The sequence below is a fragment of the Nicotiana attenuata genome, unplaced genomic scaffold (assembly GCF_001879085.1).
Source record: "Nicotiana attenuata strain UT unplaced genomic scaffold, NIATTr2, whole genome shotgun sequence".
Taxonomy (NCBI): Eukaryota; Viridiplantae; Streptophyta; class Magnoliopsida; order Solanales; family Solanaceae; genus Nicotiana; species Nicotiana attenuata.
Window position 1 is genome coordinate 483,590 of NW_017670372.1, and position 65,207 is coordinate 548,796.

General features: G+C 39.7%; 2 protein-coding genes across 3 annotated transcripts; both read left to right on the top strand.

Moving 5' to 3' along the window:
• The first annotated feature begins 31,702 nt into the window (after window positions 1–31,702).
• Window positions 31,703–33,699, top strand: LOC109238512. 2 transcript variants are annotated; one of them, XM_019404985.1, is made up of 3 exons: window positions 31,703–31,850; window positions 32,471–32,552; window positions 33,222–33,699. In XM_019404985.1, exons 1-3 carry the CDS (start codon window positions 31,751–31,753, stop codon window positions 33,352–33,354), a joined length of 315 nt encoding a protein of 104 aa, XP_019260530.1. In that variant the 5' UTR covers window positions 31,703–31,750; the 3' UTR covers window positions 33,355–33,699. The 2 variants fall into 2 exon arrangements, with proteins under 2 accessions (XP_019260530.1, XP_019260531.1); XM_019404986.1 differs by having other exon boundaries at window positions 33,312–33,699.
• Window positions 33,700–36,494: 2,795 nt separating this feature from the next.
• On the top strand, window positions 36,495–45,718 carry LOC109238515 (callose synthase 12). The gene is made up of 3 exons (XM_019404990.1): window positions 36,495–41,994; window positions 43,796–43,867; window positions 45,364–45,718. Exon 1 carries the CDS (start codon window positions 36,682–36,684, stop codon window positions 41,986–41,988), a length of 5,307 nt encoding a protein of 1,768 aa, XP_019260535.1. The 5' UTR covers window positions 36,495–36,681; the 3' UTR covers window positions 41,989–41,994; window positions 43,796–43,867; window positions 45,364–45,718.
• The last annotated feature ends 19,489 nt before the right edge of the window (window positions 45,719–65,207 follow it).

Consider the following 65,207-nt stretch of genomic DNA (forward strand, 5'->3'; position numbering starts at 1 on the left):
GATATTCCCAGACTCGGAATCTCAAACAGACGTTGATAACACGGAAATTCACTTCAACACAAACTCATGAAATTCTTCCAAAAATGCTAACTTCCACAATAGGCGCCGAAATGTTCCCGGGTCTTCCAAAATCCGATCCAGACATACGCCCAAGTCCGAAATCATCATACAAGCTTCATGGAACCTTGGAATCCCAATTTCGAGGTCGTTTACTCAAAAATTCAATCTTAGTCAATTCTTTCAACTTAAAGCTTCCAAAATGAGAATTCTCTTTCCAAATCAACTCTGAACTTCCAAAAATTCAATTCCGACCAAGCGTACAAGTTATAATACCTAAAGTGTAGCTGCTCATGGTGCGGGCCTAGTCGTGATTTTTGGCCGGATTTGGGATTTGACTTAGGATTCGATATTTATCATTTGTAATTGCTTCTTGGGCTTTATCTGATGTATTTAAGCTATTATTGACCAGTTTTAAGTCGTTCGGAGGTCGCTACGCGCGTGATGGCATTCTTGGAGCATCGCTTGGCTTAATTGGTATTTGGAATTGGCTTGTTTGAGATAAGTAACTCTTCTAAACTTAGTGTTGAGGGTATAAAACCCTAAATTATGTGCTATGTGATTGATGTCGAGGTGACACACATGCTAGGTGACGGGTGTGTGAGCGTGCACCCTGTGAATTGTGACTCTATTGTTTCCAGGGCGCTGAATAGCGGCCTTATTTTGTTGATATCTGTGTTTTCACCATGTGATAAAGTAAATGAGTTGTATATCATGCTAGATATCATGTTTAGGCTTTCTGCTGATATTTTTGGGACCTATAATGGTCGTTTCTTCTTGTCATCTCATTGATTTCATTGATATTACGTACTTAGTCACATTCATGCATACATATCATATCTCAGTCTCAGTTGTTACTTATTGATACATCATGTCATTGTTCCTGGTTAGTTTTTATGACATTGTGAGCCCGTGGGTGAGACTGGAGAGATTGATGACTGAGTGAGGCCAAGAGCCTGATTATGGGTGACAGTTATGGGATCGGGCTACACGCCGCAGCGATTATTCTGATATTGATACTATAACACGTAGTTGTCTGTACAGCACGTGAGTTGTCCGTGGGGATTATAGAGTTTGGGCTGAAAGAGCCCATCCGGAGTCTGTACACCCCCAGTGAGCGTGGTTGATTATATTTAGGGATGGATCTTCCCTGAGCATGGAGATGGATCTTCTCCATGGGGCTGGATTGGCCTTTTCCTCGGTACTGACGACTACCGGTCAGTGATGTATATATATTCGGGGATGGATCTTCCCTGGGCCGTATAAACCATATACAGTACCGAGTGGTTGAGCACTTATATATACCTGGAGGTGGATCTTCTCCATGGAGCTGGAATGGCCTTTCATCGGTACTGGGTGACTGATGATCAGTGATGTATATATTCTAGGATGGATCTTCCCTGGGCCGTATGAGCAATATAAAGTACTGAGTGGTTGAGTATGATAAGTGGAAAGTGTGAGACAGTGAAATTGAGTACTCTGAGAGTATGAGTACATGATTCATCTCTGAGAAACATGGCATTGGCATGCACACATGGCATACAGGCATAGAGATGTATTTTTTTCTCGTGTTATACGGCGTCACATCATTCATAATTTTTTACGCACATTGATATGGGGCATAGGGTGGTATTTCAACATTTTTATTTATTGTGGAAAGGATTTTTCAGAAAAATTACAATTTTCATCTCATTTTTTCGATGATTTCGATAAAGGATTTGGCTTTTCACTGATATTCTTGAAAAGCGGAACTATTTTCGAAAAAACTGTGCAAAAAGTTGAACTTTTTTATCTTTGAATTATTTCCTTGTTTATATGCTCTACGCTGTTATGAACTGCTATTGGTTATTGGTGTTATACCCGACCTATGTTCCACCTCGTCACTACTTTCAACCTAAGGTTAGGTTTGTTACTTTTTTAGTACATGGGATTGGTTGTAGTCATACTACACATCCTGCACATTGCGTGCAGATTTTGGATGCCGATGTTGCTGTGTTCGATGGTGTAACGACCCGACCGGTCGTTTCATGAGTTACCTCTCCATTTTCCCCATCTCTACTTCTTTATGTGTTGTTCAACTACATTTCATTGTATTGTGTGGGTTGGTTCGGGTTTGGATTGGTTTTGGAGTGGCATGAGACACTTAGTCTCTTATTTGGAAGCCTTGGCTGGAAAAGTCAACCGGAAGTTGACTTGTGAGTGAATGATCTTGGAATTTGGTTTTTATGGTTTGGATAGATTCTTTAGGTGATTTGGGACTTAGGAGCGTGATCAGAATGTATTTTGGAGGTCCGTGGTAGATTTAGGCTTGAATTGGCGAAATTGGAATTTTGGCATTTTCCGATTGGTAATGGAAATTTTGATATCGGGTTCGGAATGGAATTTCCGAAAATTGGAGTAGGTCTGTTGTGTCATTTGTGACGTGTGTGCAAAATTTCATCATTCGGATGAGGTTTGATAGACTTTTTGATCGTTTGCGGAATTTGGAAGTTTTGGAATCTTTAGGCTTAAATTCGAGGGTGATTTAGTGTTTCGACATTGTTTTGAGTGTTCCGAGGGTTGGTATAAGTTTGAATAGTGGTATATGACTTGTTTGTACTTTTGGTTGAGGTCCCGGGGGCCTCGAGATGAATTCGGAGGGTTAAAGGAAGATTTCGAACTTGAATGGAGCTGCAGAAATTTTCTGCTTCTGTTGTTTCCGCACCTGTGGATTCGGGACCGCAGGTGTGATGATCGCGGGTGTGTGGATCTGTGCACAGGAGCAGATTTGGCCGCCAGACCGGAGGTCTGGACCGCATTTGCAAGCCCGCAGGTGCGAGACCTGGGTCGCAGGTGCGACGTTTGAGGATTAATGAAAAACCACAGATGCGATTGTGTTGACTGCAGGTGCGGTCCGCGGGTACGATAATTTGTCTGCGGGTGCGGAAATGCCTGGGAAGAAACTATATAAATCTGCCTTCGCGAATTTCAGCTTTGTTCCACCATTTTTTAGACGGGTTGAGAGCTTTTTGAGGGAATTTGAAGAGGGATTCAAGGGATAACACTTGGAGGTAAGATTTTTTGAACCAATACTTGATTCTATGGCATTATCTCACTGATTAGGCATGAAAGTATTGGAAATTAAGGGTTAAAATTGGAGAATTAGGGCTTCGTATTGGAGAGTTTCTATTGGGGATTTCAGGGCCCATTTGGGGTCCAATTTTGATGTTCTTGATATGTATAGACTCGTGGGAGGATAAGAATTCTAGTGGTGTAATTTTTAACGAATTCCGAGATGTGGGCCTAGGGGTCGGGTTTGGCCAATTTCGGGATTTTTGAGTTAATTTGATTATTTTCGCTTGGGCCTTGTTCCTTTAGCGCATATTAATGGTATGATACTGATTATGGATAGATTTGGAGCATTCGGAGGCCGAGTCGAGAGGCAAGGGCGTCGCGGGCTAGAGTTTGGACCGGTTTGAGGTAAGTAATGATTGTAAATGTTGTTCTGAGGGTATGAAACCCCGGATTTCACATCGTTTCACTACTTCGAGGTGGCGCACATGCTAGATGACGAGCGTGGGGTCGTGCACCCTTGGGGATTGTGACTTGGTCCGTCCCGTACGACTATTAAGTTGTGTATTTGATTGAAAACTATTGATATTGTTGTGTTTTGGAAAGTATCACTATGTTTGGGCTGAATGCCGCGTTTGGGTCCCGTGCCGACTGTTTGGACCCATAGGGGCTTTTTACTACTATTTTCCTCACTGTTTTTGGTTTTATATTTATACTCAGTCATGCTATGTTTTACTTATTTCATAACTCGGTTCTATTCACTCCATCTTGATTCTATTAATGATATTTGGACTGAGCACCTGTTTTACTGTTAGCCCGAGTGGCATGAGAGGTTTCTGACTGAGTAAGGCCGAGGGCCTGTGTTATGAGGATATCATGGGATCGGGCTGCGCGTCACAGCATGTTATACTGATTTGTGAGACATGATAGGCTGAGGGCCGGATTTATTATGCCACGAGATGGCTTGTGATAGAGCTTGAGCTATAGGAGTCCCTCCGCAGTCTGAACACCCCCATTGAGCGCGGGTACCCAGTGTGTGTGATGTGATGTTGCCTGAGGGGCTGATTTTGATTATGTTGTTGCCCGAGGGGCTGATTATGAGTGATTGTGAGGTAGTTCGAGGGGCTGGTTCTGTTGATATTTTGCCCGAAGGGCGGTTTATGGTACATGTCTTGCCCGAGGGGCTGTTGACGTTTTCTACTTTTATTTTTATTCACTGTTTTTCATCACTTGTTTGAAACTATTGAAAGATGTTTAAAAGGAAATGTTTTTACTGAAACTGAGTCTGTTTTTACAAATTAAGTTGATTTCTATACCGTTTGGAAATATACTGTTTGTTGTAGTGTTATGTTGTTTAATTATCTGGTTTTTTATTGCTCAGATGCTTTTACTTTTATTACTTACTGAGTTGGCGTACTCACATTACTCCCTGCACCTTGTGTGCAGATCCAGGAATCTCGGGACGCGATAGTGAGTGCTGATCGGTCTTCCAGCGGGTCTCTGGAGTTGGCAAGGTAGCTGCTTGGCGTTCGCAGCCCTGCACTCTCCTTCTTACCTTATTCAGACTGTCTTAGTATTTTCTATTTTCGGACTATGTTAGCGTTCCTTGTACTTAGACGGATTTTGTAGTTGCTCATGACTGGTGACACCCCGATGTCGGGCTTGTGTTATTTTCTTCCGCACTGGTTATTTAAACTCATATTATGGAATTTTAGTTAATTAATGACTTAAATTGACTTTTATGATCTTCTGGTCGATTTTGGGTTTGTGTCGACTGGCCTAGTTTCATGATAGGCGCGCTCACGACCGAGTCAGTTTTAGGGTCGTGACAAGTTGGTATCAGAATTGGAAGATGTACCTGCGTCCCTGTTGTAGCTGCCTCTTGTTCATGGTAGCCTTAGAATTATAAAACTCTGTTTATATATTTTTCAATTAGATGATGTATCTACTTCATGTCAGCTTTGTAAACTCTATTATTAGAAGCTCATGATTTGTACTACCAGTCCTTGGGAAATGTAAAAGATTCAGAAAATTACTTTGCTTAATTATTTAATTAATATTATTAAAATTGAATAGTTAGTTGTTGGCTTATCTAGCGGGTTGGTTTAGGTGACATCACGACTAGTGGATTTGGGTGGTGACAATAAGTCACATGCACACAACTTTACCGTTGCTCAAGATTACCCTTGAGGAGACGACTGTATAAAATAATTAAAAATCATAATAAAATAGTCTATACTATATTAAAAGCACGAAGGCTCTAAGCGAAATGTCGTTCGCCTTTTTTACCCTTTTAAAAATAGAGTTTATATTGGATAAAATAGTAATTTAGTTATTTTCCTAATATGTAGGAATATTCATTTAATTATTTTCCTAATATTTAGGACTACAAATTAACTAGGTTTTACGTATTACATCCTTCCTTATTAGGGATACGTAGAAAGCCTTAATATTTAATTAGAACTTCAAAAATATTAATATTTTACTTCATATAGATTTTTGCACTTAATAATAAATGAATGGTAAGAAAAGGAAAGAATTAAGAAGACTAACGAAAGAGGACGTAACCACTTCGGTGGTATTTAGAATATCTTTTTTTTTTTTTTGCGCTCAAACGGAGGATTTCATTGATAATTTAAGTACGAGAATTACAGAGGTAATTGTTAGAAGTTGCCCATTTGGACAGCGCTAGCATAATAGCATTACAACCAAGAATTAAATCAAAAATAGAAAACGTACGACGTTCTTGGAAGATAACGGAGTAAGAAAAAATTGTGTTTTGATTTAACTAGGTGAAACATTTTTATATATTAAAATACTTTAAAATATACAAGACTATTCCATTAATAATATTATTCTATATTGTATATTTAACTTTCAAAAGTTTTAAATTAACTATTACTATAATTATTTGGAATGTTGAGCACGAATTAATAATAAACTCAGAAATTATACTAAGAAGATAATTTATGAGATCTACTAAATTTTTAAAATGATAATAAATTAAGTTGAATATAGGCGGGTTTCTTGACTACAGAAACAATTATTTTCTAATCGCTTGTTTGGATTATTGTGACGTGTCGTTTCATAATGTATCGTATTGTATTGTACTGCATTGTTATTGTACTGTTTGATGAATACAACGTTTGGATAAATTATATCGTTTGCCGTCGTTTCATGATGTCACGCACCAATATATGAAGAATAAACTTGCAACATTACTAAGAAAAAATAGGATACGAAGTAGAAATCTATACTATATTAAAAGCACGAAAAGGCCCTTAGCGAAATATCGTTCGTCTTTTTTACCCTCTAAAAATAAATTTTACGTTGGACACTATTGTAATTTAAGTTACTTTCCTAATATTTAGAAAATTAAAATCACCTAAAATTTTGGTTATTAAATATTTCCTTATTGAACTAAGTAAGAAAGTCTTAAATTTTAGCTTTCACCGTAACATGTTAATTAAATAAGAAAACGTGTTCATGGGTTACCTTTGTTGAAAATTCTACAACTTACTTTTGTATATTTAATAGTTATTTAATTATTATTTTAATATTTAAGAGCTTAAAATTAATTAAAATTTTGCGTATCAATTTATTTTCTTATTCGAACTATGTAGAAAGTTATAATATACAAAGATTATTAAAATATCACTTCGTATAGGTCTTGCAAGTAAATTAGATATAAATAATTTTAAAAATAGATAAAAGAAGAATAAAAAGATTTGAGAAAGAAGAAGTACAGGTTCTTGGACAATAACTTAGATAGTTTCACTTTATAAAAAATATACAAGATTAATGCACCAATAATTTTATTCAATATTATACTTTAAACTTTCAAAAGTTTTAAATGCACAAATTAACAAGATTTCTTAATTATTAATCCATGATATATTTAGCTAAATATGAGCCGGTTTATCAGCTAGCTTTCAATTGTAGATTCTCTTACTAGCTTGTTTTTTTTTAATGTCTTTTTTTTTTATTATTGCACTTTGATTTTGTGTTATTTAAAGTTCGTAAATTATTAGTTCTCTACTTATATGTTATAAGTTGTATCCTTCAAGATTATTTACATTTCCAAGGTTCTTGGCTGCGAAACTGGAATTATGAAATTACAAACTTGGAACAAATCTTAAGTTGAATTATTGATGATTAAGGACTTCTGAGATAGTTTCTTTAATTATTGAGTTAGTTATACACAACCAATATTCATGATCATTTTTAGGAACTTACACTTTTATTTTATCCAAATTTTTTTTAAATTTATACTCATTAAGACAGGATTCACGCGCATCGCGCGTACCCTAAGACTAGTATTATATAAAAAAGTAGGGTAAAGGATAAAATATGATTATTTAACCATAAGAAAGACGACGCCACCGCACCAAATCCGTCGTTCCATAAAGTGACACTTTTCTTCGTTACGTAAGCGATACAATAAAATTTAAATAACAGTCAAAACAAACGTCGTATTTAAAATAACAATACGATACAATACAACAAGTAACAACCATCCAAACAAGCAGTAAAGTGTATTCGAATTTTTATACTTTATTTTTGTATATAGTAGGCAAAATAGGCATTTAGTTATTAACCTAATATTTTGGAATAGTTATTTTGTTATTTCTCCTAATAAATAGGAATACGAAATCATCTCAATTTTGTATATTCATGAAACCTGCCTTATTTGAAGAAACAAAACATGTAAAAACCGAGTAGGAATGTATTGCCGAAGGTATACCTAGAAAACAATCTTTAGTCATCAGTTTGTTAGAGGTAATTTAATTCCCTTTATTTATGTTGTTTTTCTTATTTCTCTCTAGAGATCATACATCCTATGTTTTTAAGTGTAATTAGTTTTACGATACGCGCGTTGCGCGTGCACCTCAAATTAATAAATACTAAGTGTATGCCCCATGTCAAAGTATATACAATCTTTAAAAAATGTCACGACCCAAAATCCACTAAGGGTCGTGATGACGCTGGACATCATTGTCAGGCAAGCCAACATTAATTTACTAGTTTCTTGTTTTAATATTTTTGAAATCGTTTCTTTTATACATTAAACAATGAGTAATGAATTTCGCTGAATAGATGTTGATGTCTTTAACAAACTTAATATTAAATAATCCCATAATCATCCTAGAACCCGGTGTCACAAGTGCATGAGCAATCACTAAGAAATCAAATAAAGTACAATAACTGTCCGGAATGCAAATTGGACAGAAAGTAATTACAATACACTGAAAGAGACTATACTGGCTGCGGGTCACCTCGAGGAATGCAGCTCACCTAGTCTATGTTGCCGCTATGCCACTAAGCCACTAGCCACACCTGAACCTGTGCAACAAAAATGCACAGCAAGTGTAGTATGAGTACGAAAACAACGTGTACTCAATAAGTATCCCGCCAAATCTCGAAGAAGTAGAGACGAGAGGTCGACTTCGACACTTACTAGTGATCCAATGATGATACATCAGTAATATAACAAGTCGAGGGTTTACATGAACATGAATGTAATTCAATAGAGTGAAGCAAGTAAACAATTCCTTCTTTTATATGAAAATTTCCAATTTCCTTTTCGTCAATTATGCATATATTCTCAAGCCGGGACGAAGCAATATCAACTTCAATAAAGTTCAAGGCAAGCAATACAAGCATGCACAATTCATGCCGAGTACGTACGGCCCGATCCAACAATATTTAAACTGTGCACTGCCAGAGGGTCGAATTGCGCGAACCATAGATGCATCTATTTAATCTACCGAGGCGTTCGGCCCGTTCCACAATAGATAAACACATTTAAACAATCAAATCAATAATTCATCAAGGAGCAAATATTCAGGAAAAGGCAAGTTTCTCTTTTAAAAGTTAAGAAATGATATCTAGCCTTTTTTTTTTTTAGAAATTCATTTACACGTTCGATATATTTTAAGCATTTTAAGTTTGTCAACAAGGTTGCAAGTATTACAAGAAAACATGCTTTTGGGCCCTAAACTATCCGGACTAAAGCATAATAGTAGCTACGCACGGACTCTCGTCACCTCGTGCGTACATAGCCCCCGCAAATAGGAGCACATAACCAATTAACTCACCTATGGGGACAATTCCCTCTTACAAGGTTAGAAAGGAGACTCACCTCGCTCCGAAGTTCCATAACCGGCAATCCACGCCCTTCCGAAGACTCAAATCGATGCAAAATGCTCCAACACTAGCCAATAATTATGTAAACTCATTAAAATGAGATCAACTACTCATTATAATCCAAATTATAACAATTCCTAACCCCGATCGGAAAGTTGACACAATTGCCCTCGGGCCCACGTGCCTGAATTCCGAATTTTTTTGAAGATAAACTTTACCCACAACCTCACGAACTCAAATATATAATTTACTCTTAATTTCATGCCTAAATTCGTGGTCAAAATCCAAAAATATAAATTTCCTAGGTTTTCTTCAAATCCCAAAATTTCTACTAATTTACATGATTTTCCATGTTAAAATCTAGATATATTCTAAGTAATTAATTTGCAATAGGTGGGAATCACTTACCTTGACATGGATGATGAAAATGAAGCTCCAAAATCGCTCCTAGGTCGTCTCCCGTGGAGGAAATGAGATGAAATGAGCCAAACCCATTTCTTTACACTTATACACTGTCCGGACGACTCCTCTTCGCGTTCGCGAGACAACCGTCGCGTTCGCAAAGAAGAAAATTCTCAAAAACCATTTTCAAACTCTTCTCAGATAGCCTCTAGTATAATGGCCATAAGTTTTGGTACAAAACTTCAAATGACAAATGGTTTAATATTTTGAAAATTAGACACCAAGATCTACAACTTTCATGTTTTGTAAATTTCCAAATTCCTAATAGCTTTTGAGATATAAGCTGCCAAAGTCAGCCCTGTGCAACACAAATTTCTTCTTCATCTTCCCGGACAGCCTGTAGTGTACTAGCCATAACTTTTTGTACACAAATTCAAATGCTAAATAATTTACATTTTTGAAAACTAGACTCAAAGGACTACAACTTTAGTTTTTGGGTCATCTCCAAATTCTTTATATATTGCGATATATGAGCCTCCGAAGTCAGACCTGTACAACAGAGATTTCGTTCTTCGCGAACGCGAGGATACTCTCGCGAACGCGCAGAACAAAGTCCCAGAAGCCAAATTCTTCTATGCAAACGCGAGAGGCTCCTCGCGAACGCGAAGAACAACACCAGATATCAACATCAGCTATTGCAAAACAGCCCAAAATGATCCGAAACACACCCGAGGCCCCCGGGGCCCCGTCCAATCACTCAAACCAGTCCCATAACATAACACGGACCTGTTCGAGGCCTCAAATCACATCAAACAACATCGAGATCATGAATCGCACCCCAATTCAAGCTTAATGAACTTTAGAACTTCAAACTTCTACATTCGATGTCGAAACCTATCAAATCTCGTCCGATTGATCTCAAATTTTGCACACAAGTCACATTCGATATTACGGACCTATTCCAACTTCCGAATTGAATTCCGACCCTGATATCAAAAAGTTCACTTCCGGTCAAACTCCTCAAAAACCTTCAAATTTCTATCTTTAGCCAAATGACTCCAAAATGATCCACGGACCTCCGAATGCACTTCCGATCGCGCTCCCAATACCAGAATCACCATACGGAGCTATTCCCAGACCCAGAATCCGAAACAGACATTGATAACACTGAAATGCACTTCAATCCAAACTTATGAAATTCTTCCAAAAATGCTAACTTTCATAATAGGTGGCGAAACTTTCTCGGGTCTTCTAAAACCCGATCCGGACGTACGCGCAAGTTTGAAATCATTATACGAACTTGTTGGAACCTTCGAATCCCGATTCCGAGGTCGTTTACTCAAAAATCCAATCTTAGCCAATTCTTTCAACTTAAAGCTTCTAAAATGAGAATTCTCTTTCCAAATCAACTCCGAACTTCCCGAAATTCAATTTCGACCATGCGTACAAGTCATAATACCTGAAGTGAAGCTGCTCATGGCCTCAAACTGCTGAACGACGCACTAGAGCTCAAAACGACCGGTCGGGTCGTTACAAAAAATATATAAAATCAGATAATATAGTATAAATTTCTGAAAATTATAGAATATTGACGTATTTAGGAAAAGTGTGTTATTGTGATTTTTGCGTTGTTTACATTCTACAATTGCTATCTCTATCTCTCCCGTTCTCTATTCTCCTTTATATTCTTAACTAATTAACTTTTTTGCTATTTCTTTTAATAATTGTTGAGTACAGTTTTTAAATATTGTGCAAAAAAATCCGCTAAAGAGAAGCATATTATTTGAGTAGAAATTATAATATTTTCTAATTGTTTAAATATTTTTTATTGAACTATTTAGTCTGTATAACAAGTGGTTGAAAGAAAATACCGCTCTATGATCTTCAAATGAACAAAGTCGTCCTTACCATAGAATTAAAGTACAAAACTTTATCCAAACTACATACATCAAGAACCGAAAGTAGAATATATAGAAATAACATAATTAAGCAATCGACAATTAAAATTTTACCATAATGCTATCTCCAAGTACTCCTAATAACGTGACAGATCTCCGGTGACTAATCATGAAACATGTTGAATACATTGTTTAAAATAGACTGTCAAAATATTGCAAAAGTCAATAATCTGAAATTTTCAGAAATATTAAGCATAATTTAACATTAATTTTCTAGTGAAAGAGTATATAATAGTATATCCAAACCATGAGCCCTTTTAATGAAGCTACTAATGTGGCAGAAATTATTTAAATTTTAAAATTATATGGTAATATCCCAATAGAAATAAAATATTTTGAGTGTGAAGAAAAGTTTCAATAGCATCGTAGCTGCGGAAGAAAGGTGATTTAAGGCTGGTTTCTTTAAGATATAGGCAAAAGCCACTCATAAACCTAAAAATAATCCTAATAGAATTGGTAATCAAAGTCCTAAATAGTAGGCAAATAATTAATTGATAATATAAATAAGGAAAGATATTAAATTCCTAAATATTAGGAATTGATGCATAGTTCAAATAAGGAAAAAATTAATAGTAAAAAGTTTAGGAAATTTTTAAATCTTAAATATTAGGAAACCAATTAAAATTACAATTTTGACCATTATATAAGTTATTTTTAAGGGGTAAAGCAGGCGAACGACATTTTGATAAGGGCCTTCATGCTTTTAATATAGTATAGATTAACTTATGAAATTCTTATAGATGAATAGATTGTATTAAAAACGTAAGCTTAGAGAATTGATCCAACTTTTCCCATTAATGTCACGACCCAAACCGATGGGCCATGACGAGTGTCCGAGTCCTACCTGTCGAACACCTTAAGCATGCTTCTAAGATATAAACATGAATAACATCTGTTAATAACCTGCTGAATTATGGGAATAACATACATGAGGGAAACCTGTCCAAAAGAGATATATACATATACATGCGGAATACGGTAGGGCGAGCCGACAGAGCTGCTATAGATAACTATTTATCCAAAACTGGAAGCCGACAAGGCCACGTAGTATCCAACTATACATAACTGTCTATAGGGGTGTTCATAAAAACCCAATAAACCGAACCAAACCGAAAACAAACCAAACCGACCAAAAAAACCGATACTTTTTGGTTTGGTTTGGTTTTGGTTTTGAATTTTAAAAACCGATCAAATTTGATTTGGTTTTGGTTTTAATCAAAAAAAAATCGAACCAAACCGACTATAGGAGTAGCTATTTCAAAATTATTATTACACCTATAAATATCTATATTGTTATACAAAGTTTCAAAAAATTTATGGTAAATGTTAATAGTTTGCACTTTTAATATAGTTCTTTACCTTTATATTCTAGTTTGATTGGTAGTTTTCTTTTGTTTAGTGTAAGAATCCATTTCGTGTTAAAAATAACATATTTTTAATTGAGTCCTTAAATTATTCATCACTATTTGATTCAATTATCATCAATATATCTTGGTAAATAATAGATTTCTCAAAGGGCAATTGATTGGATAGTGTTACATTGAAAATGTGGACACCGAAATATGTGTTGGTAGTGTATGTCTTATATTTAAGAAAAAACCGACAAATAACCGAAAAAACCGAAAAACCGACATAAAACGAATCGAGAAAAACCGACTTAATTGGTTTGGTTTGGTTCTAATATTTGAAAAACCGACTTATTTAGTTTGGTTGCTTTTTAGGGAAAACCCGATCCAAACCGAACCATGAACACCCCTAACTGTCTACAAACCTCTAATAGAGTATTCAAGTGTACAAAGTACGGGAATGGACCCGTCATACCCTATACGTATACAAGCATATCGTACCAAAATCCAAAGCAGTTCCAGATCAAATGGAGCACACCAACTCTCACTGATCAAGCATCCTAAGAAGGGGGACTGTCAACCTGTTTACCTGTACCTGCGAGCATGAAACACAGGCCCCGGGAAGTAGGGGCGTCCGTAAGAATAATGTACTAAGTATATAAGGCATGAAAATCAATACGTAAGACATAGATGAAACATGGAGTAAAGACCTGTAAGTCTAAATGACTTTGTAAATCCTGAAACATTTATAATGTCATGCACGTGCGCGTAAATGTCATATCATGCATAGGTATAGGTGTAAATAAAATCATCAAGCCTCTGAGGGCATCCCATCATATCATCTCGGCTACTGTGGGCAAAATCATCAACATATACTAGTTGATCAGGTGGTGGTGCATATATAACGCCGTAACATTTTTTCATATATATATATATTGTTATGCCCCACCGTAGCCTCGTTACTACTTCATCGAGGTTAGCCTTGGCACTTACCAGTACATGGGGTCGGTTGTACTGATGCTATACTCTACACTTTTTGTGCAGATCCCGGTGCTGGACCATACGGATCATAGTTCGAGGTTGCTGCCTTCAGACAAGTAAAGACCCGAGGTAGTCATGCAAGCGTCCGCAGGCCTTGGCGTCCCCTTCTATCCTGTTTCTTTTCTATTTTATCTATTTTCGAGATAGATGTGTATTTCTTTGATCAGACTGTTAATTGTAGTATTCTTAGACAGTCCGTGAGATTGTGACACCAGTTATGGGTGGAGTTTTATTATGGTTTCGCAATTGTATTAAAATAACTTATTAAATTCTGTTCTTCCATTTTTATTCCGCTGAAGTACGTATGTTAACTTGTAAACTGTTAAAAGATAAAAGGAAAGACGAAATAATTTGTAACGTTGGCTTGCCTAGCCTGTACAATGTTAGGCGCCATCACGGTCCAGACGGTGGAAAATTCGGATCGTGACGTAGTACTTCTCTGAATAGAGTCATTTATGAAAGTTGCGCGCTTGCTCGTTTTGTTTGTATCATTTGGATCATGCCAAAAAGAAAGAAGGGATAGCCTTAACATACCTGAGCCAATTCTCTTGACAATCCCTTTAACATACGTCAATTACGACAATCACGTAAAGGTGGATCGAAGTAGGAAAAGAATTCGTATGATATTCTTGAGAAAGATTGTACTGTACTCTCTCTTAGAATCGCAAAATCCCGTTGCTATTATGCTAAGAAGTTTCATATGAATGTTCTGCTGAAGCTATTTACGTTGCTATGAAGATAGATATATCTCTCTTTTGTGAATTCGATCATATTCTTGTATGATTTTTGTTGAATTTGAGAAGTCTTACCTTATTTCATGGATCCATTTTGTCACGACCCGGACTTCCCACCCTCGGGAGTCGTGATGGCGCCTACTAATAGGAGCTAGGCAAGCCAATTAATTTAACACTTCTCTCAACATCATTAACAGTATAAAGAAGAACGAGGCAATTAATATAAAAGCGGAAGTCTCGAAACATAAATAACTGAAACCAAGTGCGGAAATTCAAATATACCTCTACCCAGATCTGGTGTCACTAACTCACGAACTTCTATTGAATGCTAAATACAAAGTCTGAATAAGAATACAATACTGTCTGATCCGATACAAGGGAAATCAAACGAAAGACACAGATGAGAGAGACTCCGGGCCATGCGGACGCCAGCAAGGCTACCTCGGAAATCTCCGGATTGAAGTAAGCTCCCAATGCTCCTACTGCTGTCCAAAAGCTCCTGCTCCGGTACTATGATCTGTGCAAAAAGCACAGAAGTGTGCATCAGCACAACCGACCCCATGTGCTGGTAAGTGCCTGGCCTAACCCCAGCGAAGTAGTGACAAGGCTAGACAGGACCTACCAAAAACAACCCGTGCAGATATATATATATACAAAGGCAACAGAAATAACAACAGAGAACATCAACCAAAAAGGGGAAGGGGGCATGCTCGGGGAAAATACAGCGAATACATATCAACGGATATAACGACGAAACTATCTCAATACCATAGCTCATATATAAGTGGTCGGCGCGCCACACGATCCCATTTCTTAATTCATAAGTGGACGGTGTGCCACACGATCCCATTTCATAATATATATAAGTGGTCGGCGTGCCACACGATCCCATTCCATAATATATATATATGCCACACGATCCCATTTCATACTATATACATATAATCTTTCTAAAGGAGGCCCCATTAGGGGGAAATTCAACAACATAACGGTTTAACCCGGCAAGGGTACAACTAACAGCCCAAATATCCCGGCAAGGGAGCAACAACAATAATAGACTACGTGTCCCGGCAAGGGAAAAGTCACAACACTTTCTCTTTTAGTCACTTCTTTCTCAATTATCAAATTCTAGTTCGAGACAACGATCCAATAATATACCAATCGCAATTCCTCCTCAACCTTTCACATTATAGGAAACTTAGCAATCAAACAAGAAAGATGTTTCACAAAGTCCGGTTCAAACACAGTTAAGACCCACGGTCATGCTAGACTCCGGTGTATAGATAACCGTCACCATACCTATACACCGTACTCTTCATTTAGCAATTAGCAAATAATATCCTAATCCTATTCCCTCTAACCAAAGTTAGAACAAACACTTACCTCGGTCCAAGAATAGCAATCAACTCTCTAATACTGCCTTTCCTCTACAATCCATCTCCGAAACAATGATATCTAGGCATAATTAGTTCAATAATATCAATAAGGCCTCAAAAACATAATCCCATAGCCTAGAAATGAAATTCCTATCATTCTTCCAAAAATACCAAAATGCGACACCGGTCCCACATGGTCCAAACACGAGGCTCGGACCAAAACCCAATCACCCATAACCCCACGAGTTCAAATATATAATTTATTTCAAGATTCGGCCCCAAATTGAGGTTGAATCACCCAAAATCCCCAAAGCCCTAACTCTACCCAAAACCCCCATTTTCTACTTTGAATTCATGATTTAGGGCTAGGAAATTAGTGATTAGTGGAAGAAATTAAGAGGGAAAGAAGTTAAGAACACTTACCTAAGAGGCTATGGAGAAAGAAGCTCTTCAAAATCGCCTATGGAGTGTTAGAGAGAGGAGCTCGTGTGAAGAAATGGCTAAATCCCGAGCTATTGATTCTGTTTTGAACTTAAAAATTCGCTGGGCAAAAATGCCCTTCGCGTTCGCGTGAATGAGGACGTGTTCGCGAAGGGTGGATGGTTTAAGGCATCGCGAACGCGAGGTGCTAATCGCGAACGCGTAGAAGAAGGGGTTGGGGTTTGGGACTGGCTAGTACGCGAACGCGGTGAAGGAGAAGCATGGGCTATGCGGATGCGGGGTATTGTCCGCGAACGCGATGAAGAGGGACCACTGAAGCTTCGCGAACGCGTGACTGGAACGCGAACGCGAAGAAGGGATTTGCTGTGCAAAAACTGCAGAAAATCTGCTATGTTTTCTAAGTGTAAAACTACCCCGAACCACCTCCGAATCACTCCCGAGCCCTCGGGGCTCCCAACCAAACACACACACTAACTCAATAACATCCTACGAACTTAGTCGAGCGATCAAATCGCCAAAATAACATCAAAATCAATGAATCCAACCTCAAAATCATCATTTTCATTTCAAACTTCTTAAACTTCTAACTTTAGATATTTAGGTCCGAAACACGTCAAATGACACCCGATTTCGACCAAACTTTACAGAAAGCGCTTAACACATATTTAAGACTTGTACCGGGCGTCGGAACCAAAATACGAGCCCGATACCATAGTCTTTTAATCAATTTTCATTTCCATTTTTCTTAATAATTTCAGAAAAACAATTTCACAGAAAAATTCATTTCTCGGGCTCTCGACCTCGAAATTCGACTCCGGGCATATGCCCGAGTCTCATATTTTTCTACGGACCCTCCGGGGCCGTCAAATTATGGGTCCGGGTCCGTTTACCAAAAATGTTGACCAAAGTCAACTTTAATCATTTTAAAGCCACATTTTGAAAATTTTCACAGAATTTAACATATAAGCTTTCCGGCTACGCGCCCGGACTGCGCACACAAATTGAGGCAAGCAGAAATGAGGTTTTCAAGGCCTCGAAAGCACGGAAAAGAGAGAAATCTGGTGATGACCCTTTGGGTCGTCACATTCTCCACCTCTAAAACAACCGTTCGTCCTCGAACGGACAAAAGAAAGAAGTACCTGAGTCGGGAAATAGGTGAGGATAACGGCTCCGCATATCAGACTCGGACTCCCAAGTCGATGCCTCAGGAGGCTGAAACTCTTCGACCTCAACTGTCGAACCTGCCGGTCTAGAATGGCTACCGGCTCCTCCTCGTAAGACAGATCCTTGTCCAACTGGACAGTGCTGAACTCTAACACGTGGGCTGGATCGCCGTGATACCTCCGAAACATGGACACATGAAACACTGGATGCACGGCTGACAAGCTGGGCGGCAAGGCAAGTCTGTAAGCCACCTCTCCCACACGATCGAGAATCTCAAATGGGCCAATGAACCTAGGGCTAAGCTTGCCCTTCTTCCCAAATCTCATCACGCCCTTCATAGTCGGAGCAAGACCCGCTCACCAACCATGAAAGCTACATCTCGAACCTTACGATCCGCATAACTCTTTTGCCGCGACTGAGCCGAACGAAGCTTGTCCTGAATGATCTTGACCTTGTCCAAGACCTCCTGAACTAAATCTGTACCCAATAACCGAGCCTCGCCCGGCTCAAACCATCCGACTGGAGACCGACATCGCCTACCATACAACGCCTCATATGGAGCCATCTGAATGCTGGACTGGTAGCTGTTGTTGTAGGCGAACTCTGCTAAAGGCAAAAACTGGTCCCACGAGCCTCCAAAATCAATGACACAAGCTCGGAGCATATCCTCCAATATCTGAATAGTCCTCTCGGACTGGCCGTCCGTCTGAGGATGGAACGCTGTGCTCAACTGAACCTGGGTGCCCAACTCCTGCTGAACTGCTCTCCAGAAGCGCGAGGTAAACTGCGTACCCCGATCCGAAATAATAGATACCGGCACCCCATGAAGGCGAACAATCTCTCGGATGTAGATCTCAGCTAACCTCTCCGATGAATAAGTGGCTGCAACAGGAAAAAAATGCGCTGACTTGGCCAGCCTATCAACAATGACCCAAATAACATCAAACTTCTTCCGAGTCATCGGAAGTCCAGTAAAGAAATCCATGGTAATCCTCTCCCACTTCCACTCGGGAAGCTCAATCCTCTGAAACAAACCACCAGGCCTCTGATGCTCATACTTAACCTGCTGACAGTTCAAACATCGAGCCACATATGCAACAATATCTTTCTTCATCCTATGCCACCAATAAAGCTGCCGCAAGTCCTGATACATCTTCACGGCGCCCGGGTGAATAGAATACCGAGAGCTATGGGCCTACGCTAAGATCAACTCTCGAATCCCATCGACATTGGGCACACAAACTCGCCCCTGCAACCTCAAAACACCATCATCATCTAAGGTCACCTTCGTGGCGCCTCCACGCTGCACCGTGTCTCTCAAGACACACAAATAGGGATCATCAAACTGCCGATCACGGATACGCTCCAATAATGAAGAACTAGTGACCGTACAAGCTAACACTCTGCTAGGCTCAGAAATGTCCAACCTCACAAATCGATTGGCCAGGGCCTGAATATCCAAAGCAAGCGGTCTCTGGCTGACCGGAACATAAGCAAGACTACCCATGCTGGCGGACTTCCTACTCAACGCATCGGCCACCACATTGGCTCTCCCCGGGTGGTGCAAAATAGTAACATCATAATCCTTCAACAGCTCCAACCACCTCCGCTGCCTCAAGTTCAACTCCTTCTGCTTGAACATGTATTGCAGACTCTTGTGATCAGTGTACACTTCACACGTCACACCATAGAGGTAATGCCTCCAAATCTTCAAAGCATGAACTATGGCTGCCAACTCGAGATCATGAACCAGATAATTCTTCTCGTGGATCTTCAACTGCCTCGAAGCATAAGCAATGACTCTGCCATCCTGCATCAATACCGCACCAAGCCCAATACGGGAAGCATCACAATAAACTGTATAAGGCCCTGAGCCCGTGGGCAAAACCAATATCGGTGCCGTAGTCAGAGCTGTCTTGAGCTTCTGAAAGCTCGCCTCACACTCATCCGACCATCTGAACTGGGCACCCTTCTGGGTCAATCTGGTCATCGGGGCTGCTATGGATGAAAATCCCTCCACGAACCGGCGGTAATAACCTGCTAACCCCAAGAAACTCCGAATCTCTATAGCCGATGCTGGTCGAGGTCAGTTCTTGACTGCCTCAATCTTCTTCGGGTCCACCTGAATACCCTCTGCTGATACAACATGACCCAGAAATGCAACCGAACTCAACCAGAACTCGGACTTCAAGAACTTAGCATATAACTGACTATCCTTCAGAGTCTGAAGAACCACTCTGAGGTGCTGCTCGTGCTCCTCCTGGCTGCGGGAGTACACCAAAATATCATCAATAAAGACTATCACGAACATGTCCAAATATGGCCTGAACACTCGATTCATCAACTCCATGAATGCTGCTGGGGAATTGGTCAACCCAAACGACATGACCAGGAACTCATAATGCCTGTACCGAGTACGGAATGCTGTCTTAGGGACATCGGATGCCCTAATCCTCAGCTGATGGTAGCCAGATCTCAAGTCTATCTTTGAAAACACCTTTGCACCCTGAAGCTGGTCAAACAAATCATCAATCCTCGGCAGTGGATACTTGTTCTTTATCGTCACTTTGTTCAATTGCCGGTAATCAATGCACATCCTCATCGATCCATCCTTTTTCTTCACCAATAACACTGGCGCACCCCAAGGAGAAACATTAGGCCTGATAAAACCCTTCTCTAGCAAGTCTTGCAACTGGTCCTTTAATTCCTTCAACTCCGGCGGGGCCATGCGATACAGCGGAATGGAAATAGGCTGAGTGCCTGGGGCCAGGTCAATACAGAAATCAATATCCCTGTCGGGCGGCATACACGGCAGGTCTGAAGGGAAAACCTCGGGGAACTCCCGAACAATAGGGAACAGAATCAATAGAAGGGACCTCTGTGCTGGAATCGCGAACATACGCCAAATAAGCTAGACACCCCTTCTCGACCATGCGTCGAGCCTTCACATATGAGATAACACTGCGGGTGGCATGACCTGGGGTCCCTCTCCACTCCAATCGGGGTAAATCTGGCAAAGCCAAGGTCACGGTCTTGGCGTGACAATCCAAGATAGCATGATACGGGGACAACCAATCCATCCCTAATATAACGTCGAAATCCACCATGTCTAAGAGCAATAAATCAACACGGGTCTCCAGACCCTCAAACACTACCACACAAGAATGATGAACTCGGTCGACCACTATAGAATCACCCACCGGTGTAGATACATAAACAGGAATACCCAAAGCATCACTAGGCATAGTCAGGTAGGGTGCAAAATAGGACGACATATATGAATACGTAGACCCAGGGTCAAATAGCACTGAAGCATCCCTATCACAGACCAGAATAGTACCTGTAATAACAGCATCTGAAGACTCAGCCTCTGGCCTGGCTGGCAAAGCATAACACCGGGGTTGGGCCCCACCTCCCTGAACCATATCTCTGGGACGATCGGCTGCTGGCTGGCCTCTACCTCTGGCGGTCCGAGCTCCACCTCTATGATCTCTACCTCCACCTCTATGGCCTCTACCCCCGCCTCTAGCTGGCTGGGCGGCCTGTGGATCACCTGACGCCTGAATCATAGGACGAGGACCCTGCTGCTGAGAGCTGTCAGAAGCTCGAGGGCAATACCTGGCAATATGTCTCGTGTCGCCACACGTGTAACAAGCCCTCGGCTGCTGAGAATAACGGAGTGGTGGTGCAGTGATAGGTGCTGATGGTGAACCGAAAAGCTGCTGGTCAGAAGACTGCGGCTGAGAGCCACGACCACCTGAAGTACCATGTGAGACCTGTAGGGCTGACTGAAAGGGCCTCGGAGGATGGCTTCTACCATAAGAATCCCCACCTCCAGACGAGGTACCACTGAATCTACCTGCATGACGGGGTCTCTTATCTGACCCATGACCACCTCCCCGTGCAAGAGCCATCACAAGTCTACGGGCCGCATTGGCCGCCTCCTAAAAAGAAATCTCACTACCAGCTCCCATAGCCATCCGGAGACGGATCGGCCGAATCAATCCATCAATAAAACTCCGCACCCTCTCTCTCTCGGTGGGGAGTATTACAACAGCATAGCGTGCCAGATCAATGAACCGAGTCTCATACTGTGTGACTGTCACAGAGCCCTGCTGGAGGCGCTCGAACTGCCTGCGTAGTGCCTCCCGCCGAGTAACTGGGAGAAACTTCTCCAAAAACAACTCCGCGAACTGATCCCATGTCAATGCTGGAGACCCTGCTGGTCTAGATAGGCAATAGTCCCTCCACCAAGTCTTGGCGGATCCTGCAAGCCGGAAGGTGATGAAGTTGACCCCATTGGTCTCCGCAATACCCATAGTCCTAAGGATCTCATGGCAGCTGAATAAGAAATCCTAGGGATCCTCTGATGAAGCACCGCTGAATGTGGTGGTGAAGAGCTTGGAGAACCTGTCAAGCCTCCACAAAGCATCTGAGGACATGGCCGCTCCATCGCCGGTCTAAGTCATAATACCCGGCTGAACTACCACCGCTGGCTGAACCATTGGAACCTGAGCCTGGGGAGCTACCTGCTCCGGAGTACGTGTAGCAGGAGTCTGAACCCCTCCTCCAGCCTGAGAAGTGGTTGGTGCTACTGGAAGCAAACCCGCTCTAGTGACGCTCTCCACAAAGCCTACCAATCGGACCAGAGCGTCCTGAAGAACTGGGGTGGCTATGAACCCCTCTGGGACCTGAGCTGGGCCCACCGGAGCTGCTGGGGCTGGAGCCTCCCCATCGTAATAAACATGAGGCTCCACCTCTAGGACTGCTGCTCGGGGCTGAGCTCTGTCCCGGCCTCGGCCTCTGCCCCTCGCAGGAGCTGCTGCTGGGGGCTCGGGCTGCTGCGCGGTAGAAGAGGAAGCACGTATTCTCTCCATCTGTGAAAGAACAGAGTAGAAAGACAATCAGTATTTGAGAAACAGAATCGCACGACAGGAAAGAACAAAAGTGAAACTTTTCCTAACTCCGTAGACTCTGGGGGATAAATACAGACGTCTCCGTACCGATCCCTCAGACTCTACCGAGGTTGTCCGTGAGTTGTGAGACCTATGTAACCTAGTGCTCTGATACCAACTTGTCAAGACCCGGATTTCCCACCCTCGGGAGTCGTGATGGCGCCTACTAATAGGATCTAGGCAAGCCAATTAGTTTAACATTTCTCTCAACATCATTATCAGTATAAAGAAGAACGAGGCAATTAATATAAAAGCGGAAGTCTCGAAACATAAATAACAGAAACCAAGTGCGGAATTTCAAATACACCTCTACCCAGATCTGGTGTCACTAACTCACGAACTTCTACTGAATGCTAAAAAAAATTTGAATAAGAATACAGTACTGTCTGATCTGATACAAGGGAAATCAAACGAAAGACAGAGATAAGAGAGACTCCGGGCCATGCGGATGCCAGCAAGCTACCTCGGAAATCTCCGGACTGAAGTAAGCTCCCAACGCTCCTACTGCTGACCAAAGGCTCCTGCTCCGGTACTATGATCTGTGCAAAAAGCACAGAAGTGTATCATCAGCACAACCGGCCCCATGTGCTGGTAAGTGCCTGGACTAACCTCGGCGAAGTAGTGACGAGGCTAGACAGGACCTACCAAAAACAACCTGTACAGATATATATATATATATATAACAAGGCAACAGAAATAACAACAGAGAATGTCAACTAAAAAGGGGAAGGGGGCATGCTCGGGGAAAATACAGCGAATATAGATCAACGGATTTAACGACGAATTTATCTCAATACCATAGCTCATATATATAAGTGGTCAGCGCGCCACACGATCCCATTTCTTAATTCATAAGTGGTCGGCGTGCCACACGATCCCATTTCATAATATAAAAGTGGACGGCGTGCCACACGATCCCATTTCATAATATATATTATAGAGTATAAGTGGACGGCGTGCCACACGATCCCGTTTCATAATATAAAAGTGGACGGCGTGCCACACGATCCCATATTATAGTTCAAAATATCTGACTTTGTAAAGGAGGCCCCATTAGGGGAATTCGACAACATAACACTTTAACCCGGCAAGGGTACAGCTAACAGCCCAAATATCCCGGCAAGGGAGAGTACATAATAATAGTCTACACGTCCCGGCAAGGGAAAAATCACAACAGATCCTCTTTTAAATCACTTCTTTCTCAACTATCACATTCTTGTTCGAGCCAACGCTCCAAAATATACCAATCACAATTCTTCCACAACCGTTCACATTATATGAAATTTATCAATTAAACAAGGAAGTCGTGTCGCATCATTCGAATTAAAAGCAATTAAGACTCACGGTCATGCTAGACTCCGGTGCATAGACAACCGTCACCATGCCTATACACCATACTCCACATTTAGCAAGTAGCAAATAACATCCTAATCCGATGCCCTCAAGCCAAAGTTAGAACAAACACTTACCTCGGTCCAAGAATAGCAATCAACTCTCTAATACCGCCTTTCCTCGACAATCCAACTCCGAAACAATGATATCTAGGCATAATTAGTTAAATAATATCAATAAGGGCTCACAAACATAATCTCATAGCCTAGAAATGAAATTCCTATCATTCTTCCAAAAACACCAAAATTCGACACCGGTCCCACATGGTCCAAACACGAGGCTCGGACCCAAACCCAATCACCCATAACCCCACGAGTTCAAATATATAATTTATTTCAAGATTCGATCCCAAATTGAGGTTGAATCACCCAAAATCCCCAAAGCCCTAACTCTACCCAAAACCCCCATTTTCTACTTTGAATTCATGATTTAGGGCTAGGAATTTAGTAATTAATAGAGGAAATTGAAGAAAACAAGTTGAACAATGCTTACCCAAGAAGTTTTGATGAAAGGGAGCTTCAATGGACGCCTAAGTGCTTGGAGAAGAAAGGAGTTCGTGTATTTTTGTGAAAATCCCGAGCTACTGTTCTGTTTTTAACTTAAAAATTCGCTGGGCAAAAATGCCCTTCGCGTTCGCGTGAATGAGGACGTGTTCGCGAAGGGTGGATGGTTTAAGGCATCACAAAGGCGAGGTGCTAATCGCGAACGCGTAGAAGAAAGGGGCTGGGGTCTGGGACTGGCTAGTACGCGAACGCGAGAGAGGACTCGCGAACGCGGTGAAGGAGTAGCCTGGGCTATGCGGACGCGGGGTATTGTCCGCGAACGCGATGAAGAGAGACCACTGAAGCTTCGTGAACGCGTGACTGGAACGCGAACGCGAAGAAGGGATTTGCTGTGCAAAAATTGCAGAAAATCTGCTATGTTTTCTAAGTGTAAAAACACCCCGAACCACCTCCGAATCAGTCCCGAGCTCTCGGGGCTCCCAACCAAACACACACACTAACTCAATAACATCCTACGAACTTAGTCGAGCGATCAAATCGCCAAAATAACATCAAAATCAATGAATCCAACCTCAAAATCATCATTTTCATTTCAAACTTCTTAAACTTCTAACTTTAGATATTTAGGTCCGAAACACGTCAAATGACANATCCCGGCAAGGGAGCAACAACAATAATAGACTACGTGTCCCGGCAAGGGAAAAGTCACAACACTTTCTCTTTTAGTCACTTCTTTCTCAATTATCAAATTCTAGTTCGAGACAACGATCCAATAATATACCAATCGCAATTCCTCCTCAACCTTTTACATTATAGGAAACTTAGCAATCAAACAAGAAAGATGTTTCACAAAGTCCGGTTCAAACACAGTTAAGACCCACGGTCATGCTAGACTCCGGTGTATAGATAACCGTCACCATGCCTATACACCGTACTCTTCATTTAGCAATTAGCAAATAATATCCTAATCCTATTCCCTCTAACCAAAGTTAGAACAAACACTTACCTCGGTCCAAGAATAGCAATCAACTCTCTAATACCGCCTTTCCTCTACAATCCAACTCCGAAACAATGATATCTAGGCATAATTAGTTCAATAATATCAATAAGGGATCAAAAACATAATCTCATAGCCTAGAAATGAAATTCCTATCATTCTTCCAAAAACACCAAAATTCGACCCCGGGCCCACATGGTCCAAACTCGAGGCTCGGACCAAAACCCGATCACCCATAACCCCACGAGTTCAAATATATAATTTATTTCAAGATTCGGCCCCAAATTGAGGTTGAATCACCCAAAATCCCCAAAGCCCTAACTCTACCCAAAACCCCCATTTTCTACTTTGAATTCATGATTTAGGACTAGAAAATTAGTGATTAGTGGAAGAAATTAAGAGGGAAAGAAGTTAAGAACACTTACCTAAGAGGCTATGGAGAAAGAAGCTCTTCAAAATCGCCTATGGAGTGTTAGAGAGAGGAGCTCGTGTGAAGAAATGGCTAAATCCCGAGCTAGTGATTCTGTTTTGAACTTAAAAATTCACTGGGCAAAAATGCCTTTCGCGTTCGCGTGAATGAGGACGCGTTCGCGAAGGGTGGATGGTTTAAGGCATCGCGAACGCGAGGTGCTAATCGCGAACGCGTAGAAGAAGGTGCTGGGGTCTGGGACTGGCTAGTACGCGAAAGCGAGAGAGGACTCGCGAACGCGGTGAAGGGGAAGCCTGGGCTATGCGGACGCGGGATATTGTCCGCGAACGCGATGAAGAGGGACCACTGAAGCTTCGCGAATGCGTGACTGGAACGCGAACGCGAAGAAGGGATTTGCTGTGCAAAAAAAAATTGCAGAAAATCTGCTATGTTTTCTAAGTGTAAAACTACCCCGAACCACCTCCGAATCACTCCCGAGCCCTCGGGGCTCCCAACCAAACACACACACTAACTCAATAACATCCTACGAACTTAGTCGAGCGATCAAATCGCCAAAATAACATCAAAATCAATGAATCCAACCTCAAAATCATCATTTTCATTACAAACTTCTTAAACTTCTAACTTTAGATATTTAGGTCCGAAACACGTCAAATGACACCCGCTTTCGACCAAACTTTATAGAAAGCGCTTAACACATATTTAAGACTTGTACCGGGCGTCGGAACCAAAATACGAGCCCAATACCATAGTTTTTTAATCAATTTTCATTTCCATTTTTCTTAATAATTTCAGAAAAACAATTTCACAGAAAAATTCATTTCTCGGGCTCTCGACCTCGAAATTCGACTTCGGGCATATGCCCGAGTCTCATATTTTTCTACGGACCCTCCGGGACCGTCAAATCACGGGTCCGGGTCCGTTTACCAAAAATATTGACCAAAGTCAACTTTAATCATTTTAAAGCCACATTTTGAAATTTTTCACAGAATTTAACATATAAGCTTTCCGGCTACGCGCCCGGATTGCGCACGCAAATCGAGGCAAGCAGAAATGAGGTTTTCAAGGCCTCGAAAGCACGGAAAAGAGAGAAATCCGGTGATGACCCTTTGGGTCGTCACACATTTATCCATCCATATGACTTTACTGCATCTAGGTAGGTTATATTATACCATAACTCTTCATTCGATTTATTGTTAGTGAGGTCTGCTACCAAACTCCAGGTTACTTTCGTTGCTTATCCTATATGAGAGCCTCGATCAGACACACTTCGACGAAACTCATTTTCTTTGATTTGCTTACCCTCTTACCTTCTCAAATTTACTTATCTCTTGTTTGAAATAGAAAAATACTTATAACCTCAAAAATAATCTCATTCCCGAGCTACGTCGATTAACTTACGGACGAAACTTTAACGTACAAAAATGCGGGATGTAATATCTCATTTCCGAGCTTTCATCAATTTACTTTTGGCGTACTTTCACGTATGAAAATATGGGGTGTAACAATTTATAACTTCTAAGAACAAAATTACCCCTCACGAGTTTAATATAAAAGACAACAGAAGTCTAAATTAATAATTGTAGAACTTTGATAGTTTTATAATTTTTCCTTTTGTAAGTTTCAAGGGTGTTTCGTATACATTTATTTGCAGTACCGCGTTGATGTTCTTTTAATTAAGACGGTCTTTTAGAAAAATTTATAACATCTTATTTTTCTGTTGATATGCTTCCTTTGATATAGAGTGTTGATCGTCAATTTTACATATGGGGTTTAACGTCCAAAGCTTGTTCCTATACGAAGTCACAAGGTGTGGATAATTTTAGCATTGGAATTAAGTTGTAGTAGAAATAGAGTTCTTAATTGAAGAACACAAAGATGAACAATTGCAGTATCATCAATCTCCAAAATAATAACATATCCTAGGATTAAATGAAAAGGAACAACAAAACAATTCTATAGCTGTTGAGTTTCTCGGATCATAAGGGTCTCTTTGGTATATTTTAATATTAGTTTTACATAATTATATTTTCTTTAGTATTCTTTTTTTAACAATACCAAAATCAACATATATTGTAATGCATTCTCCAAGTAGTACACTAAAAAGAACAATATCGAGTTAAAGTATGTTTATAATTTTTAAAAGGACTGAATTCCTGTCATATTGTAGAATAAATAATACTCTTATTCTACTCTTTTATTTTTTAAAATGATGCCACTTCAAATGCAAGAGTCAAGCTTTTTAATCTTATCTTAGGTTAATTTTAAAATATAGATAAAAAATTATTTGATTGGCATTTTGTGATCTTCCTCGTGTAAAAGATATGTTCAATATTCTTGCGATTCAGAACCGTAGTATCTAACCAATATACTCTATTTACAAAAGAGCGTTGGATTTTTTTGGTGCGTAGAAGTCCTAATGCTTTCCTCCTATTTCTAAATTCTAACTCTCCATTGATAGTTCCTTTTTTAGTTTCTTGATTGGTTAATTCCTTCATCAACCTAACTATTTGTTGGTAAGTATCCTACCCGAGGGCCTTTTTTTTTGGGATAATTTCACATAAGTACACTTGGGGAAAGCATTTTTCAACCGGCTAACCCACAAATACAGTTTTCATGCGGTTGCCCACAAATAATTTCAGCGCCTAACCCACAACTTCATCAACTACACCCAAATCACGCCTAAATCGGATTTCACTTTTTTCTTTCATTTTTATCTTTACCCTTTTTCCATTTTCATTCTTATTTATTTTTTACTTCCCTCTGTATAGTAAACAATATCAGCAAGTTGAAGTAAAAAATAAAAACATATTCATCCTTAGAGTCTATAATTTTATTTTTATATTTTTTTTGTAAAATTTAAAGTTTTGCAAGGGAAATTCTTATTTCACTGGAAAAAATAAAAATTTACATTATTAAACACCTTATATACATTGTTATACACACAAATATAATCATGTATAATCTTGTATAATTGTGTATAATCATGTATAATTCTGTATAACTATGAGAATACCCACAAATATACATGGTTATACATGATTATACAAAGTATATATATGTATATACAACATATACATCATTCTTCCTCCCTTCAGAAGTTATTTAAAGTGAGAAGAAGAAGAAGAAAGGCTATGCGTTGGGATCGTTTCAGACTATGCTGTTAACATATGCTGGTGGTGTTGTCTTTACTGCCCTTGTCACCATCCCCAACTGGCCCGTCTATAATCGCAATCCTCTCAGTTGGTTGGACTCAAGTGAAGCTGAAAAACATCCCAAACCACTGGCTGCTAACTCCAGTTCAAAGAAAAAAAAAGACTACAAAAGATAGATCCGGTGTGGATTATTCAACAAAATTATTTTGTGGAAGAGGAAGATAATGAACGGAGCAAGGAAATCTGAAGAAGAATTCGACTATTTTGCCAGAGAGAGAGAGAAAGAGACAGAGAAAGAGCAAGAGATTGAAAATGAAAGAGAAAGTGGGGTGGGGAGAAAGTCTGAAAAAGAGTGTGGGCGGCGAGGGCTAATCAGTGAAAAAAAAATTTCAACAGTATAGAACTGGGCCATACCGGGTAAGAAGGGAAAATATGGGCCGTATTTTGTTAGAATAGTGGGCCAAGTGACATAGAGTGTAATTTCTTCTTTTTTTTTTCGAGAGGTAATTTCGAGAATCAACCAACGGAACCGAAAATAGAATTCTAAAACTAAATCAATATAGAATAAGAAGTAGTTGAACACTTCTATTAAAAAAATCACGATTTCATATTCTTTTTCAAAAACTATTTAACATGGTTATTACTTTAAACATGTGGTGCTATAGGAAAAAGATACTTATTATCCTTGCGAGTTGAACTCTTCTAGGTCTCTTTATGCTCTCCCTAAAGTCGTTTATGACTTAATATGTTTCTTTTAAAATTATAAAATTGTATAACAAAAGTACTTAAAAACTTTTATGGAATAAGAGAAGAAAAAATGACTGACAGTAGTACTATTTTTTAAAGATTAAATGTGTACTTTATTGATGTAGGTTAAATTATTACTGTTAACATATGTGGTCAAGTTGTAAAATTTTAGTAAGAATAGTGCTTAAAGTTTGGATGGAATCTATCTATATAGAATAACAAAGGCAAAATAATGTGGGAGTGACAAGTGGAATTACCTAATGCTAACACCTGTTAAAAAATTGAACAACTCTCCAATATAGTTGGAGCTTCAAAGTCCCACACGTTCACAGAAATTCTGAAATCTCCTAATGCCTTCAAAAACTCCCACACGCACAGGTAATTCAAACCTCCCTCAATTTATGGGATCCAGTACTCCTACACTCACAGGTAATTCAATACTCACGTTTTGGCTTTTACTCCCACGTTTTGCCTTACCGGTGCTGCTCCAAAAACCTCTCCATTAAGCAGAGAATCAGAATGTTCCTCCTCGAACATCACTTTACAATCTATTTGTTTGCGTGTGCTGGCATTGATTGTAAAAAAGAAAAAGTAATCTACTGTTACGTATGTTTTTACATATGTTTTGATAAATGTTATTTCATTGATATAACTTTTAAGTGATCGGGAATTTTTTACAAAGTACTCATTGTTCTCTTATTGAATGAGGCTCTTCATCCCATTTTGTGTATTATCTGCTGTGTATAAAATACTCAAGAAACGGAGCTTACACCGGAGCAGCGTCTGATGGTGGAAACAATCCTTAAGAGAAGCAACCTTTTAGCAACGCTCATCAATGATGTCTTGCATCTTTCAAGGCTTGAGGATGGAAGCCTTCAACTTGACATTGGGACTTTCAATCTTCATGCTCTCTTCAGATAGGTAAGCCTACTATTTCTGTTTACATGCATGTTCTAGATTATTTGAGAAAAAGAACTATGAAAAGAAGTTCTAGATCTGATAAATATTTTACTTGTGATTTCCAATTTTCCAACATGTTATGATGGAAACTATCGACTGATTCAGCTGTCTGCTTATTGCTTTAGGTCTTTAACTTAATCAAGCCTATTGCATCTGTGAAAAAGCTATTTGTCACGCTTAGCTTGTCTTCCGATCTGCCGGAATTTGCTATTGGAGATGAAAAACGGCTGATGCAAATTCTTTTAAATGTTGTTGGCAATGCTGTAAAATTTTCAAAAGAAGGCAGTGTGTCAATTTCTGCTGTTGCTGCAAAATCAGAATCTTTAAGAGATCCTAGAGCTCCCGAATTTTTCCTTGTGCAAAGTGAGAATCACTTCTATTTACGTGTACATGTATGTTTAGAAGTTTATTTTCATGCTTGATATTTAATATTTGCACTATAAATGGTAGTTTCTCTATTTATTTTTTTGAGATGGTGATTTTATTGCTACTTTTTTCCTGTAATTTAGGTAAAAGATACAGGATCAGGCATTAATCCGCAGGATATCCCCAAGCTATTTTGTAAGTTTGCGGAAAACCAGGCACTAGGATCTAAAAGTTGCGGTGGCACTGGGCTTGGCCTTGCGATTTCTAAGAGGTATCTTACTTCATTGGTGTTTGTTTTGAATGGGTTTTCAGTTTTCCATGAACTGGAGAACTGCTCAAGATTGAATTTTCATTCTTGGCTGATGCACATTCCTTGGAAAATTTGTTCATTGTATGTGGAGACACTTACAGCAGTGATTATTTGTCTAACGTATTGTTTAATGGCCTGGATCAGGNTAAAAAATTTTCTACGACACGGTAGATGTTATCAGCGTTTGTCAATTAAGTTATATTTGAGGGCGATGTTTTATGGATTTTGAGCCAATATGTTGGGAGCTTTCTTCTTTACTCTCCATCCTTTTAGGACTCAGAGACAAAAGAGAACCAAAACCCATAAGAGAGGTTTATGGTTGGTTTCATTCCATACTGCTAAATATATTATATCCTTGAACCAACATTTTATGTCTTCACATCTTCTACTTTGGTAATAGGTATCATTTGAACAAGCACTTCATATATATTAACAAATCATCTAGGATGTCATAAGACAACAAAACAAGTGAATAAAAAGACGAAATAAGTTATATAAGTGTGTTAGTCGTTCTCTCCAAATCTGTGAATGATAATCTTTTTCAATATATTATTTTTCATATTTATTTTAGGTCCGCATCATTTGTGTGTCCGCTACAGAGTAGACCGATCAAATTCCTTCTGGCAGTGGTGGCAGTGCAACGTAATGCAAAAGAAAAGTAACTAAAAATTAAGCCTTTTATCATGTTACAATATTTTCCTCTTAGTCTTTAAAGATTATCTTTGAATACGTGCTGGCATTTGTTTCGTTATTCTATTTTATCCAATCTGTGATGCTTTTTTTTTGTCTCAAGGATATTTAAATGCACAAAGTTATACTTGAGGAAGATGCACGTCTTTGATTTATCTTTACATATGTTCTGGCATCTATTTTGTTATTTTATTAAAATTTTGTCCAAAACGTGGGGCTTTTTTTACTATATCTTTTCACTGTCTCAGGGACATTCAGATGCACAAAGTTGTATTTGAGAAAGATGCATCTCGTGATGGAACTGCATTACTTTTTACGTTTCGTAACCAGGTTAATATACAATATTATTAAATTCTTCTATATTTGACTTGCTTTTCGCATGTATAGTGTGAATATGATGGAAGTTTGTTTATTATATTTCTACCTTCATATCATTTACCTTAAATTTTAGACGTGTAAGATCAATTTTCACATATAGTCTTCCTTTCTATAATTTCTTCATTCATCAGCTATTTTTGGAGATTCTTTTTTTTGTTAGCATGCCTAGTATTGTTGTTATTGAGAACATTTTTGGAAAAAGTTTGTGCAAGGGCAACAACAGATATTAGTCTTCATGCTGTCAATTGGAAGTTTATTCATTCTAGTTTTATTTTGTAGATTCTTTACATGTCTTTCTTTCCATGAATGGTTGCTATCACTGAATTCTGATCCTTAGCCATACATTTTCTTATATTCTTGAATGGCTTGAAAAGAAAAGTGAGGTGATGATGTTATTGACAAACTTAAGTCTCAACTCTACGTCTTTCCTACTTATATATAAGTCCAATTATTATGGACAACTTTTCGAGATACTACAAATAACTTTGTGAGGATTAATAACTATTTTTTACTTAGTTATCGTATGTAGCTTTTCCCTTTCAAGACTCTTTTGTTTAAAACTGCTTTTGCTTTAACAATTTTTGTCTATCCCGTTTACATCGAGTTATTTCCTTTGTTCAGCGACAGAGACGCGGAAAACATAAAAATTAAAGTCATCCTTCTCATTGTTGGCTTAGAGGCTGAATTTGATGTTTTTAATTTGGACATAAGGTTGAGCAACACAATCTGGAGGGAACAAATCCTCAACAAATGATTATCATCATGCCAAACAGTACATACATTAGAAGTGCAGAGCAAGGTTGATGTTGGAGGTTACATGGCGTCGGCTCAGCCAATCGGTGCCGATAATATCCGGACACTTTTAATTGGAGATCTGCAGTTTTGGATGGATGAATAATATCTCTATAGCTGCTTTACAAATATTGGAGATGTACTAAAATTTCTAAAATACTTTGTTGCTGCTGAGTGTTTTTAATATGTAAAACTGTATCATGGGGAGAAAAATAAATATATTAAATTGTTGTGAGAATACAGTTGTATATTCTTTGGATTGATTTTCTATTGAGGGCAATGCAGGTTTAACTGAGGTAAATGAATATTATGCATTGGTGTTTATATGCATCAACTGATTTTATATGATAAACAAAGTATCAGTAACATCCCTCTATATTATCTCGATTGAGAAGTTTGAGAAATTTGCCAAAATAATTTAAACGTTAAAATCATTTATTTTCCATAAATTTTCTAAATTATAGTCCTTCCTTTGTACTCAAAATTGCACAGTTGAAGGCCAACTAGCATGACTATTCTTGCAAGATTTCTTTCACAATATGAAGAATGCGGGGAGCTTCAGGTTAATTTAATTTTATATAAATATAAAGTTTATTGCTTGCAACACGCAAAGTAAAGTAGTATATAATGCAGTATAGTATAATTAGGACTGCAAGAAATAGTTTCGTAGAAACTCCAACAATAGAGCAGTGAAAATAACAATATTGGTAACATATTTTGTAAAATTACTTTTATTTAATATTTTTCGCGCATCGCGCGGGTAGGTATACTTGTAAAAAAGAAAAAGAAGGACGACATTAAGTTTTCATTCTTTTTAATATCAATGTGCATTTTATTTGTTGTAGATAGGCAAACAAGAGTTTTGATCTTGAGATTCTTGACGATCGAAGCAACAAAAAGTATAACATATATCAAGAACCTCATTTTATCCGGTATGACTAACATTATTCAGAAGATATTGAGTATTGAACCAACCATTATGTTGTATCAATACTTATAGTATATAAATAACAATCATCGAACTAAATGAATATAATATTATGCTTATTTTGATGTCAACTATTATTTTATTTAATTAACTTTTATTGCTTGACGCAGTATACATGTGCAACGCACGTACACTAAAACTAGTATAATAAATGTGTATTAGTCAAAACCTCATATGCTTAGTTCATTGATAAAAACGTGGACTTTTTTTGGCCAAGCTTCTAGGAGGCCAAAAGTATATTTTTTGGCCAAAAAAGTACTTTTTGAAAAATTTAAGCTGTTCGGCCAAAATTAAAAAATACTTCTTAGCAAAAGCAGAAGCAGTTTTTCTGCTTCTGAGGAGAAGTTACAAATTCTAGTTTCTTCCAAAAAGCAGAAGCAGAAGCAAAAAAGTTAATTTATCAAGACAAAAATAACCTTACGATAAATTTATATTTTTCAGATTATCCCTCATAATTTTAATTTTTCTTTTTCTTTTCCTTTTCCTTTTCCTTTTTTTTCTGTTTTCTGCTATACATTTATTCTCTTTTTTATTTTAATCAAATTTGTATTCTCTTTATCCTATTCTTAAGAGTAGATTTTAAATTTATATTGAATGGTGTACTTGACATATTTAAATTATCATGTAAATAATAAGTAATTCCAAACACTTAATATTGTTGCTTTGGAATAACTATATTTATATTAATTAGAATTGTTAATTTATACGTTTTATATTTTAATTGAATTCTTTTCTACTAAATGTTTATATTTATTTTTCTTTTCGAAATAATACTATCTTAAATTTATTCGCTTCTTGTAGTATCTCGTACACAATTGTGATAGAAAAAAATGAGTTTTTATGATTTTATTATGCCATTTTTATTTGATTTTCACCTGATTTAGTAAAAAATGTTATTATTAATGATTCATTTATCTTTTGGATAGGATACTTCCGGTATTCTTCTATCAATACGAATTGACAATTTAATATAATAGTTGACGTTAAGGAAATCGTAGAAATTACTCACTTGTCATGGAAAAACTAATAAACATCAACATGGCAAATTAGCAATTGTTTCCGAGAAGAAACTCTATCGTGAATGGGAAATTACGAATATTAAATATTCATTCAGATTGACTATATTGGCTCACCTCTCATGTTCACATCCTATAATGTCACCAAATCTATCCCTATTTTAAGTAAAATATTTCAAACTTCTCGACAAGTTTGAAAGCGAACCTTTTGTTTGAAATTGCATCTACTTGCAATTATAGTTTACTATTTGCTCAAATTTCTAATATCTACTTATTTTGAAAAGGGACTTTAGGTGAGAAAGAAAATATGTTTGAGCTACAATTAATATTTGTCCAAACTTTTAAAAAATACTTTTAAATGTATTTTTCTCAAATGTGCTTTTCCAAAATATGTTTTGTGCAAAACCTATTTTTATCCGTTTCTCAAAAACTATTTCAGCTTCTACTCAAAATTACTAATTTTTTTCTAAAGGCTTGATCAAACATCTTAATTTTGCAAAAAAATAAAACACTTTCTGTAAAATTAAAAAAAAAAAAAAAAAAGATTAGCCAAATAAGCTGTTAGATGTTTCTCAAATAAAATTTCTAGTTTTTCCTTATTCATAGGAAATATATGTATATGGAATGAGATTTATATTAGCAAAATATTGTTATACCATACAAGTAGCAAATGCTAGATTATTAGTACCTTTAGAAAATTAAAGCAAACAGGAAAAAGGTCACATTATCCTTTATTTCAGTATCTTTCAATCCTAATAAAAAATGATTTTTGCCTTTCTAATATATATTCCATGAATCACTTAAAGCAAAAGTTGGAATTCAATTATTCAAATTTCCCTTTCCTTTAATGTTCTTTTCCTTTAGAAAGAGCTCAATTCCTGTGGGCTCTGAGACATTTACAAACAGTTTCACAAGTCTTCACCCTTAAGAAAAAACAACATTAGCTAACACAGAATGGTACAATCTTCGCTGCACCTGGTACAATACAAGGAAAGAAAAGATTAGTACTCTATTACTACAATTTCTTTCTTTCTACTCGTTCAAATCTTGATGTTTGAGCTGGCATTGACCGTTAAAACTTAAAAGACTTTTTGCTGCGCCTGCGAGTACTAAAACTAGACTTAGATTCAAAATATTTTAATAAACACAATCATAACCCCACGCGCAGTGCCACGCGCCACTTTCCATTCCTGGGCACGTTCCTTTTCCAGCTTCTTCCCCAAAACCCCCCGCTTCTCATACCCCAAAAAATAGAGATTTTTCTTAGATCTCTGCGAATGCGACAATGAGCCACCGGCAGCGTTCACCGCCGGCGGCGAGACAAGTCACTATAGACGAAGAACCTTACAACATCATCCCAATCCATAACCTCTTAGCTGACCATCCTTCTCTCCGTTTCCCCGAGGTACGCGCCGCCGCTGCTGCTTTACGTTCCGTCGGCGACCTTCGTAGACCTGCATTCAGACCTTGGAAACCTCACTATGACCTCCTTGACTGGCTCGCTCTCTTCTTCGGCTTTCAGGAATCTAACGTCCGTAACCAGCGGGAACACATTGTGCTTCACCTCGCTAATGCTCAGATGCGTCTCTCCCCGCCTCCGGACAACATTGACTCACTTGACCCCGCCGTCCTCCGTCGATTCCGCCGTCAACTCCTTAAAAATTACTCCTCCTGGTGCTCTTTCCTCGGTCTCAAATCCAACGTTTGGCTTTCCGACCGCCACAATTCCTCCGACCACCGCCGTGAGTTGCTTTATGTCTCACTTTACCTTCTTATCTGGGGTGAGTCTGCAAATCTGCGTTTTGTTCCTGAATGTTTGAGTTATATTTTTCATAACATGGCGATGGAACTGAATAAGATATTGGAGGATTATATCGATGAGATGACTGGTAGGCCGTTTTTGCCTTCAATTTCTGGTGAGAATGCTTTTCTGGATCGGGTTGTTAAGCCAATTTACGATACAATTAAAGCTGAGGTTGAGAATAGTCGGAATGGTACTGCCCCACACTCTGCGTGGCGGAACTATGATGATATTAATGAGTATTTCTGGAGTAAGAGGTGTTTTGACAAGTTGAAGTGGCCTATTGATACTGGGAGTACATTCTTTGTGACTACTAACAAGGGAAAGAAGGTGGGAAAGACGGGGTTTGTGGAGCAGAGATCATTTTTGAATTTGTATAGGAGCTTTGATAAATTATGGATCATGCTAGCATTGTTCTTGCAGGCTGCAATCATTGTAGCTTGGGAGCAGAGAGGGTATCCGTGGCAGGCGTTGGAGAGGAGGGAGGTTCAGGTGAGGGTGTTAACAGTCTTCTTCACGTGGAGTGGGATGAGGCTTTTGCAGTCATTACTTGATGCAGGAATGCAATATAGTATCGTTTCGAGGGAGACCCCATGGCATGGGGTGAGAATGGTGTTGAAGATCGTGGTTGCAGCAGGGTGGATTGTGGTTTTCGGGGTATTCTATGGGAGGATTTGGACACAGAGGAATAATGATGGGGATTGGACCAGCGCGGCTAACAAGAGGGTGGTGAATTTTCTTGAGGTTGCTTTTGTTTTTGTTGCTCCAGAACTGTTAGCTTTGGCACTCTTTATTCTGCCGTGGGTAAGGAATTTTCTTGAGAACACGAACTGGAGGATATTTTACCTGTTATCATGGTGGTTCCAGAGTCGGACGTTTGTGGGTCGTGGGCTTAGGGAAGGCCTTGTCGACAACATAAAGTATTCCCTCTTTTGGGTGGTAGTGCTTGCGACCAAGTTTTCCTTCAGTTACTTCCTACAGATCAAACCTATGATTGTTCCAACAAAAGCACTGTTGCGCCTCAGGGATGTGAAGTACGAATGGCATGAGTTTTTTAACAACAGCAACAGGTTCTCAGTAGGATTGCTTTGGCTTCCCGTTGTATTGATTTATCTTATGGATATTCAGATATGGTACTCAATCTACTCTTCATTTGTTGGGGCTGCGGTCGGATTGTTTGATCACTTGGGCGAGATTCGGAACATGCCACAGTTAAGGTTGAGATTCCAATTTTTTGCAAGTGCAATTCAGTTTAATCTGATGCCAGAGGAGCAGTTGCTGAACGCCCAAGGGACTCTAAAGAGCAAGATCAAGGACGCCATCCTCCGTTTGAAACTCAGATATGGTTTTGGTCGACCATTCAAGAAGCTTGAATCAAACCAGGTAGAGGCTAACAAATTTGCCTTGATTTGGAATGAGATAATTGCAACTTTCAGAGAAGAAGATATTCTGAATGACCGTGAGGTTGAGTTGTTGGAGCTGCCGCAGAACACGTGGAATGTTAGAGTGGTTCGTTGGCCATGTTTGCTTCTCTGCAATGAGGTGCTGCTTGCTCTCAGCCAGGCAAAGGAGCTGGTGGATGCTCCTGATAGGTGGCTCTGGCATAAGATCAGCAAGTATGAGTACAGGCGGTGTGCTGTTATTGAGGCTTATGACTGTACAAGGCATTTGCTGCTGGAAATTGTCAAATTGAACAGCGAGGAGCATTCCATCATAACAACCTTCTTTCAGCAGATTGATCAGTGGATTCAGCTGGAAAAGTTCACAAAATACTACAATCTGACTGCTCTGCCCCAGATCCGCGGAAAGTTGATTGCTCTTCTAGATCTCATACTCAAGCCAAAAAAGGATGTTGACAAGATTGTGAATGTTCTCCAGGCCTTATATGAGGTTGCCACTCGAGATTTTCTGAAAGAGAAGATGACTGGAGATCAGCTGAGAGAGGAAGGTCTGGCTCTTCAGGCCTCTGCGACTAGATTGCTTTTTGAGAATATAGTTTCATTGCCAGATCCAGAAAATGAGACTTTTTATCGGCAGGCTCGCCGCTTGAACACTATTCTTACATCTCGGGACTCTATGAGTAATATCCCGAGAAATCTTGAGGCGAGACGTCGACTTGCCTTCTTTAGCAATTCTCTATTTATGAACATGCCACACGCTCCCCAAGTTGAGAAGATGATGGCTTTCAGTGTTTTGACGCCTTACTACAATGAAGAAGTATTGTACAATAAGGAACAACTTAGAACTGAGAATGAAGATGGGATTTCTACATTATATTATTTGCAGACTATTTATGCCGATGAGTGGGAAAATTTCTTGCAGCGAATGCGTAGAGAAGGAATGGTTGATGAGAAGAAAGAGTTATGGACAACGAAGCTGAGAGACCTTCGTCTTTGGGCATCGTACAGAGGGCAGACTCTTTCTCGCACAGTTAGGGGGATGATGTACTACTATCGAGCCCTCAAAATGCTGGCCTTTCTGGATTCTGCATCTGAGATGGATATCAGAGAAGGATCAGTGGAGCTTGGTTCTATGAGGCATGATGGTGGCAGTGATGGTTTAAGCTCTGAAAGGTCTCCGTCTTCAAGGAGGTTGAGCAGAGCTGACAGTTCAGTGAGTTTGTTGTTTAAAGGCCACGAGTATGGGACTGCTTTGATGAAATTCACATACGTTGTTGCTTGCCAGATATATGGTACTCAGAAGGCCAAAAAGGATCCGCATGCGGAGGAAATTTTGTATCTGATGAAAAATAATGAAGCCCTTCGTGTAGCATATGTTGATGAGGTTCCCACAGGAAGGGATGAGAAGGATTATTATTCTGTGCTTGTTAAGTATGATCAAAAGCTTGAAAGGGAAGTTGAGATCTATCGAGTTAAATTGCCTGGCCCCTTGAAGCTTGGAGAGGGTAAACCAGAAAATCAGAATCATGCCTTTATCTTTACCCGTGGTGATGCAGTTCAGACTATTGATATGAACCAAGATAATTACTTCGAGGAGGCACTGAAAATGAGGAACTTGTTGGAAGAATTCAAACGCTACTACGGTATTCGCAAGCCTTCAATTCTTGGAGTTCGGGAACATATATTTACTGGTTCTGTGTCATCCCTTGCTTGGTTCATGTCAGCTCAGGAAATGAGTTTTGTAACCCTTGGACAGCGTGTATTGGCCAACCCCCTGAAAATCCGAATGCATTATGGACATCCAGATGTCTTCGACAGATTTTGGTTTCTAACAAGAGGAGGAATAAGCAAGGCATCTAGAGTGATCAACATCAGCGAGGACATTTTTGCTGGCTTCAACTGCACACTGCGAGGTGGCAATGTCACCCACCACGAGTACATTCAAGTTGGCAAAGGAAGGGATGTTGGGTTGAACCAAATATCTATGTTTGAAGCCAAGGTTGCCAGTGGCAATGGTGAACAAGTTCTTAGCAGAGATGTCTATAGGTTGGGTCATAGGCTGGATTTCTTCAGAATGCTCTCTTTCTTTTATACAACTGTAGGATTTTTCTTCAATACAATGATGATTGTCCTCACTGTATATGCATTCTTATGGGGACGACTTTACCTTGCACTTAGTGGGGTTGAGGATTCTGTTGCTGCAGATACCACCGACAACAACAAAGCACTTGGTGCCATACTGAACCAGCAATTCATCATCCAGTTGGGTCTTTTCACTGCGTTACCAATGATAGTGGAGAACTCTCTTGAGCACGGTTTTCTTACATCTATCTGGGAGTTTCTAACAATGATGCTTCAACTTTCATCTGTATTTTACACATTCTCGATGGGAACTCGTGCTCATTACTTTGGTCGTACTATTCTTCATGGTGGTGCAAAGTACCGGGCCACTGGGCGTGGTTTTGTGGTGCAGCACAAGAGTTTTGCTGAGAATTATCGGTTATATGCTCGTAGCCATTTTGTCAAGGCAATTGAACTTGGTCTGATACTTACAGTGTATGCTTCATATAGCCCTGTTGCTAAAGGAACTTTTACATATATAGCACTGACCATCTCGAGTTGGTTCCTGGTGCTGTCATGGATCGTGGGGCCCTTTGTATTTAATCCTTCTGGGTTTGATTGGTTAAAGACAGTGTATGATTTTGATGATTTCATGAATTGGGTATGGTACCGTGGTAGTGTTTTTGCGAAGGCAGAACAGAGCTGGGAAAAATGGTGGGACGAAGAACAGGATCATTTAAGAACGACAGGTTTGTGGGGAAAGATACTGGAAATTATCCTAGACCTTCGCTTCTTCTTTTTCCAGTATGGCATTGTATATCAGCTAGGTATTGCTGCTGGAAACAAAAGCATTGCTGTTTACTTGCTTTCATGGATTTATGTGGTGGTGGCTCTTGGCTTTTTTAATATTACAGCTTATGCTCGGGATAAGTATGCTGCAAGGGAGCACATATACTTTCGACTTGTGCAGCTCCTCGTTGTAGTCTTTTTCATAGTCGTAATTGTTGCTCTAATGCAGTTCACGGCTTTTAGATTTAGTGATCTCTTCATCAGTCTGTTGGCTTTCATTCCTACTGGTTGGGGTTTCATTTCAGTTGCCCAAGTGTTACGTCCTTTTTTGCAAAACACTATGATATGGGGAACTATTGTGTCTATGGCGCGGCTATATGAGATAATGTTTGGGATTATTGTCATGGTACCCGTGGCAGTACTTTCTTGGTTGCCTGGTTTCCAGCCAATGCAGACAAGGATCCTATTCAATGACGCATTTAGTAGAGGTCTGCGGATATTCCAGATTGTGACTGGAAAAAAACCTAAGAGTGACTTGTGATTTGAGGTAAACTTTTTAACCTTTAGGTGTGCAGAAAAACGTTTTTAGTTTTATATCCTGCTGCAATCAATGTGTTTTCTGTATTTAGCATATGCATGTTTTGCTGTGCAACATCACTTTTTGTTCATCATTCGTAGAATGCCTCACACAGTTGCTATTAACAATTTTCTGATGAATGATTGTCACATGTACTTTCTCTTTGTTTATCCAACTTCCTTTTTTATATGCATACAGCTTGCTTGCCCAGTTGTGTGGCATCTAATTAGTCATTGAATTCTTTCATTTTATTTTCCTTTTTGCCTTTCTTTTGTTGGGGGTGCGGGGAGGGGGGTAGTCAACATTAATATTCGTGAATTCATATTGAACCTGCAACTGGTTATTCTTATGTATGAGGGACTTTATAGAAATGTTAATGATCCATTATGTTTCATGCTGCATGTATTAGTTTGCCATTAAGCTAGTATTTTACCCAGCTCCATCTGTCAGTCTTGTTTTGATTTTATCTTGTTTTGAGCCAATTATGAATGAAAAGCTTCAAAACTCTATGAGTCCTGCTAACTTGGTTCTGCTAGGAGCTGTTTTCTTCTTTCACAAGACTCTCCACATAGATTGCTGGTTTTCACATCTAAAAATGATGATATTTACTATTCATAGTCTGCATATCCTGTTGTGGACTAATATATACAGGGCTTTAGTTTGGTATCTAGTCTCGACTTGTGGTTTCTGACATGTTTCTCAAAAAAGACTACTCATATATATGTAGTGAAGAGTTTGGAAGATAAATGACAATATTCTCAAGTTGCAATCTACTGATAGAGGTGGATCTAGGATTTCTAAAATATGGGTACACTACAGAAAAAGCAAGGAAAAAGAAAGTACTATATGGGAACCATTCCATGTTATTTTGGATAAATAACTTAATATTCAACCAGGTGCACCACTCAACCTTTTTGGAGTATGGGGGCCAACAGATAATATTAGATAAATTTTATGAAATACACACATAAAATACCTAATTTGGCGGAAAGACCATGGGTTCACGTGCACCTTGTGAGAATGCATGTGAGAAAAATCTATTATTGATATTTTGTTTAATTATAATACAATGAGCCCTATTTATACAATACATATCATACTCCTATTCTATGTGGGACTAGGACTAATTCATATTATGTACATAACTATCTAACTAAAAACGGCCTAATTCTGCCCGAGTCCACGCATGGCAATCTTCTTAAGTTGGCCACCACACCACTGTTTTTGACCACTATACAATTATTCCCCTTAAACAGAAACTCTTATGTTTGTGTAGATCAACTCTTGACTAGTGTCAGAACCCTATATATGAAAATATACACCTTATTTCTCACTTCTCATAGCAAGAATATTGACAGCTTTGACTCTGAACGCTATCACATGTTGTAGAAGGATGCTCCTACCGAGTTAACATAACTCTTGTGGACATCGATCATGTAGTGCTAGTTTTTAAAAGCCCATTTGTATGTACAATTTATTTAGCTATATACTTATTCTTCTTATTCCATGGAAACTAGTTATCTTCTGGCTATCTATAGCTCCTAAAAAGGTCTTATTCCAACAACAAGCAACAATACCCAGTCCCAAACGGCTATATGGATCCTCACTTACCACATTACTCCATCTAATCCATTTCGTGCCAATTGTATGCAAATTAAAAAGATATCATTCTTTTTGTTGCCTGTCCTGGAAATTGTGTTTTTGAGCTTTCCTCAATTTGCTGGAACTTATTTCTTATGTAACTAGAATTCTCTTCCTTCGTCACTTTCAGGACTCATTGGAACATTTTGTATAAGTGATCCATGTGCTTCATTGTCCAGTATACATCTGACAACTAAGCGCGGTATGGAAACCTTCTCAACTCTTCAATTTTTTTTTGATGAAGCCGTCTCAACTATTCAATTTGATTTTATGTTATGGTTCAGTTTGGTTTTCTGTGAGTTATTGAATTGTTTGTTCAATTCATCAACCATCTTGTTTTGAGCCGAATCATGAATATCTGTTGCTTTTAACTTTAAATATGAAACCGACCTTTAAAAAGATGAATATAGATAACTTTGGGAGTTAATTATGAAAAAGATAGCATTAGAAGTTACTCATAAATAGAGAACATTAGATTCACTTTCTGGCGAGCGTTTTCAACCATCTTCGGCAGGTTAAACTATGGTTTAATCTGAATTATGCGTAAATCTGTTTTACGCATTAAATCTGAAGCTGACTCTTAAGTATAGATATTAAGATAAAATTAAAAGCTGCCTGTCGTTCTTGAGATATTTTGCTGCTGTTATTATTGCAAACTTTTTACTTGTTTTCCATGTTTCATAAAACTGGTCTATTAACTTAAATGCGCAGAATAGTTTACTACATTCAAGTCCATCTCAGAAGTGTTTTCACTTTATCTTTATCCACTTTAAGATAATATAGCATATCTAAATAGTGAGGCATCAGAACTGCAATTAGAATCGCCCCTAGGGCTTTGGTCTAGGGGTAAGAGCGTGGCACGTGATGTGTGGGTTTTGCGCATGTCACGGGTCGAACCCAGACAAAAGCCTTGTAGTTGAGAAGGGTAGAGGGGCGAGCCCATTATCCACCTAGCTTCGAACCTGTGCGCCACTGGCCATCAAGGATTTCGGAGTTCAAAAAAAAAAACAAGACTACAATTAGTATCGGTATTACGGAATATTTCCTTTCCTGCCTGGATGGTATGTTTCCTTTACTGGTCAGAAACCCAAAATATTACTAGAAAAGCACAAGGGGACTAGATTCGAGTAAATAGTACTCAGATGTACCAACTATTGGCTCATTTTTCTAAAATCTTACAGTTATAGTAGGCTGAACTAGTTAAGTTGGGAGAGGATCAACCTTATCAGTTGACTTTAGGCTGACAGGCTTTTTAATGGTCTTTGGACCTTATGTACATGACTCCATAAGTTAGCTCATGAAACGACCAAACCATATAAAGAGACTACAACTCGTACCCTAAACTTAACACCCCTCCATGCCAAAACTGGAGATTTGGAGTGTTGATAACATAATATTGGGTCCCTACATTGGGTAACTCAACATCAGGGATAGCAAGGGACACTGCTGGTTCTGACTCCATATTAATTAAAACAAAAACTGGACTTTGGATCTACGTTAACCCCAAGGGCTAGCTCATGAGTTGAGAATTGTCCAAGATCAGATATAAGGAGACTGCAACCCATACCCACCAACTTTGGTACTCAACAACGAGTGTGGAGTTGTTGGTTGCTTATTTGTTTCTCTTTTCATGCTAACCTACTTCAGATAAACCTTAATTTTGCTGAGATACTTAAAGTATTTGCTTTGCTTTTGCAGGGATGAACATTAGTGTGAAGTAATAGATACAGTACAGAGTTTGAGAGGCTAGGAGGTTCTATATTTTTTTTCACTGTAGAGCTTGTAGTGTGAATTATACTGTGTACTTGGATTACTATTAGTTTGGTTGAAGCAGCAGACGGGTTTTCATTAAAGGTTCATCTTTTGTAATTGTTGTAATCATATGTTTCGTCATAGTAGTGCACAGATGAAGAGTATTTTCTCTTATTTTAGAATCCCGACAAAATTCATTTAGTACTGATCTTTGAGTTTCTATTGTGAACAACGTGTAGTGTAGTAGCAATTTCTGCTGTATCAAGTGCATTTTACAAAGGTGTTTGAAGTATTAGATTCATTTGTGGTTCTAATAGAAGCTTCTTACAAATAAGATCTTGTTCTTACATTGAAAGAGATAAATGTCAACTAATCTGGCCAACATCGAACTTGGTAAAATGAAATGGTTGACCCTATAAAACATGCAAGATCTCTTAGTAGTATAAAGACTTAAGAGCTGATGGAAAAACTCTGTTTTGTATTGAATAGCAAGCTGAGTATATATACAAGTTTACCTAAGACTACTCCTTGTATTAGGAGACTTATTCAACGTAAAGGCTATCAAAATAAACTAACTGATAGATACTCTCAATGAGAGGATAACTTTAGATCTACTTGTGTAACTAAAAGGATAAACATAAAAGATAAAGACTACTAGATGTGAATTCGTAACAATCTGGTAAGAGGAACTGGTGTTCCAATACGCCCCCCTCAAGTTAGGCTATGTGGCACTAAGCCTAACTTGAACAGATTCCGGTCAAAGGCTGGCTTGGCAAGGGCTTTGGTGAGCGTATCAGCAAGTTGGTCAGCAGAGTGAACGTGAACAACTCGAACCAGCTTTTCTTCAACATGGTTGCGCACAAAATGAAAATCCACCTCAACATGTTTCATGCGACTATGAAGGACAGGATTCTTGCTTAGGTAAGTGACACCAATGTTGTCACAGTAAATTGTAGAGATATCTCTGACTGGGAGCTGCATCTCAAGTAATAGGTTTCTAACCCACAGAAGTTCAGCAAGAGCATTGGCAACAGCTCTATATTCAGCTTCAGTTGATGAGCGAGCTACGGTCTTCTGCTTTTTCGAGGACCAACTGATGAGGTTTGGGCCAAGAAACAAAATATAACCAGATGTTGAGGATCTGTCAGTGAGATCTCCAGCCCAGTCGGCATCAGAATACATGTGCAAATTAAAGTCAAACTTGGGGGACACGCGCAAGCCAAATGAAGTGTACCACGAATGGTACCTGAGAACACGTTTCACAGCCTTCAATGAAAGTCAGATGGTGATTGCATAAACTGGACAGTTTTATTGACTGCATAGGCAATGTCCGGCCTCGTAAAAGATAAATATTGAAGTCTGCCTAGGACTCGGCGATAGCGAGTTGCATCTGTTAACTGAGCCCCATCATTAAGTTTGAGTAACTCGGAGGCACTCATTGGTGTTTTTGCACTCTTGCAGTCAGACATCAATTCATCACTTAGGATCTCATTGACATAATTGGCTTGGGATAGAATAATTTCATCAGAACTTCGAAATCACCTCAACACCAAGAAAAATAATGAAGATTACCCAAGTCTTTAATTGAAAAAGCGAGAGGCAAGAGAAGCTATAACCTCATTCACAGTGATAGGATTGCTGCCGTAACTATAATGTCGTCAACATACAACCAAAACAAACATGAGTCCAGCATGGTTGCCTAATGAATAAGGAGTTATCTGATTCAGTCTTGACAAATCCCATTGAGGAAAGATGGCCTTTGAGTGCATTATACCAAGCCCGAGGCGCTTGCTTCAGGCCATAAATGGCCTTCCGCAACTTACAGATATGGGTCAGATAATTATCACAAAGTAAAGCCCGGAGGTTGCATCATGTACACCTCCTCTTTCAAGGTCGCCTTGAAGGAATGCATTGTTAACGTCGAGTTGACGGAGAGGCCATTGAAATCAAAGGGCAACAGCAAGAATGATTCGCACAGTAGTGGATTTGACCACCGGACTGAAAGTCGAGTGAAAATCAACACCAGGCCTCTGAGTGAATCCTTTCGCAACCAATCTCGCTTTATAGCGATCCACTGAACCATCCGCCTTCCTTTTAATCCTGAAAAGCCACTTGCAAGAAACAACATTTTTAGATGGATCATTCAAAACTAATCCCAGGTACTGTTATTTAGTAAGGCATCAAATTCGTGTTTCATTGCTGCTTTCCACTCGGGATGTTTCTGGGCTTGTTTGAAGGTATGAGGTGTGAGAATGTTGGACTGAGGTGAGCAAGGTAGTCAAAAATTTGTTTTGGCTTATGAATATTATTTTGGGACCTGGTGATAATGCGATTTGGGGGTGTGGGGCAGGGAGGTGGAGATGGGTTAGCAAGTTGTTCTGAAAGTGGCGTGATGGTAGATGCTTGAGGAAGCAGATTTGCTGGTGAATTTTGGTTTGCAGAGTGGCGTCGATAGACGAGGAGAGGGGGCGACTGACTTGGGAATGTATTGGGCACTTTTAGAGGTGAATTTGCCGGAGAGAAGAAGAAGAAGAAGAAGAAGAAGAAGAAGAAGAAGAAGAAGAAGAAGAAGAAGAAGAAGAAGAAGAAGAAGGTACATAGGAAGGTGGGGCTGGGCAGCGGGAATCTTGGGGGGATAAGAAATTGGAGAGAGATGGAGACTTACCTGAACCAGAAGTCTGTGACGGGCATGATTCCACAGATGCCGCTGGTGTGTCGCCGGAAAACATGGAGGGATGAGTTTGTGGTGTAGGAGATGGATGGGAGGGGGACTCTATTGAAGCAGGGGAATTGGACTCTCTATCATTGTTTGTGGGTATTAAAATAGGATGGGGCAATTCTGAAATTATGGGAAGTGTAGGGGTGGATTTGAAATTCTCTCTATGTATAAGTTTATGCCACTCCAGATGATGTGATTTAAGTGCAATATTAGAGAATAAACTTTTAAAGGGAAAAATATTCTCTAAAAACTGCACATCACGAGACAGATAAATTTTGGCAGAAACTGGATCGAAGCACTGATGACAGTGATGACTTAGAGAAAAACCTAGATAGACACATGGTGCGGACTTTGGTTCAAGTTTATTCTTCGAATAAGGTTTTAGCCATGGATAACATAAACACCCAAAAATTTTAAGTGAGTCATAATTGGGTATTTCACCAAATAATTTTTGAAATGGAGACATATTATTTAAAAGTGATGTTGGAAGGCGATTAATCAGATAAACAGCATGATGGCATGCAAATGACCAAAAAATTGGTGGAAGTGAAGCCTCGTGAAGTAGTGTTCTTGCAGTTTCGATGATATATCGGTGTCGTCGCTCTGCAAGAGCAACTCTTTGAGGCGTATATGGTGGGGTAGAGAGATGTTCGATACCATGAAGAGAGAGATATGGATCAAGACTTTTATATTCTCCTCCACCATCAGTGTAAAGTGATAAAATCTTGGTGTCGAAATATTTTTCTACCAATGGGTGAAATTTTTGAAAATTCTCTTTGACCTCACTTTTATTTTTTAAGGTGTACAACCAGGTATATCTCGTGAATTGATCAACAAACAAGCAGTAATACAATTTTTTGTCAAGAGATAAAACTGGGGAGGGTCCCCATAAATCACTAAAAATAACCTGAAGAGGTTTAGAACTATTTACAGTCAAAGTTTGAAACGGATGCCATGGGCTTTATTCGACGAACATGAATTACAAAAAAATGATTTGTCTCGCTCAGAGAAAGGAAGAGAAAATTTATTCAAAATGTACTTAAGAACTCTAGAATGTGGATGACCCAGTCTTTGATGCCAAGTTGTCATGGAATCTGCAGTGGAGGACATGTGAACTTGTGGAGTCGAATTGGACCATTCGTACAATCCATTTTTATTCCGGCCACACACCAGTGGTACCCGTATTTTCAGATCCTTCACAAGAAAACGAAAAGGAAAGAATTCAACAGAGGTTAGATTGTCTTGACAAAATTTAGAAACAGAGATGAGGTTACGTTTAATAGCTGGGGCACATAAAGTTTGAGTAAGCTTAAAAATATTATTTGATGCCTTTAACTGAGTGGAACTAGTATGAGTTATGGGAATTTTGTTACCGTCACCCATAGAGACGTCCTCATTGCCATGATATTGTTGAAAATTATGCGGCGCAGTGGTGATGTGGTGAGTGGCACCGGAATCTACAATCCACGGATTGGCTGTAGTGGTGAAGCCAGATATGTAGTTGGCCTTGGCCTGAAAATGATTGTGAGACTTGGATCGGCAGACACTCGCGACGTGGCCAATCTTGTTGCATAACTGACGGCAAATAACGTTGGTGTTAGCATTATTCGGGGGCTGCCATTGTTGTGGAGCATTGGAGCGCGTATTCTGACGCCATTGTTGATTGTTGTTGTTGTGGCGACGATTGTTGTTGTTGTTGCGAGTGGCAACTGCAGCAGTGATCGGACTGGAACTTTTCTTAGACTCTTCATGGCGAACGAAGAGTTCATGATCAAGCAACTTTTCATATAGTTCTTCATAGGTGACAGTCGTATCACGCGAGCGAATAGCAACAGAGATTTCACGAAACTCAGGACCAAGACCGCTAAGGATTTTGACAATGAGCTCGGAGTTTGACACAGGGGCACCAGCAGTGGCTAGTTCATCTGAAAGAGACCGAATAGCTTGAAGATATTCGGTAATGGAGCGAGAGTCTTTGGTGATCCGGGCAAGTTGATCATGCAGGCTAAAGATTCGGGTTTGGGACCTATTTGCATAAGCAGTGTGCAAGGCGTCCCAAGCCGTCTTAGATGAGTCTGCCGCAGCAACCGTGGAGGCAATGGTGGGGTCAACAGAAGCCATAAGGGCATTTTGAATAAGTTGTTCTTGACGAAACCAAGGTGCGTAGGCCGGGTTGGGGGATATGTTTGTACCAAGGGTGATAGTACGGTTAGGAGTCGGGCTAGATCCATCAAGGTGACCATAAAGGTTATGTCCGTGTATAAGCATGGAAAACTGAGCTTTTCAAGTGGCGAAATTGTGGCTGCCACTAAGTTTGATAGGTAATTGGGAGGCGGGATTGAATTGAACTATGGTATTGGTGCCAGCGGTGTTGTCCGCATTAACAACTCTGAGATTGTTTCCATTGTTTGCCATTGAAAAAGGAATTTGGTGTAGAGAAAAAAAAACTGATCGTACTCGTTAGAGCTGTATAGGCTCAGATACCATATAAAGACTTAAGAGCTGATGGAAAAACTCTGTTTTGTATTGAATAGCAAGCTGAGTATATATACAAGTTTACCTAAGACGACTACTTGTATTAGGAGACTTATTCAACGTAAAGGCTATCAAAATAAACTAACTGATAGATACTCTCAATGAGAGGATAACTTTAGATCTACTTGTGTAACTAAAAGGATAAACACAAAAGATCTTTACTAGATGAGAATTCGTAACAATCTGGCAAGAGGAACTGGTGTTCCAATAAGTAGCTCTTGTTGGCATATTAGGTCCCATTGAACAACTGGTTTTATTACGGGACAACTCATGATGTTCATATCGATCTATTTTGTTCATAAGTCTGCTCTTTACTTGCCGTAATTAAGAATGAATTTCAGTTCTCTTCTTGTGGTATTTTGTTTAGTGTGTAGGGGTGGCAAACGGGCGGGTCGGATATGAGTGGGTCAAAACGGGTAATTTAAAAAACGGATAAATTATCCGACCCGACCCTTATTTGAGGCGGATAAAAAGGGGTTTATCCGGCGGAAATATGGATATCCATATTATCCATGGCTTCTTAAATATGATTACTTATGAGAGAATTTCTAGTCTTCCAAACTTGAGGAACTCCAATTTGAGGCTTTACAAATGTAAAAAGTTAAACACATTAGTTATCCATTTGGTTAACCATTTTCTAATGGGTGATTTTTAAAAATAGCCAGATTTACAACTGGTCGTTCAAAAATAACCCAATTTTAAAAGTAATCGAAATTTAGCCACTTTTTATGTAAAGATAAATCTGAGCGAAAACACTGTTCAAAACCCGAAAAATACTCCAGTATATTATGCTGGAACTCCACCATAATATGATGGAGTTCCAGCATAAATACACTAGAACTCCAGCATAATATACTGGAGTTCCAGCAAGTATAATGGTCCAGTATAATATACTGGAGTTTGGAGCACCAGTGCTCCAGTCTCCAGTATATTATACTGGAGATAGCAAAGTATACCGGTCCAGCATAATATGCTGGAGTTCATACACAAGTGCACCGAAACTCCAGTATATTATGCTGGACCGGTTTCTATTGCAGCAAAACGGTGGCTATTTTTCATTGACTTGGTAAACGCTGGCTATTTTTGATTGACCAGTCCAAAAACTGGCTATACCGTGAAATTTTGGCTTTTCTAAGTGGATAATATGGTTCATTATCCATATTCGATAAGTTTTTAAATGGTTCATTATCCAACCCATTTTTTGATAGATAATATGGGTGGATAACTAATTTTTTTTAATCATTTTGCCACATCTAGTGTGTACTAATCATTGTACCCTGTGGCAAAGGGAACTTGTGATGGCAGTTTTTTGTAGATAGCCAAAAGTGTTGTCATTATCAGTAATAACCATGCCACGGTCCTTGGCCACTGGCACCTCAAAAATTTGAAATAAAAGTAATATCGTCACGATATAATTGTAGCAGTGTTGTGCAAATCATTATTCATAAATATGGACTATTGTATCGGGCTCTTGTTATCTTTTATATGCACTATATTGAGAACTCTGTTCATTAAAAGTTTAGGCAGATGAAAATGAATTATTTTCTACAACTGAAAAAAACAAGTGCTATCGTCTATCAAATATGAATTGACTCAACTGCGCAAGTGTTGTGGCCTTTCATTTGGCCAGATGCCAAAAGTTTCATTAAGTCCTTGGCCAATTCTGTATGATTTCATTTTCTTCACAGGTGTTTGCAGTGCACGTTAGGGGGACCTTTTGTCTCGTTAGTAGTTTGAACAGTTCAATAAATTTCTTTATTTGACTTTTTCCCTTGGCAGGACAGCTAGTATCTTTTTCAACTTTAAGTTGTTCACACCGACATGTTGCCCAATTGGGGATGAACATATCCAATATCTCTAGAGATAATGCCAAACACTTTACTAGTGCATCCGCCATGTAGATTATAAGCAACATTAATTACAATTGAATGGTGAGTGAGTTACGTCCAAGAATATAATTCAAATGAAGTTTGACTAAAGTCTAAGGTTAGTTAAGTATGTCGTTGGTAAGCATTTTGAGAGCAAGGGTAACTATATTACTAGTATTATCATTGCACAAGCCGATCATCTTGTGACTATTGAAGACGAACTAAATCAAATAATGTTATCTTTTAATCTTTCAATTTCGTTTATGAAAAACTAAGGTAATCTCTCCCTCGTTTATGTTATGAAATTTAATGGAGGTACTCCCTCCGTTCACTTTTACTTGACATATATACTAAAAATATTACTTGTCGCTTTACACATATCAAGAGAAGACAAAAAAAAATTCATGTTATACCGACAGTATTTATTACTCATTTCAAATCATTTTCTCAATCCAATAAAATATGCATTAATCAATATGGGTATCATGGTAAATTATGCACTTCATTTATTATTTTTTACGGGGTGTGAAAAGTCAAAATGTGCCAAGTAAAAGTGAACGGAGGGAGTATTATATATTTTCTTCCGTGTAAGTCAACAACAACAATGACGACCCAGTAAAATCCTACTAGTGGGGGTTTGGGGAGGCTAGTGTGTACGCAGACCTTACACTTACTCCGAAGGAGTAGAGAGGCTGTTTCCGAAAGACCCTCGGCTCAAGAAGATAAAAGGAGACAATATCAGTATCACCACAGAAATCATAGGTAAAATAGCAACAACATGAAAACCAGAAGATAGATGTAAAGCAAAAGTGATAGCTAGTAAATAGACCCGGCACTATGAGAAACAAAAGAGTAGTAAGACACAACATTGCCACTAGCTATCTTAGACACATACCCTACCATACTAGTCTCACAAAGGTACAAGGTAAGGCAAGACTCAATTACCCCCTAACCTAAAACCCTAATACTCGACCTCCACAGCTTCTTATCAAGGGCCATGTCCTTGAAAGTCTGAAACCTCGCCATGTCCTGCCTGATCACCTTTCCCCAATACTTCTTAGGCCGCCCTCTACCCCTTCTCGTGCTCTCCACGGCCAACCGCTCACACCTCCTTACCGGACCATCTGGGTTTCTCCTCTATACATGCCCGAACCATCTGAGCGTCGCTTCCCGCATCTTGTCATTAATGGGAGCCATGCGCAGCTTCTCCCGAATCTCATCATTCTTAATCTTATTCATCCTAGTGTACGCACATCCACATCAACATCCTCATCTATGCTACTTTCATCTTCTGGATATGAGAGTTCTTAACAGGCCAACACTCAACCCAATACATCATGGCCGGTCTAACCGCCGCTTTATAGAACTTACCTTTGAGTATTGGTGGCACTCTCTTGTCACACGGGACAGCAGATGCTAACCTCCACTTCATCCATCCCACCCCAATACGGTGTGTGACATCATCGTCAATCTCCCCTCCCTCCTGGATAACCGACCTAAGGTACTTGAAGGTGGCTCTACTCGGGATGACCTGTGATTCAAGCCTCACATCCACGCCCACTTCCTTGGTTCAGCGCTGAACTTACACTCTAGGTATTCCGTCTTCATCCTGCTCAGCTTGAAACCTCTAGACTCAAGAGTCTGTCTCCAAACCTCCAGCCTCTCGTTAACACCGGCTCGCGACTCATCAGTCAGAACTATGTCATCAGCGAATAGCAAGCACCATGGCACCTCCCCTTGAATATGGTGTGTTAGCACGTTCATCACCAGGGCAAATAAGAATGGACTGAGCGCAGAACCTTGGTTTAACCCCATAACAACCGAAAAATACTCAGAGTCGCCTCCTACTGTCCTAACCCGAGTCTTAGCCCCATCATACATGTCCTCAATCGCCCTAATGTCGGAAACCGACACACCTTTTGTCTTCAACCATCTCCAGAGAACTTCTCTATGAACCTTGTCATACGCTTTCTCTAGGTCAATAAACACCATGTGCAGATCATTCTTCCTCTCCCTGTGCTGTTCCACCAACCTCCTAACAAGGTGTATAGCTTCCGTAGTAGAACGACTCGGCATGAACTCGAACTGGTTGTTGGATGCAAACACTGTCATCCTCACCCTCGCTTCAACCACCCTCTCCCAAATTACTGGTATGACTCAGTAATTTGATACCCATATAATTGTTACAACTCTAGATATCACCTTTGTTCTTATACAATGGAACCACTGTACTCCACCTCCACTCATCCGGTATCCTCTTCGCCTTAAAAATAACATTAAACAACGGTAGTCAGCCACTCCAAACCTACTCTCCCCACACACTTCCAAAATTCCACCGGAATTTTATCTGGCCCGGTCGCTCTGCCCCTACTCATCTTACACATAGCTCCCAAGACCTCATCAACCTTGATGCGCCTATAGTACCCAAAGTCACGGTGACTCTCGGAATGCTCCAATTCACCTAGCAAAATATCCCCTTCTTCATTCAGAAGTTTATGAAAGTAAGTCTGACATCTCCTCATTATCTGGGCATCTTCTATCAATACTCTACCATCGTCGTCTTTGATGCATCTCACTTAGTTCAAATCCCGAGCCTTCCTCTCTCTCGTCTTGACCAGCCGGAATAACTTCTTCTCCCCGCCTTTTTCCCTAGTTCCTCGCACATACGGCCATAAGCCGCAGTCTTAGCCTCTGTGACCGCCAGCTTAGCTTCCTTCCTAGCTACCTTATACCTCTCCATGCACGCTCGCCTCTCCTCCTCACCTGTGCTCCCTACTAACTTCAGGTACGCCGCCTTCTTCGCTTCCACTTTACCTTTGACCACTTCATTCCACCACCAGTCTCCTTTGTGCCCGCCAGAGACGCCCGTCGAGACCCCTAACACCTCTCTCGCAACCTCCCTTATACAATTTGTTGTCGTCGACCACATAATGCTCGCGTCACCAGTGCTCCTCCAAGCTTCCATAGCCGACAACCACCCCTCCAACTCTTGGGCTTTACCTTAGTTAAGGCTCCCCACCCGATTCTCGGTCTTCCTCGAGCAAACATTTTCCTCCTCTTTAACGTAATACCAATGTCCATCACCACGAGCCTATGCTGCGTCGCGAGAATCTCACCCGAAATCACCTTGCAATCCTTACACAGCCCTCTGTCACGCCTCCTGAGGAGGAGATAGTCAATCCGAATCTTCGCCACCATATTTTAAAAAGTAACCAAATACTCCTCCCTCTTCGAAAAACTAGAGTTCACAATCACCAACCCAAAAGCTTTAGATAAGTCCAATAGCGAGGTACCTTCTCCGTTCTCTCCCCAAAACCGAAGCCTCCATGCACCTCGCCATAACCACCTGCAGTTGACCCAATATGACAATTGAAATCCCCTCCTATGAATAGCCTCTCAATAGGTGGAACCTGGCGCACAATCTCATCTAACTCCTCCCAGAAGTGCCATTTAACCTCCATATTTAGGCCTGCATGCGGCGCGTTGACGCTAACGACGTCTAGGGTGAACTCTCCAACCACCAACCTAATACTCATCAATTTGTCATTCACCCGTCTAACCTCAACCACAGACTCTCTAAGTTTCCTATCCACCAAGATACCCACTCCATTCTTACCCTTTCGGATTTCGGAAAAGTCAAACTTTGAGAAATATTAGTTAATTTAATCGTACTTCTAATGCATTTTGATGAGTCCGAAACCTAAATGCCAAACTTTTTGGACTTAAAATACGTTTCTACTGCCTAAAAAAATTTACTTTCTATATATAACGCGACATTATACCGCGCTATAGTTTAACGGTGTTTCTATCGTTAAAGTATAGCGCGGTATAATAACGCGATATATATAGCGCGGTATAATACCGCGTTATATATAGCGCGGTATTATAATGCGCTAGACCTGTCTGTGGGCCCACCAATTAGTCTCCTGCATTTAACTGACATAACTGTTATTCAAATATATATAGCACGATATTATACCGTGCTATACCTATTTGTGGGCCCACCAATAAGTCTCATGCGGTTAACTGATACAACAATAATTCAAATGGGTATAATGCGGTGTAATACCGCGCTATACATCAAAAAATTCAGCCCCCCGAGCTACGCATTGCCTTGTTTAAAGGCATTAGGATTCTATGAAAATCCATTCAAAAAATATTCTAATTTCCGTTCAAACTTTTCTTCTTGTTATCAAGCATTTTTAATAATGTCTGAAGAGGCAAAAATAAGTGTGAGGAGACGTTCGGTGTACCTTAAAGTAACCGGTAGATTTCCGCATTCTGTGACTTCGCAGAGGTTTGCTTGTTATTTTGAGTTTAACATCGAAGATGATGAAACTCTTAGAGATTTTTTGCGAATTTTGGATGAATACAGGGAATTTATTATGATAAATTATTGGAAATGTACGTCAAGGTTGAAGATGTTCCCAATAATGAAGTTGCACATAGTAGGGATAACCCCCAGTCATCGGGTGGTTATTCTGAAGCAGTTTTTGCCGGACAGATTCCGGATGAAAGAGTTTGTCTTGATTTAAATTTATCACCACCGGTGAATGAGAAGCAAAGAAATAATTTCTCTCTTACTTTACATAATCCACAAGACGACTGGTAAACTTCAATTTTCCTTTCTGTTACAATGTTTATTTTTTGTTGAATTGGATTTGTATTAATACTCATATTTCTCATAGGGGGTACCGTCCGGATATGAATTTTACAAGTTATGACCCCACTCTTAGTTGGAATATGCGTAGTTCTGGCGTGTTAGATCACGGTGGTCCATCCGGGAGTCAATCACCAACAAGAAAATATCCATCATGGAATGTCAACATAGTACGACTTGTAAGTGAAGTGATATATCTATATGTAAAATATTTATCAATTTGAGTAGGTTATCATTTTGTTCTTTTTGTGCAGTGAAAACGAGCTACTTGATGGTCCTGACCTCACTCATTTGCCCGTAGACGATGTATTTACTCGTGATTTGGCAGATGCGCAGAGTCAGGAAGATAATAGTGATTATGACAACAATGACGATGAGTCTGGAGATTAAACACCCTTCCCTAACGAGGGTGATGATTAGGAGGAAGTGAATGTCAAACCTGAGCTGACGAGGGTGATGATTAGGAGGAAGTGAATGTCGAACCTGAGCTGACGAGGGAGCATGCTCCTCCACCTCTCGTTAGACCAAGAGTGTACGAGTACCACGTGCCGTTTCATAAGAGGAATATTACCTACCTTGATAATTTGCCAAGTATGCCATATGTGGATGCCTCACAAGGGATCTTGACAAAGTTCTGTCAGCAATATAGGATGAGTCTAGACCAACGGTGCTGGCAAAGGGCATGTATTTTCCCGATAAAGCTCGCCTAATCAGAGTTGTAAAAATCTACAGCGTAAGAGAGTGCCGTGAGATGACGGTAAGAGAGTCAACTCCGGAGGTATACAAGGCTGTATGTCGTAGAGACTTTATGGGTTGTAACTGGATGTTGCATGCGAGCAAGAAGAAATCAGGGTTGTGGAAAGTGGGTAAATATATTAGCACCCACAGATATGAAATGGACACATTCAATGAGAATCACTTCAACTTGGATGTAGACTTGATTTCTCTTGTCTTGATTCCATTCTTGGAAGTGTCCATTAGGTTCAAGATCAAAGAGTGTATTACAGCCGTTCACCAGGAATATAGGTGTACTATAACCAAAAGAAAGGCATATCTCGAGCGCAAGCGTGCATTTAAAATTATTTATGGTGACTAGGATAAGTCATTTTCATCTCTACCCAGGTACACGGCCGCACTGAAACACTTTAACCCCGGAACTGTTGTTGAATGGAGGCATGAGCGGAGTTCGGGAATACCGGAATATATTTTCAACTATGTGTTCTGGTCATTTAAACCAGCAATTGATGGTTTTGTGCATTGTCATCCGCTAATTACCATAGACGGTACTCATGTCTATGGAAAGTATAATATTAAGCTTTTGATCGCAGTTGCAGTAGATGCCAACGGACAAATATTTCCACTAGCTTTTGCCAATTGTGCCAATGAAAGCGAAGAGACGTGGACACTTTTTTTTGAACCACTTGAAGCAGCACGTTGTCAAACAGCGTTCAAGTATTTGTCTAATATTTGATCGGCATGGTTATATTTTATGTTCTATATGGAATTTTCCTGAATGGCAGGAACCCTATGCATACCACCGTTACTGTGTGAGGCACCTGAAGACCAATTTCAAAAAGAAATATCCCGACAAGGCCTTGCATGATTTAATGTGGATGGCTGCAACTGAGCACCAGTAGTTCAAATTAACGAGGCGCATGGAAGCGATCCGGCAGTTAGATGAAAGAGCCTATACTTGGCTGATGGGACATGAGCTTCACAAGTGGACATTGCATGCTGATGGCGGCAGACGATGGGGAGCCCTGACTACAAATGTGTCAGTCATTCAACGACTTATTGAAGTCTGCACGTGGATTACCTATCACTGCCATGGTCCGGATGACACTCAAATAGATTGCGGAGAGATTTGTTGAAAGGTATAGAACTGCATCAGAATTGATGGACAGGGGTGTTCAATTTATGCCAATGCCGATGAGAAGATTTGAGAAATACAGGAGGCGAGCACATTGGCATTCATTTTTACAGTATGATCACGACCGGGGTATTTTTTAAGTTCGCACCCCTATTCGCGGACACCGGGGGAATAATCTAGAAACCGTGAATGAAGCCAGCATGTTGTGTTAATGTGAAAAATGGACCATCTACCACATGTCGTGTGCACTTGCCATGAAGTGCTTTCAACAAGTTGGTTTAGGGGCAACCAACTATGTTGATAGGCAATACAGTGTTGCTGCATATGTCAACACATATAGTGGGCAGTTGCAGCCATTGGGTGCTGAGCTTTATTGGCTGCCAAAACCATTTAAAATGCTGTGTAACAGGGACTATTTGTGCAAGCTGCAAGTGCAAAAGAGAACGCGCATACGGAACCAAATAGTTGTTGGTGATACCGTTTATGCGCATAAATGTGGCATATGCTCGCAAATAGGACACGACCGTCGTAAATGTCCTTCAGCTGGTCTGGGTGGCGGTGGTAGTCTAGCTCCTGGTGCAAGTTCGTCTAATGTACCCAACTATCAAGGATACACCTAGTGTTTTGTTTTCGTAATGTTTTTTGTAATAAGTGTCTGTACTTGTTTATGTTGCAATATCTATCAAATAAAATTCTGTTCCACAGTCTTATTACATCTTATTTTTTGACATGACCTTTTGAATTGGGATGATGATATGATAGTTCCAACATTCAACTTATTGGTGTTAGTAAAGAAGATCAATCTGAAGATTGAAATTTCATAACATAATATTCGAAGAGATAAAAACACAACAACCATAACTAAAGCAACATACATGAAAATAAAAGATAATAAAGGATAAATCAAGATAATGCTGTTTCATTTCATAAAAATCAATATGTATAGCGCGGTTAAATACTACGTTTTGTGTGTTCTCTTGTCGGTCTGAAAAGCTGACGGGCTGCGAAAATGCTGTTTTGTTTCAGAAAAAGTGAATATGTATAGCGCGGTACAATACTACGTTTTGTGTGTTGTCTTGCAGGTCTGAAAAGCTGACGGACTGCGAAAAAGTTGTTTCGTTTCAGAAAAAGTGAATATGTATAGCGTGGTACAATACTACATTTTGTGTGTTGTCTTGTCGGTCTGAAAAGCTGACGGACTGAGAAAAATCTATTTCGTTTCAGAAAAAGTGAATATGTATAGCGTGGTACAATACTACGTTTTGTGTGTTATCTTATCGGTCTGAAAAGCTAACTGACTGCAAAAAAGCTATTTCGTTTCAGAAAAATTGAATATGTATAGCGTGGTACAATACTACGTTTTGTGTGTTGTCTTGCCTATAAATAACGGGCGCATTCTAGTTATTTTTTGCGCTTAACAACAACCAACAACAAATATTTCCATAAAAGCAAGATTTTTCTTTACGCTTTAACAAATGTCTGAACCCCTTTATGTGCCAAGGTGTGAGTGCAGCAAAAAATGCATGACGCAAGATTGTTGGGATGATGGTGAATCTGGACGCCGCTACTGGGCATGTATGAACAAGTTTTATAGGGTTCCCGACGAACCTGTTTGCAATTTTGAGGTATGGATTGATGAACCCTGTCAGCAGGAATACTACAAAGAAAAGTTACAGTATCTTCATTGTTTGTGTTTGAAGCAGTGGGAAAGAGAGCGACAATCCAAATGAGAAGTCGCGGAGTTGAAGGAGAAACTCAAAGAGGTGGAAGAAGAAAAAAATAAGCTGGAAGACAAATTTAAGTGGCTGGAGCAGAGATTACTCGGCGGTCGTGACTAAACAATGGCATGTACGTGTCGAGCGTAGTAATGTATCTTTATGTTTCCCGTGTCATGTGTTTTCATTAGTTGTACTGAATTTAAGTTATGTTAAGTTTGCTATGTTTGTGTTTGTGTTGTAGTGTTAAAATAAAGAAGAAACGGGGTACTATGTAAGCATAATAAAATTGTTGTTATTATTTACATAATGTATTATTTAGATAAAATACAACAAAAAAAAGAAATGTGTCCTACAGCCTGTGTGCTTCAATGTAGCTGTTGGCCTGAGGCGCATCCCCTGGCACCCCGGTACACTATCAGAATCATCCTTATCACGTCGCCTCTTTATATGAGGATGCGTTGCAGCATGATCGTCAGTAGGGCTGGCAGGATCGGTAGAAGGGGTCGTCGGCCCGTCAGCAACCTACAAAATAATTAGTAAGCTTAGTATATGAAAATGTATATTAGTAATGTACGTGTTAAGTCAAAAATATTTTTTCTTACCATGGTCTCGTCGGGCTCCTAAATATAAGCATCCACGGTGTCCTAAGCATCGCATAAAGTGGCCTCCGTGATGGGCTGGGATGAAGCCTTAATAAGAAAATTAAAAATTAATTTATGGCAAATCATTGAGAAAAAAAATAAATTCAAATTTAATAGTAATACAAACATACCTGCGCCTGTGATAGATCCGTCGCACCCGACGACGCTGAGCCAAAACTCAACCTACGCCCACCATCCACGTCTCGGGTCGCTTGATCCTCATATGCGGTCGATGGGACTGAAAAGAACTGCTCTATATCTACGGTGAAGCTCGTGCCCGTGATCAACAATGGATCTGACGGGGTCACCTGCGATGCTGGCTCCAGCTGAAGGCTGTACGACGGCATGCTGCTGGGAGGCTCGTCTTGCTGAGGGATGTAACCCGGCTGATCAGCTCCAAGATCCTCATCAGGTGCCTCAACTCCCCCTTGCTTGGGACCACCTCCTCGCCGGCCCCCACGACCCCGTGGGGCACCCCTGCCTCGTGGGGCACCCCCGCCTCGTGGGACAGCCCTGCCTTGTCCCCGTCCCATTGGGCGTGCGACAGGCCTACCCCGCTGGTGGTGCTCTAGCGCCACATAATCAGGGTCATGATCTAAGAGCTCGCCCTATCTGGCTCGCTGCAGTGTCTGGAGAGCCAGCTCTGTCACTTGCCGTCCATACTCAGCGACCGCAGGATCGCCGGTATGCTGCTGCATCTGCAGTCCCAACTGGTAGAATAAATGATGACCAATAGCCTGCACAACATTTAAAATATTAATTACAGAATGCTATATCACAGTTATAAGTTAGAATACCAAATAACATACCAGTGCCTCGTGCCTCCCGGCGTATGGTGTGTACCGACCGCCAGCTTGATGAATGGGGTTCCCGAAAAAAGTCGGGTAATGCGGCGGTACCAGGACGTATACATCTGAATAGTCTCCGCTTGGATCTGTGAAGGTGGGGGAGGAATCAAGTCCTCTCGCCCCTCCCAAGTATGGACCTGCGCCTCTAGCCATGCTACAAATGCGCCATCCACCCTCGAACGATCATCCCGCTAATAATGTAAAGCCTCTCATGTAGGCCCCCTCAGTATGGTCTGCGGACGGCCAAAATGGCGAAGTACCCGCTCTGTGGCATGATACTCCACAATATCGAGGCACATCAGCGGGACGGAAGTGCTCCAAATCAGTCGGCCGACCGAGCAATAATCGGGCAGGCCATCTATCAAGTCGTCGTTGTATGGCGTCCAGATGAACTATCAAATAATAACGTAAAAGTGAGTATGCGCAACACAAGTGAATTTATAAAAAGTAAGTTTAGGTACATATTTACCTGTGCGCCCTCCAGCATGTGCAACACATCCCTGACAAGGGGGAGATTATGATGAGCATCAACGGCTCGGTAATTTCCACGCCTGAGAACCCACCTCATAGCTAGAGGGAGAAACGGAGGTTCTACATCCGGAGGTAATGGTGGTAGAGGTGGCTACAACGGCAGGAACCGCTCCTAGGCCCAAACCTAACATACAAGATTGACGTAAAGTTTAAGAAAAATTTTGATTAGATAGAATTGGAAGTAATGAACAGAGTATTCAAATATGTTGTCACCTATAGAAGCGGCAGAAAACCACATACGTCGCTTTGGGTGTCCATGCTTGCCCGACACATATTCCTGTACAGGTAAGCGAGAACAGCAGCACCCAGCTGTACTGGGGTAAATCATCTGGATGGTGAAGATGATGTAGAAATCGCAAACTCACTAGATTTCCCGAAGTGTTCGGGAACAAGACACCCCCAAACACCAACCTCGTGTACCGGTAAATATGTAGATCATCTGTCTCGCTAGTGATGTCGGGGTGCAATATCTCCAAATGTTGTCTAATAGCTGTCAAAGTCATGCGACTGGCCCCTGAAGCTGCAGTCTCATCCTGTGGCCGGAAACGTGAACTGCTGCAGCAAGTCTAAATACTGGGCATGCGACATAGATCTCATATACTGAGGCAGTGCAACGGCTAGTCCATCAGCAGGCAACCCATATAAAACCTCAACATCCCGCAGCGTGATGGTGGCCTCGCCAATGGATAGGTGGAAAGTGTGCGTCTCCGGTCGCCACTTCTCTATCAAGGCCGTGATTAGAGACCAGTCGAGTTGCAACTGCCCAATCTGAAAACTCCTATAGAAGCCCGTATCCCGCAGGCGCTGGACTACACGGGGATGGAAATATCTGTCCCTCATAAAGTCTCACAAGTCGTCCACTCTCCTGGCGCGGAGAGTCTGGTCCAGTAGCTCTCCCTCTCATACGTAGGCGGACCTATGTCGCCTTGTAACACTAATAGCTCATCGGAGAAAGGTCCAGGATGCATATGCGGCACGTCCATGTCGTCTACTGTAAATTAAACAATATTAATTATTTGTTTGTTTTGAAAATTAAATAATCAATTTTTAATTGGGGAACGTATATATCTATGGGTTCCAGGTTCTATATTTGAGGCCCAACAGCACCAAGCTATCTTGAATTCTTATGAGTGCCAATTTTAATTTTTTTCATAATTTTGTGTGTTTGTTTTATAAATTAAATAATTAATTTTTAATTGGACAACGTATATATCTATGTGGTTTGATCTATCAATATAGTAGATACTTAAACTACAGAGATTCTACGCTAAAAGGCTCTACATTTTACTACGCTAAAAGGCTCTATATTTTACTATGCTAAAAGGCTCTATATTTTATTACGCTAAAAGGGCACTAGTCTTTAAGCAAATAGATAATCCAAACTAAATAAAAATAATAAATATATTTTAATAACATAACATTCACGAAATTACATATAAAACAGTAAAAGAAATTTATGAACATTTTTATTAACAAGAAAAATTATTTCACAACCTTTAACTATTTTTTTAGAACACTAATATCTTTGTCCGAATAAAATAACATACTAATTTAATCGCAAACAAAACACAAAACAACATGGAAACACATTCAAGACAACTAATATGCATTATTATACGAGTTTCGATATAAACTAAATCGGAATACCTCGATTTATGTTTTTAGAAAAGTCGAAAAATTGAAATTTTGAGCCCGAAACGAGGAAACCACAACAATAGAAGGCTTGGGTTGGATGCATGACCTACAATCTTATCTTTTTGTGTGACGGATGGGGTCCACTCGGAATTTTTTTGGAGAAAGGGGGGGGGGGTGTTTCTTTTGATTTAAAAATGGGGCGTTTTCTGTTTCCGTTTTGATTTAAAAATGGGGCGTTTTCTGTTTCCGTCTTGGGGAAGAAGATGGTCTCTTTATTTAACAGGTATAGCGCGTTATGGTCTCTGTTTCCATTTTGATAGGTGTGAACTCGGACATGATTTTTGACCAATGAAGTGAGTTGATTGAAAGACAACTTAAGGAAACTATAAGATATGAAAATGAGAGAAGTTTTATTTTGTGTCTCACACAACTTACTTTAGTCGTGTGAGCCTCCTTTTTATCTCATAAATGTGTGGACCCCTATCTTACACTTCTGAATCCACAAAAATCTGGATCCACAAAACTGTGTGACAAAAAAGATGCCTCATACAATTAGTGTCGGTTGTACGAAACACAAAATAAAATTTTCCTGAAAATGATGCTAATTCGTACGTACTTATTAGGATGTTTCCTTTTTATTTTTGGTGACAGACACTTTTTATATCTTTCTAAAATAAATACTCCTCAGCATATACTTCTTTATCATTTTCCTGTTTCATCTCTAAACTCATCTGGAGTAACCACTTTGGAAAAAGCCAAAACAAA

Coding starts and splice junctions, on each gene's coding strand:
- LOC109238515 (XM_019404990.1), top strand. CDS start 36,682: ATGAGCCACCGGCAGCGTTCACCGCCGGCGGCGAGACAAGTCACTATA.
- LOC109238512 (XM_019404985.1), top strand. CDS start 31,751: ATGGATTTTGAGCCAATATGTTGGGAGCTTTCTTCTTTACTCTCCATC. Junction 31,851..32,470: donor ACCCATAAGAGAGGTTTATG/GTTGGTTTCATT, acceptor TCACTGTCTCAG/GGACATTCAGATGCACAAAG. Junction 32,553..33,221: donor TTTTTACGTTTCGTAACCAG/GTTAATATACAA, acceptor TCCTTTGTTCAG/CGACAGAGACGCGGAAAACA.